The following is a 72,089-nucleotide window of genomic DNA, read 5'->3' on the forward strand; positions in this document are numbered from 1 at the left end:
TTAAACTGACCCACACCACCACACCTGACCCTAACTTTAACCTTAAACTGACCCACACCACCACACCTGACCATAACTTTAACCTTAAACTGACCCACACCACCACACCTGCCCCTAACTTTACCCTTAAACTGACCCACACCACCACACCTGACCCTAACTTTAACCTTAAACTGACCCACACCACCACACCTGACCCTAACTTTAACCATAAACTGACCCACACCACCACACCTGTCCCTAACTCTACCCTTAAACTGACCCACACCACCACACCTGTCCCTAACTTTAACATTAAACTGACCCACACCACCACACCTGTCCCTAACTTTAACCTTAAACTGACTCACACCACCACACCTGACCCTAACTTTAACCTTAAACTGACCCACACCACCACACCTGTCCCTAACTTTAACCTTAAACTGACCCACACCACCACACCTGTCCCTAACTCTACCCTTAAACTGACCCACACCACCACACCTGACCCTAACTTTAACCTTAAACTGACCCACACCACCACACCTGACCCTAACTCTACCCTTAACTGACCCACACCACCACACCTGACCCTAACTCTACCATTAAACTGACCCACACCACCACACCTGACCCTAACTCTACCCTTAAACTGACCCACACCACCACACCTGACCCTAACCCTACCATTAAACTGACCCACACCACCACACCTGACCCTAACTTTACCCTTAAACTGACCCACACCACCACACCTGACCCTAACTCTACCCTTAAACTGACCCACACCACCACACCTGTCCCTAACTTTACCCTTAAAGTGACCCACACCACCACACCTGACCCTAACTTTACCCTTAAACTGACCCACACCACCACACCTGACCCTAACTCTACCCTTAAACTGACCCACACCACCACACCTGACCCTAACTTTAACCTTAAACTGACCCACACCACCACACCTGTCCCTACCTTTAACCTTAAACTGACCCACACCACCACACCTGACCCTAACTTTAACCTTAAACTGACCCACACCACCACACCTGTCCCTAACTCTACCCTTAAACTGACCCACACCACCACACCTGACCCTAACTTTAACCTTAAACTGACCCACACCACCACACCTGACCATAACTTTAACCTTAAACTGACCCACACCACCACACCTGTCCCTAACTCTACCCTTAAACTGACCCACACCACCACACCTGACCCTAACTTTACCCTTAAACTGACCCACACCACCCCACCTGTCCCTAACTCTACCCTTAAACTGACCCACACCACCACACCTGTCCCTAACTTTACCCTTAAACTGACCCACACCACCACACCTGACCCTAACTCTACCCTTAAACTGACCCACACCACCACACCTGTCCCTAACTTTACCCTTAAAGTGACCCACACCACCACACCTGACCCTAACTTTACCCTTAAACTGACCCACACCACCACACCTGACCCTAACTCTACCCTTAAACTGACCCACACCACCACACCTGACCCTAATTTTAACCTTAAACTGACCCACACCACCACACCTGTCCCTAACTTTAACCTTAAACTGACCCACACCACCACACCTGACCCTTACTTTAACCTTAAACTGACCCACACCACCACACCTGTCCCTAACTCTACCCTTAAACTGACCCACACCACCACACCTGACCCTAACTTTAACCTTAAACTGACCCACACCACCACACCTGACCATAACTTTAACCTTAAACTGACCCACACCACCACACCTGTCCCTAACTCTACCCTTAAACTGACCCACACCACCACACCTGCCCCTAACTTTACCCTTAAACTGACCCACACCACCACACCTGACCCTAACTTTAACCTTAAACTGACCCACACCACCACACCTGACCCTAACTCTACCCTTAAACTGACCCACACCACCACACCTGTCCCTAACTTTAACCTTAAACTGACCCACACCACCACACCTGTCCCTAACTTTAACCTTAAACTGACTCACACCACCACACCTGACCCTAACTTTAACCTTAAACTGACCCACACCACCACACCTGTCCCTAACTTTAACCTTAAACTGACCCACACCACCACACCTGTCCCTAACTCTACCCTTAAACTGACCCACACCACCACACCTGACCCTAACTTTAACCTTAAACTGACCCACACCACCACACCTGACCCTAACTCTACCCTTAACTGACCCACACCACCACACCTGACCCTAACTCTACCATTAAACTGACCCACACCACCACACCTGACCCTAACTCTACCCTTAAACTGACCCACACCACCACACCTGACCCTAACCCTACCATTAAACTGACCCACACCACCACACCTGACCCTAACTTTACCCTTAAACTGACCCACACCACCACACCTGACCCTAACTCTACCCTTAAACTGACCCACACCACCACACCTGTCCCTAACTTTACCCTTAAAGTGACCCACACCACCACACCTGACCCTAACTTTACCCTTAAACTGACCCACACCACCACACCTGACCCTAACTCTACCCTTAAACTGACCCACACCACCACACCTGACCCTAACTTTAACCTTAAACTGACCCACACCACCACACCTGTCCCTACCTTTAACCTTAAACTGACCCACACCACCACACCTGACCCTAACTTTAACCTTAAACTGACCCACACCACCACACCTGTCCCTAACTCTACCCTTAAACTGACCCACACCACCACACCTGACCCTAACTTTAACCTTAAACTGACCCACACCACCACACCTGACCATAACTTTAACCTTAAACTGACCCACACCACCACACCTGTCCCTAACTCTACCCTTAAACTGACCCACACCACCACACCTGACCCTAACTTTACCCTTAAACTGACCCACACCACCCCACCTGTCCCTAACTCTACCCTTAAACTGACCCACACCACCACACCTGACCCTAACTTTAACCTTAAACTGACCCACACCACCCCACCTGCCCCTAACTTTACCCTTAAACTGACCCACACCACCACACCTGACCCTAACTCTACCCTTAAACTGACCCACACCACCTCACCTGACCCTAACTTTAACCTTAAACTGACCCACACCACCACACCTGACCCTAACTTTAACCTTAAACTGACCCACACCACCACACCTGACCCTAACTTTAACCTTAAACTGACCCACACCACCACACCTGTCCCTAACTTTAACCTTAAACTGACCCACACCACCACACCTGTCCCTAACTTTAACCTTAAACTGACTCACACCACCACACCTGACCCTAACTTTAACCTTAAACTGACCCACACCACCACACCTGTCCCTAACTTTAACCTTAAACTGACCCACACCACCACACCTGTCCCTAACTCTACCCTTAAACTGACCCACACCACCACACCTGACCCTAACTTTAACCTTAAACTGACCCACACCACCACACCTGACCCTAACTCTACCCTTAAACTGACCCACACCACCACACCTGACCCTAACTCTACCCTTAAACTGACCCACACCACCACACCTGACCCTAACTTTAACCTTAAACTGACCCACACCACCACACCTGACCCTATCTCTACCCTTAAACTGACCCACACCACCACACCTGACCCTAACTCTACCCGTTTCCCACCTCAATATCAGCAAAGGTGTTTAGCAATTTAATTTGAAGACAGTAAGTACATTGCACTTATTTTTTGATGTAAGTACATAGTACTTAAGGCCACCTAATATAAAGTGGGGCTGTTTGTTCTCTTGATTGTATATCCCATTCACCTGTTCCCCATAAATTAGTTATTTTGTTCCTCTGTGTATTTAAAGCCCTATTCAGACGGTAATTGTTTCTCATGTGGACATCGGTAGAAATAAATTTGCATGCCATCTCAGGCCCTGTCCACAAGAAAAATTGCAGCTCTTTCGACGGGGTTTGGCTTTTCGTCCACATGCAAATGTCCGCTTGAGGGCGCCTATTCAAAACAAAGGCCTTGTTTGATGAGGCCAAGTTTGAGCTCATAATCTTGGGATATGTGTTCTCAACTTCACAGCCGGTGGAAAAGAATCCGGATAGGACTCATGTTCATGAATGTGATTATTAACATTACTGTAGTGTGAAGCAGAGCAGGACAGAGTGTTGAGGAGCTGAGCAAGGCCGCTGGAGCAATTGATGAGCAACACACGCCTCGCGAGCAACAGGACTTTTATTATGATGGGACACTGTTGCGGGCGCCATTTCCGGTCAAGAGATTGAGGTCACGCAGTTCTGTTTGTCATATTAGATACATTTAAGAGTGTTTAAAATGATGTTTCTCTGTGCAATCACTCAGAGCGGAAAACCGAGCTTTAATAGGTGTAAAGACTATTAAAGAATTTGGTAGAATCTGTGAAAACTACACAACATTAATGTTCATTTTCATGCACATTCAAACATTTACAGAGTATTAGCGCTTTTAGGCAACACCCCCTTTAAGAATATAATTTGATAAGACCTTAAAATGGAATGATGTTACAAAGTCTCAAGAGTCCCTAAAATGTGTATGTGAAGTTTTAGTTCAAAATACCACACAGATAATGTGTGGTATATCAACATGATATTGTATTATGTTGAAAATGGCCATTTTTGTGTTTTCATGCATCTTTCTTTAAATGCAAATGAGGTGCTGCTCATCACCCACTTTCCAGAAGAGGGCAGAGACTGTACAGCTCGTGCCTCGGATACTCTTCCAAAAATTAAAACATTGGCTGGATGTCAGACGACGCAGTGTTAAACTAAATTCTCTTTCATGTCTTATTGCATTTAAACGGTCAGATACAGGTTATGTCAAAAACCCAAAGTTCACAAACACAGTCAGTTATGTCTGTGAATGTAAACAGCAAATAAAGAAATCACATGTGTATATAAGATCTGTGTATTTAAGTGAAAGCAGCATAATATACAGAACATAATGCTAAATATATTGTTAACATGAAACAAGCAACAAAGGAAAAACAGAAAATACTTACTTGCTGCCGTTATCTCACTCAAGGCGGGGTCTATGCTAATAGGCCTGAGTCTGTCAGCCTTCATGGGCGGGGCCTGTGCAATCTGACGTTGTATTGCATGGAAACTGCAAACGCTTGTGTGGTATTGCTTTAGTATACTATTTCATGATGTTTAATGTCATTTCCTGGTTCATTGCAATCTTTGATTTTATCTTTCAGGACATGATTCTTGCAACATTTTTCAGATACATTATGTCCACATCCTCTGCGTTATTTGCTGTTTCTCAGTCATATGGACTGCCCTTTTCATCTTTCTCAATAAATACTCTTGTTATATGTTTGCATTTTATATTTCAGGCAGTTGACACCTTTCATACCATCTCTGTCTCGAGACCCTGATATGACCATGGACTGGGTTTTCTGCATCTGTTTCTACCTGTTTTGCGGTAAGATCAAACAGTGCAATAGTATTTCGATTTTGATATTCATCAAAGTTTTACAAATTTTCATAAAAAATGCACAGTATACAATAGCACCTATTGTGGAAATGTTTATAATCCAAATATATAATGTGTCGTTAAAATCCTAATGATTTTGTGTTTATATATTCAGCATGATTGTTTTGGTTTATGCACCTATTCATTTATTTTACTGTGTTTCTGTCAAAATAATCAGGGTTAAATGTAATTTTGATGGCATTTATTTGTTAAAAATGAGGTAAAATACTGCTGCAAATTGGGTGATGGAGCAGGGTGAGGGAGCTCATCATTAATCATGAAGATATAGGTTTGCAAACATAAGATGGTCACATGATGGGCTAAATCATGGGCTAATTTTCATTTTTGGGTGAACTAACCCTTTAAAGCTTCAAGCAGCGATGGAAGGGCGGTGTTTCGGTGGCTGTAGGAAAAGCATGGTGGGCAATATGCATTTATCTCAAGTACATTTTTTATTAGTGCATAGCAGTGTTAAACATGTCACTTCCTGTTGCCAGTGGGTGGTGCTATGAATGTAACTAAATATTGTCATGTAGATGTGTTCAGGGCAGGACTGTTATCAAACATGTGAAGTCTGGGGCAGATTGGACATTGTATGCCTGACTTACAATAGCTTCCTGTCTCATGGCAATACATCAGTCTTTGTCATGGACTCGCCCTTTAGGAAAACTCAAGATCTTACTCAAAATCTTGCAATTTAAAATCACTAAAGCCTCAAGATTAGACTGACCAAATATGATGTTGTTCTGGTTAAATCTGTAGGAGGAGTTAAAGGAAGTGTATGTAAGATCGTGGCCAAAACCGGTACTGCAATCACTTTCAAATGACTGTAGAGCGGTGTATCCCCCCTCCCCCTCCCTCTGACTCGAGGTGTCCAGATCGGCTGCAGGATCAGCAGGAACATTTGTAGCTGCAGCTGTGGTAACTAGAACAGATCTGTCAAACCGTATGCTGAAACACTACTGACTTCATGATTGGTCGATAGGTGGAGGGCGGAGCTTCAGGCCAAAACACAACATGTCAACATCAGTTGAGGGCTGCAACAACAACTTTTAAATGACAATATCCTGGCTGGACTACTGTTGTCAGAGATATAAGTATTTGAAATTAACATGATTTCTTAATGTCTAGTGACATCAGATTCATTTTATGATTAATTGAAATACATTTCTTACATACAGCTCCTTTAATTACAGTGTAAAACATGACATTTTCTCTGCAAAATTGTTGCTGCTTTTGCCGTTTCTAGATGTTGTACTTTAACAATCTCCTCCCAGAGATTGTATTAGATTAACTTCATGTTTGGTTAGTCTAATCTAAAGACCTTTGTGATGTTAAATTGCAAAGATCTTGAGTTTTCGCTGAAGGGTTTATGTGTGACTGCCTCAACAAATTCAATGTTTCGCCATTAGGCAGGAAATTGATGTAACTCAGGCATATAATGTCATATCCGCCCCAAACGTCACGTTTTATTAGAGTTCTGGCCTGAAGACATCTACATGCGTACCTGTGGAGTACCTGCGGACTCCACAGACTATAGATACTTTTAAGCGTGGTCTTAAAACCCACCTTTTTAGCAGAGCTTTTAATTGACTTGCTACTTCTTTATTTTATTTTATTTTATTTTTCAGTTTTATTTATTTTTTATTTTTTTTATTATTTTTTTTTATTTTTTTTTATTCTGTAGCACTTTGAGATTTTGTTTAATATAAAGTGCATTATAAATAAATGTATTATTACATAACAATATTCAGTTACAGTCATACCACCACCTGCGGGCTATAGAAAATTCAAAGTATCTCACTTCCTGTTGGGTTTTCAGATTTTGCTTTCAGTGACTTTTTTTTGTTATTGCGCCATTAAATGTCATACTTGTATGTGAAACGTAGCGTGAATGGCACTTAATTGAAAATTTGTAGGTGTTGCTGAAAACGAATGTCAGACATACGTTAATGTTGACCAATTCTGATACATGTGCAAAGTTTCATGAATTTTGAAGCATGTGCAATTAGTTTATTCAATGCACTGGTGCATCTTCTCCATTAACTTTCATTCAGACTCTCTCTCCTTTGTTCATCATTCCAAGTTGGTAGCACTGCATTGTGTTTTTAGAACAGCCAAATGCTTATCAATATACATACTTCACAGTTGGAAAGTCATGATTAAGTATCTGAAAATGGCAATTTCTGCCTCTAAAAAGTAGAAGCTATGCATCGGTTCAGCAACTTCCTTATCTGAGTTACCAGCCTTCCTCTTTGTCTCTTTCATTCTGTCTTCTTTTTCTTTTTGTTTCCCCAATAAAAAATGAATCAAACAACATGTTGTCTTTATAAAATCACTAGGACAGGATAATTAATTGCACCTAAAATAATTTATTTATTATAAAAAAATATAATATTTATCCAAAGTAGACACATTTAGCTTTGATGACATCTTGGCACACTCATGGCATACTCAAGGGATTTACAGAAACTCACAGGTTTAGCTGTATACGTATAAATTTTGGTCCCTAGCTATCAGCGTTTCGTCCACACGGATCCGGCGTTTTAGAAGCATGCATCTGATATTTTTCGAAACCGGGTCCCAAAGCGGGTAAATCTGAAAACGCTCATCTCCCGTCTTCGTGTGTACAGCGAATCCGTATATTTTCTGAAACAGTGATGTCATCACACTACGTCCAGCACGGTGAATGAGGTAAGGGATACAACTACGGGCACTGGGCATGCGCACATCAATATCGCGTCATTTAATTACCGTATCTGCATACCTGTAAGGGTGTGTTTTGGGTTGGGGTAGGTGTAGGCATTAATAAAACACATCTGTTAAGTAGCAAATGTATTTATTGTTATTTTATTGTGAGATTTTGCCTCACCTCCGACTAGGGTGACCACCTGCTAATAAGCCCAAGGGGGGACAAAGAGTATGTTTCGGGGGGACAATGTGGGACACTGCCTGGCGTATGCTCATGAATTGGCCAACCAATGTGTATTTTTAACATAATATTTTAAATATTCAATGAACTGACAGATTATGATTCCACTTCCACTTCCGATTTACTTTAGCTAGCCTATTTTACTGTATTTATTTTTCATTACAATTTATTCACTTTAAATAAATTATAATATAAAATTATAGGATTGACAGTAATCGTAGTTGCTCAACACCACAGGAACAGTAAAAAAAAAAAAAAAAAGTTAAGTTAAACTAAAAGTAAAGTTAACTCCAGAGGTTCATGGAATGAGAAGGGGAGGAAGGATGGGGAACTTCCGTGTTAGTAAAGTCTGCACTGCAAAAAAAAAAAAAAAGCATTCTTACTTAGTATTTTTGTCTTGTTTCAAGTCTAAATATCTAAAAATTCTTGCATTAAGAAACATTTACTAGACATGTAAAAAATTATTGTCTTGTTTTGGGGAAAAAATTACTCAAAATTAAGCAAAATAATCTGCCAATGGGGTAAAAAAAATAATCTTGTTTTCTGTTTGAATTAAGATTATTTTTCTTACCCCATTGGCAGATTATTTGTCTTATTTTAAGCAAAAACTGTCTTAGTTTTGAATTATTTGTTCCCAAAACAAGACAATCATTTTTTACATGTCTAGTAAATGTTTCTTAATGCAAGAATTTTTAGATATTTAGACTTGAAACAAGACAAAACTACTAAGTAAGAAAAGCATTTTTTGCAGTGTCATTTGACATCATATTTTACTCTCCATGTCCGATTAAGAAAGACGTTTTGCAAAGGTGACAAAAAGCTCTCTCGGTATCCACCTCAACAGCTTTCAGTCACAAATATTAATTTTTCGAGTCTTTCTCGTACCCATTCCTTCTCCTTTTAATTGATGATTGCCGTGCCTCATTTTTCGAATAGGAAAGTGCGCATCTAAAAAGTTCCAATTGTGTCTGGTATGCACGTCCGTGTGCTGTCATGACAACAACGAAAAAGTTGACAACAGCAGTGTGTGGCAACAGTAGCGTGCTGAACTGTCAAGTAATGTTGGTTTGGCTGCCTGAGGCAAGAAGATATAGAGCGACCAACTTTTTTTTGAGCAAGCATTAATTATGCGTGACACAGTCTCAATTTGCGGGACGCATGAATTTGGCTTCAAACGCTGTGCACGCACGCGCTACGCGGGACGGCTGGTCACCCTACCTCCGACCACTGCTTTACCCCTTCTAGCCACAACTCTTCTTCTCCGTTTTTAGTGTATTTCTGTGGCAGAATTACAGCGCCTCACACTGGCCTGGCATGCAAACTACATCGTGTTTAGTCCGTTTTTGTAATCTCGTGTAGACGCAGATATTTCTTGAAACGAGGAAAAAAAAATATCGGATTGGGAAAGCGCTTGCTTCGTGTGGACAGGGCCTTAGTATGAAGGCACACTTAATCAGCCTGGCTACTAGGGGTGTTGAAATTATTTGTTTCTACAAAGACAATCGGACGATTCTGTAGAGCATAATCAATTACAGCCTACTTTCTTTCTTTTTGTTTTTGTTTGTATGTTTAAAGCTTTTTGTTTAATATATATATATATATGTGTTTTAATAATTTTATTGTCTTAAAGGGATGGTTGATTATGATTTCACTTTTTAACTTTAGTTATTGTGTACCCTCTAAAAAAATACTGGGTTAAAAACCACCCAGATTGGGTTGAAAATGGACAAATCCAGCAATTGGGTTGTTTTAACCCAGAGATTGGGTTAAATGTTTGCCCAACCTGCTGAATAGTTTTATTTAACTCAACTATTGTTTAAAAATGACTGTATTGCTTGCTTAAAATGAACCCAAAGTATGTTGAAAATGAACATTTATTAATATAAGTTTAATAGGTTTAATAATTAATTATGAAACAATACACATTTATTAATAAATGTTCACCTTTTGATTTTTATTGTTGCCTCTTATGTGTCTGATTTTTAATTAGATTTTTAAATCTTTTTTTGGGTTAATTTTAAGACAGCCATATAGTAATTTTTAAACATTAGTTGGATGAAATAAAACATTTAACAACCATTGGGGTTCAATCAACCCAATCACTGAGTTTGTCCATTTTCAACCCAACTTGGGTTGTTTTTAACCTAACACTTTTTAGAGTGTAATGTTTCTGTTTGAGCATTAAAAACATCTGCAAAATTACAATGCTCAAAGTTCAAAGCCAAGGAAGATAGTTTCTTTTAAATTAATCACTTTTTAAAGACTAAAACAAATGGCTGGTTAGGAGTAACAACGAGTTTCTTCACTAACCCTAAAATTTACATAAACCTGCCCTCAGAAACAACAATCAATGTTGAGAAGAGGAAGAGGTGTTGTAGTGGAGCACATTTGGGAGTCGATCAAGCTATCAAATCTGTCTTTCACCTTTAATTTAATACAGGACAAACACAAATGCAATAGCAAATTAAGTTTGCTATCGCATAGAAATGTCATAAAAGCAAGATGACAGCATGAGTTATAACCGTAATTAAACTAAACTAAACCTGTTCTCTCTTCATGCAGCAGATATTCTCTGGCTCTGTGCATCTTACATCAGTTCCCACACCAGCGATTTATAGATTATCATGACAGAAATGGCTAATCAATGACTTGAATATCCTCCACATCAGCTACATTCATCAACTATCCATTCAGAAATGTCCTGTCTCATTCTACATGTTGTCATCTATCTATCCATCCGTCCATCTGTCCGTCTGCCCGTCTGCCCGACCGTCTGTCCATCTCAAATGTTTTAATACTCCAATATTTCTTATCATACATTATTTAGCATTTTCAGTAAATGTTCTTTCATTTAAAAATCTTTAGATATTACTAAGAAATGAGACAAGAAGAGTAACAGTTTTTTTTTTTTGCAGTGTAAGATGCTTTTTATTTTATTTTTACATCTCATGTTTTCTGAATAATTATGTTTTTGTTTTTCAAGACATTTACAGAAGTTGACTGGCCCTAAAAAACACATAAATGTATGTACGTGTTGGTTTTAATTTGCATCATTTAGTATTTCCATCAGTGCTGTTGTTCAACGTCGACCCTGTGACCTGGAAATACTTCACAAGAAATAATGATGTTGGCTTTGGCTACAGAGTCATACAGAAAGATACATCTAGGTGAGAGAAATCATTTGGGAGGTTTGGTTATTAAATTGATTTAAATCAACCCAATACAATTTTAACATTAAATATATTTAAAACCTAACAAGTTTTTCATTACTTTTTCATAGTTTGCTTGTGAGTGATCCTTTAGTACAATACAGCAGCAACTCACGAGGAATAGTTTATAGCTGTGTCATTTCAGATGAATCTTGCCTTCCGGTGAAAATTAATGGTATTTTGACTAATCATATTTCATATTTTATACATAATAAGTCTGTTTTGACATGTAAATTCTAACAGTTTTTATTTATGCAATGTAAGTGCCTTCTGAAGCTGTTAACATGTCTCTTGGACTTTCTATGACTAAGGATACACAATCTTCTAATTCATTAGTAAGTTATGTTCATCCTGACACGAAAAAACAACAACACATATATACTATATAGATGCTTTATGCTAATGTTTGGCTGAATATTATAATTAATGTGATAAAAAATAATTAAAAGGATTTATATTTAATGTAATAATTCACAATCCCTTGTTATTAGCAATAAACTGAACTGCAGCAAGTCTTTAGCTCTACAAAGACTTATATTACTTATAATTGGCAACCCATGATATAAATAAAAGGCACAATCGCAAATTGATAAAGTCACTGCTCTCGTTGCTATAGAAACAGTCATTGTTAAGATTCGCAGTGTGAAAAATAAGCGTTTTTAAATGCTACTTGAGCATAGAAACCAAATTTAAGAGAGTTTAATTGGTGATTTTAAATATTAGAGTTATTTGTAAGCTTGGTGAACAGCTTTGATGAATTTGATGTTTTCCCATTCAGAGAGATAGAAGCTGTACTTGCATGATTGAAATAGCTGCTCGAGAGGCGTTTCAAAGATGGCCGCTCAGTAAAACGACCTGCCTTAAAGGGACTTTGACACCAACCAGCAACTTACTGCTCGTGCTTGCACTCATGCACATGTAATGTATGAGAGATTGAAAGTGATTCGATATCCCGATATACACATGGGGAATCCCAATGCTGTCCACACTGCTGAGAGTGACGTTTAGATGAAAATATAAATAACACACAACAAAAATGACAGCTGTGAAAGCAGCAGTTAAGAAAGCATCTGATCATAGCGATGTGGAAATCTGTGGAGAAACTCTGCGATTCACCAGCTTCATGTCGACAGATGAGGTTATTAAATTTACACTGTTATGGTAGTTTTATAATAAAGTATATTTGAGACTATAGACTATACAGACCTGGCTATGTGAGACTATAGTTTGAATAAAATGTACCACTACGTTGATTAATCACTTTTCTGTGCACAAAGCATTGACATCACCACACAAAATGGCTTTTTCAACATTTTCCTAAACATTGTATAAAAAGAGTAAAAGAGAGGCCCAGAAGCACATAAACACGTTTGATTTTCCTGGCAAAAACGACCAGCATCCTTCACATAAATATCAGTCTACATGCTTTCATGGACAATAGAAAATCAGGGAAGGTGAGGTTTTTAAAGTTTTGTTAGCTGTTCACACATTGCCAATAAAAAGGGGTTAATACATGAAAATTCTTACAAGTAATGCTGATATTTTATATATTTCTCCTTGCCAAACAGGGGAACTGACTTAAATAAGTATTACAGTATTTGATGTGCTTATCGATAAAATGAAAAACTCTCACTCTCCCTCAGGTTTGTGGTCCAACCATTCCTAAGGACTGCAAAACAATTACTACCCTCAGTGGTATGTGCTTTAACATCAGTGAAAACAATGTAGTGAGTGCACCTATACCAAGTGCTTTGAGAAGTAAGTCAAATTAAGAATGACTCAAATAGTTCCTGTCTTTTCTATTGCTTTTCTGATAATATATTTATATGCTTGTTTTCCTTAACTCCTCATTCACAGGCTGCCCTCTAGAAATAGATATTGCTTTTCTGATGGATGGCTCTGAGAGTGTAGAAGACCCAGATTTTATTAAAATGAAAACGTTTGTTATAACAATAATCCAGAGTTTTTCCGAGAGTAATTCTCAGGTATGATTATATGTTTGTAGATTCCAGAAGGATTTTATCTTTAGATACTCTTAAAGTGTGGTTCAGATTGCAGCCTGCCACTAATTTAGACAGGAACAGGACTGACATGCACAGATTTTCATGAGTGAATGTTTTCTTATCTTCTAGTTTGCTGTCGCACAGTTCTCCACTGATTGTGAAATTCACTCCAAGTTTGAAACAGTCAAAGACATTAATTCTTGGAGGACAAGAATAGAAGAGATAAAACATCAAAAAGGATTTACCTACACTGCAGAGGCTATAAATAAACTTATGTATGTCACCTCTAATGTTATCAAAATCTTTGTATTTCTTAGTGCCTCTTCAAATTGTATTAGTGCAAAATTAATTTCCCAATCTGACATTGTTATTTTCTGTGTTAAAATAAAAGCACATTAACGGGATGTTTGGGTGGTTTGGAGAGAAAAGCATATGATTGCTTTGAAATGGCAACACCTGAAATTAAGTGCATGAACAACTGTTTCACTGCTGTAGACTGAAAAACATTTTGGACCAGAAATTGCTTGTAAATTTCACAATAAATTACAAAGACACAGCAAATAATACATTGAATTAAATATGAAATGTTGAAATATAATAGTAAACCTGATTTGTCATTTTCAAATACTTTTCTTGTTTCCAATGTACAGGGATGAGCTCTTTATAACTGAAGGAGGGATGAGGCAATCAGCAATTAAAATCTTAATTGTTATCACTGATGGTAGATCAAATGATGGACCTAATCTCAGAGGTGCTGTTGAAAAGGCAGAAAAAAAGAATATAATCCGATTTGCTGTTGGGGTAAGTTACATACATACATACAAACAAACATACATACATAAAAAAAGGATGCAAAAGCACACAAAAAGTATTAATAATGTAGCCCCTTTAGGTCAGGTATTTTCAATGAATCTGTTGAGTACAAACAACTTTCAAACAAGGGTCCACCTAACATCAACCAGGAACGATTCATTAGATAGTATTTATTTCATGTTAGATCATTTATAGCTCAGTTCCATTTAATAATATTAACAGACACAACTTTTAAATATAGCTGCAAGCAGCAATTCCGGGGCCAAGCGCAAAGAAGAAAATAAGACATGCCAACATGGCTGGGAGTGACCAGCTGCAACAATGACATTTTGGCATCATGCCTCAGCTTCGTCATTGTGGTAAACAAAAACAATTTCATCTATTGATGTGAAATCCATGACTTTTTGTCGGGATGGCCTGAATATGATATGATTCAATTTTGGTGAAAATCAGGCAAACGGTGTAGGAGGATTTGAAAAAGTAGGTTTTTAACTAATAACAAGATGGAGGAGAGGGAGTTCTACTAAATATGGTAAAATTGATATCTATGTTCTCATAGATGTTTCATTATAATAGGCTAATTTATTTAAAAGTTATTAGCCTTTTTGTACATTTTGATATACATTTTGAACACAAAGTGGCGCTGCCCTCAAAGTACCTTCAGGGCATGGTGCAGAAGACACACAACAAGTTTCGTAACGATATGCTAATGCTTTGTCAAATACAGCATATTTAGACAAAATTTTAAAGTTATTAAAATAAACACGAGTGCAAATTTAGAGAGGTGGTGGCACTAGAGGGATTGAGTTAGAGACTCAAAATTTGCTATAGTGACAGTTGGGAATAACCTCTATCTGTGTGCCAGATTTCATGGTTCTATGGGCTGCCATAGACTCAAGAGTGGAAGAAGGAAGAATAATAATAAGAACTGGAACCTTCGGTGCTTGGCCCCTAATTATAATAATGTATTAGTGAATATTGAAATCAACATCAATCAAGGTCAATAAATAAAAGTTTTTAAACATTAACTAATTTACAGTTGGGTTGCAATTAACAAATAAACAAGGAGTACAGGATCTAAATACAGAAGTTTAACTTACATTAAAACCAAGAATATATTTGTTACATCACACCCCTTAATGAAAGGTGCATCCCCGGGAGTGGGGGCTTAGCTGTGGGACGCAGAGCAGGGACATGGGACAGAAGATGGTGGGAGGAGCCAGGGTAGAATCCCCAGCAGAAGGGCCAGGACGCAAGCCGATGATGGAGTTGAGTGAGGAGCCATGGAGGAGGATTGACATGTGTAACCAGGGCGAAGAGTGACTGAAATGGAGCCGATGGTTATGGAGACCCAGGCTTTGCTGAAGTGTTGATAGGTTGGAGACGCAGCGATGAGCAGCCAGGGCAGAGCCAGGGCGCCATAGGACTGAGGTGAAGGCAGAGTGACCGAAGATCAAGGCAAAGCTGGAAGGAAGAAGGAGCCCGCCAGAGCTGTAGGGGTGGAAGGATGAGGGGCAGCCAAAGGCCTAGATGTCCATGGAAATAGTAGAGCAACAACTGCATTGTGGGACTTTTTAGGAAGGGAACGTTTCAGAACTCGGTTAATTTTTTATAATATTGTTTGAAGCTTGAATCTCTAGTCCCCATTCATGATAAGTGACCAGTACAGCTTTCACAATTTCAGAGTAAATGATTACAAATATAGTGTTTGGGGGTGAAATAATCAGTCAAGAAAGTGTAATCTTCAAATGATTTTTACATTCTTTTTTTATCTTTACACCAAACAAGACATAACAAGATGAAATGTTTGAATGGCCCAAAATGTCTTTCTTGTCTTTTTATTATCAAAGATCGGTGAAGCTTTTGATGATCCCCACGCAAAGCAGCAGTTAGAAATGATTGCATCTGCATCTGTTGATGAACATGTGTTTAATGTGACTGACTTCAACGCATTGGACAGTATCCGTGAACAGCTGGAAGAGAACATTGCAATCGAAGGTATGTTCACTGATAAGAGCAAAATATTTGAGAATATTGCAGAGGAGAGGAATAGGGGAATTGTTGAAGAAGTGTTTTATGAGTGCTAACCAAAATAAACTTGCTATGCTTGCAATTGCTATGGCCAAATCACAGCCAAGCTGAAATAATTTAACAACGTATTTTCTTTCAGGAGTCCAGTCCACTGGTGATTCTGCTACAATGGAGTTTGCTCAAGATGGATTTAGTGCAGCATTTACATCAAATGTAACTAAATACACCAAGTTTTTTTTTTTTTGAAAACAAATTTTTATTAGAGTAATTTAGCAGTGATTTAGGCAGCCAACAATGCAATGGATAGAAGTATTCACTACTTCTAGTAGTGGGCCCCGCCCACCGACTCTATACATGATGTGATTGGTCTGACCAGAGTTTGGTTTAAGAATAAAGATTATTTTACATATACATATACATTGCATATAATTGGTAAATGTTATTGAAAATGTCAACAATATTTTGGAATAATTTAGATTTTTAGAGAAGTCTCTTCACTGTAAAAAAAAAACAAAAACAAAAATCAGGTCTCCAACTGAAAATTTTCTAGTGACATCTAGAAACATCACATCTACATCACATCTACATTTTTTAGTTGGCCGAATTAAATTTCTGTGAATTGATGAAATTTAGTTTGGCCAACTAATTTTTTTAGATGTGATCAGTCACTAGAAAAGTTTAAATTGGAGACCTGCATTTTTTATTTGACAACACACAAACAAATAAATACATGCAAACCTCTTTATGTAGGTAAGCTTGATCATGAGTTCTGTTGGAGCTTTCCAAGGAAAGGGTGGATATCAAGAACAGCATCAAAATGACCAATCATCAGACTTCCATGTGGGAAGTGAACAAGATAGTTACTTGGGTAAGACCCTGCTGAACACAGACTTAAAAATACATCAGGTTGGCCATACATTTTTTGAGGTTATCAACATATCTAAATATAAACTGATACATACTCACCCATGCCCATATAAATACAAACAAGAATATTAGAAGGAATTTGTGAGCTGCTTTTTCCATATAATGAAAGCATGGTTGTCTCACAGTGAGTCTATTATCTTTTTGTTTTGTTTTTGAGTGCGCTAGTTCCTTAATTTTTTAAAAAATTATCCAATGTTTATTAAAGGTTATTCAATGACAATAGCAACATGGTCTAAAAAAAAGTTTGTGATTCTGGGAGCACCACGATACATGCACAAAGGACAAGTGAGCATTTCAATAATTGGAGGTAACTCAACTAATCTGTTGGTGGAGTCACCCAAGGTACATATGAATATTTAATCAGTCATATATGTATATCTATTTATATGTTTGTGTGTGTTGTTTGATAAAAAAGGAAGGTACTTAAAACTGTACTCAGTTTTATTTATTTTGCAATGTATTGGGCACTGCATTTTGTTGTACCATTGTTGTTCTTATACAATGGGCATAGAATTTGATTCTGAACCAGCCTTTTCTTTGTTCCACTTTCGCAGTCTCAGATTGGTGCATACTTTGGCGCAGAGGTCTGTGTGGTTGATCTGAACTCAGACACAAAAACAGATCTTCTATTAATATCTGCACCAACATATACAGACTCCCATTCTGAAGGCCGAGTTTTTGTATACTTTTATTCTCACCAGGTATAGGTTGAAATACCAATTGCAGATTCCTTTAGACATTATTTTCTCTTTCAAACCTTTTGAGCTTTTTCTGGTTTTGCAGCCATACTTCACTTTTTCTGTTGAGCTGGAGGGCAAGGCAGGTCAGAGGGGTCGGTTTGGCTCTTCTCTGGCCAGTCCAGCAGATCTGAATGGTGATGGTTTCACGGATGTGCTGATTGGAGCTCCTTTAGAGGAGGATGGACAGGGCAGCATCTACATCTTCAATGGCGAAAAATATCAAATAAATCCCACATATTCACAGGTCTGCCAATTTTTGTACCTAGGACTGTAACCATTTGTTGACTGCCACTTATATACAATTCTTTATGACCTTTGGCTGGCTTTCCCCCTAACAGCAGTTCTTTATTTTATTTCAATGTGTTGTTTTAGAGAATTGCTGGATCATCTGTGCGCTCAGGATTACAGTTTTTTGGACTAGCTCTGAGTCAGTCTTCCCTAGATCACAGTGGAGACAGTCTACCAGACATTGCTGTTGGATCAAAAGGATCCGTTTTGATTCTTAGGTAAAGTACTTTCTATGACTTCAGTATACACTATTAAAAATAAAGGTCCCAGAAGGTGGGTTTTGCAGTGATGCCATAGAAACCTTGCCTAAAGACTCTTTCAGTAAACAGTTAGTCTAATAAAAAACTAAATAAAAAAAAACTAAATTGTTCTTATATATTACAAACCTAACGACCCAACGCTTAAAATAATGAATGGGTTTGAGTAGAACAAACTTAAATAAACTTTAATTAGGATTTAGCACCTTCCTTTTCTTTCAATTTTAAAGCTGCTGTATGTAAGTTTTTCACTTTACCAAAGCATAAAAATACCATAATTATGCTTGCAGATATGTAGGAAACATGCTAAATTGACCTGTTCCTTAGAAAAATACGTTTGAGTTATTAGAAAAATTATTAGAAAGATTATTTCTAGTTATTCTACTTTCAAAAAGGAACGTTCCGCATGTCGAAATGTCTGTTTTTTTTTTTTTTTTGCGATATTGCACGCTGCCAGTTTACCCAATAGTATTTTGACACCTCAGGTTGCCAGCTTATTGCTGCCATGGAAGCCAGTGAACAAACCAAGTATGGTAAATGCTTTATATTGGTGCACTCATTCAGCAAATACTATACCATGCTATTGTTAACATGTCAGCCAATTAGCGAGTTAGCATTTTCTGAATTAGCTTGTTATAGCTTGCTAATTTTAGCTAGCTAATTTTGAGGTTACATGGAAATTGTTAAATGTATGAATTATTGTACTGAAACATTTCTGGTTAAGAACAATTCAAATGTATAATTACAAAATAAAAACATACAAACTTTGAATTTATTAACTTAAAGATTTTGAGGCTGATTGCCTGAATTTTTTTTTTTTTTTTTCGTTTTGCCAACTTTACAGATTTACAGTTTAGTGTGAAGAACATTTTAGATATCCAAATATACTTTTTCCTCTATAAAGAACCTTGTGTGGGCTCCATGTTTCTACGTGGAACCATCAATGCTAATAAAGAACCTTTATTTTTAAGAGTGTATTTACACACTCAGTCTAATCTAAATAAAATTCACTAAATTCACAAACCATAACATACAGAGCTCATTGTCCACTCCGATATATTAATTGGTTATTTTTTGGAAATGTGTATTTTCCTATAACATCCAGGTCTAGACCAATAGTGTCTTTGGATGTGAGAGTAACCAACAGCCCATCCAAAATTTCAACCAGTGAAACAAACTGCACCAGGCCACTGGAAAACACCTTGACAGTGTGCTTCACCATGAGTGGATACAAACATGCTATAACAGGTTTTATTTTTATGCCAGACTTTATTTTCAGTTTACTTTATTTTAAAATACAGATATCATAAAATGTTATTTAATGACATTTTCAGATTTGGCTGCAAATATTAGCTATACGTTAAAGCTGGATGCCAAGAGATTCAACCACAGAGCATATTTCTTATCCCAAAAAAATGTCCTCAGTAATGTTGTAAATGTTACACTAGAGGAGGTGTGCACAGACCATCCTTTCCTCATAGAGGTAAGTCATGTAGCAGTCCTCTGAGGGTTTCAGAGGAACTGAAGGACCATCTTACCCACTTAACATCTGGTATCATTTTTGGGATTTCCGCCTGGATTTGGCCTACCCAAATTGAAAAGCTTCCCATACACACATACAGTGGTCTAAGCTCAAAATGGTGTGTGTCATTAGGAGGCCACGCATATAGGAGGAGAGGCCTGTTACATACAGGCGAGGGAAACATGAGGCCTAACATGAGAGGTGAAATAAAGGATTACGTGGCTAATTGCCCCGCGTGCAATGAGTATGCGCACAATCAGCAAAAAAAAAAATGATGATGTGCCATGAAATCCCTGCGCGACCCTGGCAAATTGTTAGCATGGACCTATATGCTTACGGTTGCAGAGAATTTCTTATTATTGTGGACCACTACTCAGATTACTGGGAAACTGATCAGTTGCCAGATCTGAGGACACAGTCATTACGCGCAGTAAAGTGCAGTTTGCTCGTTATGGGCAGCCAGATCAGGTGATCACAGACAACGGGCTGTTGTGATTTGCTTGCGAACAGTTCAGAAAATTTGCGGCACAGTGGGGGTTTGTACATGACACATCTTCACCTCAGCACCCAAAACGGAAAGGCTGAATCTGCGGTGAAGTTTGCGAAATCACTTTGCAAAAGGGCAAGACTAGATGTAACAGATCCATGGCTAGCAATTCTACACTGGCGAAACACACCCACAGATGGATTGGACAGCAGTCCCGCACAGCGACTTATGTCCCGCAGACTTAGGACAGGACTTCCCATGGCAAACAGTTTTCTTTTCCCCAAGGTGGTTGAAGGAGTTTCAGAGAAGCTGCGGGGGAAATGGCGCATGACAAAATCCCATTACTATGCAAGAGCCAGAGACCTCCCAGAGCTTAACGTTGGCAAACACATCCGAATTAAACCACTGCCTGTAGACCGCACGGGACAGTGGTGCGGCCAGTGTCTGGGTATGGTGAATCCGCGGCCTTATGTGGTGGATGTAGATGGCACATTATACAGGTGCAACCGTGTGGATCTGCGGAGAGCTGAACTCTCCGCCCAGTTTAATCATCAAGAGGCACCGAGAAAGAAGAGCAGCCGGTGCTCAGCGTCTAGCAACGGTGAAACGGTAATCAAAGAGGGTGACACATCGGACATCACTGAATGTGAGCCAGAGCAAGCTAAAGAACGAAGGCAGCAGCAAGTGTTTGAAAGGTCTACAGAGTTCAGAACCCCTATCATTACATGCACGTCAGTCACCACAGAGACTTGACCTGTGAGATTTGCTTAAGGTCGTAGTAGACTAATGCCGCAGGAATGCAGTTTCATTTGCTAATGCAAAGTATAAAGCTTGTTTTACTAAACTTTGGGTTCATGTTCAGGGCTGGGGTTGTTAATTAAAGAAAGGGAGATTTTGTGGTGAAATACCATTTATTGTTTGTATCCTGTTGTGATGTGAATACTGGCACAAGCTCGTTGCCACTTCATGCCATGTCAATAAAGACGCACGTTGATTCAGCTCTTGCTTGTTTATTGCATAAAACCACAAACAGAAGCATCTCTTTTTGAGGATTATTACAGCTCAGAAAACCTATACTTACATGTTTATCACTTTTAGCAGTGTTTTATGTAACTTCAAAGGTTTCCCTGTAAAATGACACCAACATTTAGAACTTAGCTGTATGTGTGTATGGGAAGCTGTCAATTTGGGTAGGCCAAATCCGGGCGGAAATAGTACCAGAGTAAATTAGTGTGCATATCTCCAGAAAGTAGAGACTCTAATCTCCTTTCAAATGTACCACATATGAGATCATGGCTCCTCCACAGACATTTAAAATGGAAAGTATATATATATATATATATATATATATATATATATATATATATATATATATATATATATATATATATATATATATATATATATATATATATATATATATATATATATATATATATAATTTGTGATGTCATTCTGGACCTTGTACAGGGTCCGTGGATTTTAAGTGGTTACAGTGAACAGTGAACCAAACAAATTAAATGTTGAACAAGCTCATTGACTGCAAAATAAGCAGAGGCCAATCAGTTTGTGCCATGTAGTTAAAAATGTGATTGCTAGCAGATGTAAAAGACCTTATATATATATACACACACCTAAAAGATTATTAGGAACACCATACTAATACTGTGTTTGACCCCCTTTCGCCTTCAGAACTGCCTTAATTCTACGTGCCATTGATTCAACAAGGTGCTGAAAGCATTCCCGTTCCACTACATCCCAAAGATGCTTGTAATAAATTTCGTAGATGGGAAGGAAGGAGGTGGGAACCGGTGAGCATTCAACTAACTTTTATTAAATAAACAAAACGAAAGTAAACCATGGGCACTCGCAGGTGACGCTCCTTCGCAATCACGTCTCCGGTCTCACTCGCTCCTCCCATGTCTCTCGCTCGTTCACGTCGCCACAATGCTCTATTGGGTTGAGATCTGGTGACTGTGGGGGCCATTTTAGTACAGTGAACTTATTGTCATGTTCAAGAAACCAATTTGAAATTATTTGAGCTTTGTGACATGGTGCATTATCCTGCTGGAAGTAGCCATCAGAGGATGAGTATATGGTGGTCATTAAGGGATGGACATGCTCAAACACAATGCTCAGGTAGGCCGTGGCATTTAAACAATGCCCAATTGGCACAAAGGGGCCTAAAGTGTTCCAAGAATACATTCCCCACAGCATTACACCACCACCAGCAGCCTGCACAAGATAACAAGGCATGATGGATCCATGTTCTCATTCTGTTTATGCCAAATTCAGACTGTCCAATAGATAAACCAGCTGAATGTCTCAATAGAAATTGTAATCGAGACTCATCAGACCTTCAATCTCATCAGACAGTCTTCAACTGTCCAATTTTGGTGAGCTCGTGCAAATTGTAGCCTCTTTTTCCTATTTGTAGTGGAGATGAGTGGTACCCGGTGGGGTCTTCTGCTGTTGTAGCCCATCCGACTCAAGGTTGCACCAACAACCATGCCACGCTCAAAATTGCTTAAATCACCTTTCTTTCCCATTCTGACATTCAGTTTGAAGTTCAGGAAATTGTCTTGACCAGGACCACACCCCTAAATGCATTGAAGCAACTGCCATGTGATTGGTTGATTATATAATTGCATTAATGAGAATTTGAACAGGTGTTCCTAATAATCCTTTAGGTCAGTATATATATATATATATATATATATATATATATATATATATATATATATATATATATATATATATATATATATATATATATATATACAGTGAGGAAAATAAGTATTTGATCACCCTGATATTTTGCAAGTTCTCCCACTTGGAAATCATGGAGTGGTCTGAAAATTGTCATTGTAGGTGCATGTCCACTGTGAGAGACATAATCTAAAAAAAAAAAATAATAATAATAAAAATAAAAAAAAAATCACAATATATGATTTTTTAACTATTTATTTGTATGATACAGCTGCAAATGAGAATTTGAACACCTGTTAATCAGCTAGAATTCTGACCCTCAAAGACCTGTTAGTCTGTTCCACTCCATTTATTATCCTAAATTAGATGCACCTGTTTGAGGTCATTAGTAGTGATCGACCGATATTGATTTTTTATAACCGATACCATTACCTATTAATTGCATGTTTATGTGCTATTAACCGATATATAGAACCGCTATTTGTTTATTGTGCTATTTCTGTTTTTAACAATTACAGCAAAAGCAATGAACTGAGCTTTTTAAACACTGTAATTTTTGCAGTATCACTCCCTAAAATACAGAACAAAAGACATTTACATCAATACATAGTCTGAAAAAATTTACATTTTTTAAATACAGAGCAAAGTCTTTTCAACATTAATGCTGTTTCACCTTTTTATTTATAAATACAGCCATATTGACAACAGGCAAAATAGATTTATAAAGTCTAATGTTTTCAAATGGAGAACATAAATAAATGAAAGTTGAGTCTATCAACTCCCCATAACTATAAGCATAAATATAAGCATTCATTTTAAACTACAGTTTTAAAAGGTTTATGTGTTTAATAGACTAAGGAGTGAATATTTTCTGGAATATGCAAACATTTTTATAGCTATGATGTGTTCACTGGTTTATTTTTCTTACAGTGTCAATCTCATCTAGTACGGTAACAAAATGAATGTTTGTGTCTATAAAATGCTGATGGCAGCATAGATATACATATACATATCTATGGATGACAGCGCTGTTTTCATCTCTGCGTTTAACTTACACATCTCGCGGAGATAGGCTTAATAATTCATTTTCACAGAGCTGTAATTAATTAGATGTTTATTATATAAATGTTATATAGCAGACGTTAATATAATTTAAGGAGTTTTAAATGAGTCGGTCTTGTTTACATACGGTGACTAGCCTATATGCTGGAGCAACTCGGTGAGAGAACGGCTGAACGCGACTGAGTATAAAAACAGAGAGAAAAAAGTTTGGCACTTTTATTTCCACCATGCTCTCATTCATGGCTGTTTTATTTAATTCATGTGAAGTTATGTCTGTATTGTGATATGACGGATTACCTGACTGACTCCGTCAGTGAGTTTGTCTCTATGTAGCGCCAAGTTTAAACTACATAATATCATCTCAAAACATCTTACTTGAGGTTATCTCAATTGTGCATTACTGTTATGTTAAACAAAGTTGGAAGGAAATTGCCGAGCAGCTTGGTGAAATAAGGTCCACTGTTGGAGCAATCATTAGAAAATGGAAGAAGCTAAACATGCTTGTCAATCTCCCTCAGACTGGGGCTCCATGCAAGATCTCACAGCGTGTGGTCTCAATGATCCTAAGAAAGGTGAGATATCAGCCCAGAACTACACGGGAGGAGCTGGTCAGTGGTCATGGTTTGAACTCAGGCATGGCAGAGAAGTTTCCCCTGCTTAAACCAGCACATGTCCAGGCCCATCTGAAGTTTGCCAATGACCATTTGGATGATCCAGAGGAGTCACGGGAGAAAGTCATGTGGTCAGATGAGACCAAAATATAACTTTTTGGTCATTATTCCACTAAACGTGTTTGGAGGAAGAAGAATGATGAGTACCGTCCCAAGAACACCATCCCTACTGTGAAGCATTGGGGTGGTAGCATCATGCTTTGGGGTGTTTTCCTGCACATGGGACAGGGCGACTGCACTGTATTAAGGAGAGGATGACCGGGGCCATGTATTGCAAGATTTTGGGGAACAACCTCCTTCCCTCAGTTAGAGCATTGAAGATGGGTCGAGGCTGGGTCTTCCAACATGACAATGACCCGAAGCACACAGCCAGGATAACCAAGGAGTGGCTCTGTAAGAAGCATATCAAGGTTCTGGCATGGCCTAGTCAGTCTCCAAACCTAAACCCAATATAGAATCTTTGGAGGGAGCTCAAACTCCGTGTTTCTCAGTGACAGGCTAGAAACCCGACTGATCTAGAGAAGATCTGTGTGGAGGAGTGGGCCAAAATCCCTCCTGCAGTGTGCAAACCTGGCGAAAAACTACAGGAAACGTTTGACATCTGTAATTGCAAACTAAGGCTACTGTACCAAATATTAACATTGATTTTTTCAGGTGTTCAAATACTTATTTGTAGCTGTATCATACAAATAAATAGTTAAAAAATCATACATTGTGATTTCTGGATTCTTGTTTTTTTTTTAGATTATGTCTCTCACAGTGCACATGCACCTACGATGGCAATTTCAGATCCCTCCATGATTCCTAAGTGGGAGAACTTGCAAAATAGCAGGGTGTTCAGATAATTATTTTCCTCACTGTATATGTATACACACACACACACACACACACACACACACACACACACACACACACACACACACACACACACACACACACACACACACATTTCTTTTAATTTATAAATGTTTCGCCTTTTCCAGTCTTGTACAGAGGACTCTCTCAACCCACTACTAAATGAATTAATGTTTACATTTGAGGGTCTGCCCTCCCAAAGTCTAGAGAACTTAAAGCCTGTTCTCTTACCATGGACGAAGAACCCTACATTGTGGATGGTAAGGGACAAATAATAAAATATTTATTGTCAGTGTTAGTTGTAGCCTAGTTGTAACCTATTAGTGTGGGTAAATGTACACTTACTGGCCACTTTATTAGGTACACCTTTGACCCCTTTTTGCCTTCAGATCTGTTTTAAAGATATCATAAACTGGCTTAAAAAATGATACGGTTGTCTGAGGTCAACTAATGACATTTGTGGTGTTTTATATTCCAAACCATCATAATGATTAGGTAATAGGCTATTTTTTACTCTGGTTTTGAAGCTCTCTCCTGAATGCTTGGTTTCTATGGGCATGCTGCACTAAAGACCAGTTCTGTGTTCCAGTTGTTTTTTTTTTATTATGCCCTTCACTCGCTAACTTCCCTCCATCTCATTCACTCGGATGTGCGTCATTGCTTGCATTGCTTGAATACTCACTACTGGTGGAACCTTTGCAATGGAATGAGCTTGAAAGTTCTTAGCCTTTGATCACTTGGAATCCACTATGGAGCGTATTTTTTTATTTGTTTTTTTCCTTTACGAAATTGTTTAATGCACCGTTATATATGTATATATGTGTGTTTGGGTTGTTTTAAATGTTTTTAAAAATATTTAAAATATCATAGTTGTTTGTGGTGGGGTAAATTAAACACACTATGCAGTGATTCCACAATCATTGCATTGTGGTATATGAAGCTGCCTGCATGAAGTGTACATATAAAGTAGACTCACTCCCTCAGTCAAAATCTTTCCATATACTGTAAACTTCCCTTGTTTACTTCATGAAATGGAATGCACTTCATAATGGAGGTGGGGATTCCCCTGAGGGGAAGTGCTTAGGGAAGTTTGCAAGTGCATGTCTAAAAGTGGAGTGGAACGCAGCTCTGGAAGTAAATGCCCACTGCTATAATTAGTTAAGCGTTGCATATTATAATGAGCTCCAGCTTGCAAAACATCTTTATCAAACAAACACAATGATTTATCTCTCATCCACCCACGATTGATTGTGATGTTATTTTTTTATTACTTGGCCCGCCGGATCGATGATATAACCGTGAATCGTGCATCACTAACACACATGCACGCACACAGCAAGTACATTGCAGACAGCATAATCACGATTGTATTTTTCCTTCAAATATCAAGTCAAGAGAGTGAACAACGCACATCAAGACAGGAATGTTATTTAACTATTTAAGATAGCCCATCGGCAGGCCGTTGATACATTTTGGTAGCCTGTCTGGAAAACCCATAGCACCGTCCCGTTTGAGCTTTTCGAGCCCTGGCCCATTCATACCCGAGTCTGGTCCAATGAACCGCAATAAACCAACAACACCACAAATAAACGATTCTTCAGCCTTCGACAGCATGCTTAGGTATGTTCTGTTAGACACTTGCACATAATCATATTGATCTAGATCTTGAAATAGATCTATATCAATCGATCTGCAACAATGCAATACTATCACATATAATGAAAAAATATCCTCACATTAGTGTGTTGCTTCATTCATTCATTTAATCTTATCCTGTCTGCAAATCCAGTCTCTTGTTTACAAACAAATCTGTGATCAGAAATGAAGGAACAAATGTGCAATGTCCGAAATAAGCTTATGCGGTATGTTTATTGCTTAGAAGTTGGATCCGGTTTAACTCTATGTAGGCCTGTCAGTGGCACGAGTCTGTGGATTGGGCTACAGAATCAGGCGTTGTTTATCTTATGTTGAGGCGGTGTTTCACCACACGCTGACATCACAGCTTGGCATATTCTAAGATTGATCGTTTGCTGGGCCTGGTGTCAATAAAAGCTTTTCTTTGACTAACAAGGAAGTTTCAGCTCTGAAACGTATAGGATATTCTTATATTACCGGACCTTTTATATGTCAAAAGCGCAAAAGAAAATTGATTCCTCAATTTATGACCCCTTCATTTTTCATGGCATAGATTAAACCAGGTGCTACAATCAGATTTTATTCAATATTGTCACGATAGCATTACACAGTAGCTGCAGATTTGTCGGCTGCACATAATTCAAATCTCCCATTCCTCCACATCCCAAACGTGCTCTATTGGGTTGGGATCTAGTGACTGTAGAAGTTGTTTGCATTTAGTGAACTAATTGTCATGTTTAAGATTGTCAATTATTTTAGCGGTAGCACTTTACAATAAGGGTGCACTAATAAGCATTAATTCATGCTTAATTAATGCACAGATAATCATGAGTTAATGTATTACTTATGGTGAATTAACCCATTTATTAATGATTACTGCATCAGCAACTAATGAGCCTTCAACATGATTAATGGATTAAGTAATCATTAAATAGTTATTAGTTAAATCTGTCTATGTATTAATTTCTTAATAACATATTATATGAACTAATAATGTAAATGAATGTGTTAATTACCACAAGGGGTCAAAGCCATGCATTTCAACTTCCAGTTGTCTGCTTTAATTAATCATTAGCTAATGATTTTTAAAGGTATCATTATGTTATGACTTTACATGTCGGGACACATGACTATTAACTAATTCAGAATTAATTCAAAACTCATAACCACAATTACATATTACTTAATAAGTTAGTTAATAGTCATGTGCCCCAACAAGTAAAGCCATAACATACTGATACCTTTACAAATCATTAGCCAATGATTCATTAAAGCAGACAACTGGAAGTTGAAATGCATGGCTTTGACCCCTTGAGGTAATTAACACATTCATTTACATTATTAGTTAATATAATACGTTATTAAGGAATTAATACATTATGACATATTTAACTAATGACAATTTAATGATTACTTAATCTATTAATCATGTAGAATCTTCATTAGTTGATGATGCAGTAATCATTAATAAATGGGTTAATTCACCATTAGTAATACATTTACTCATGATTATCTGTGCATTAAGTAAGCATGAATTAATGCATATTAGTGCACCCGTATTGTTTCATGTTGTTTATGTCAAATTCTAACACTACCATTTGAATGTCACAACAGAAACCAAGAAGTGACCAGGCAATGTTTTTCAATCTTTCATTTGTAGAGTTTTGGTGAATAAAATTGTAGCTCTTAGTGTCCTGTTCTTAGCTGACAGGAGTCTTATCTGCTTCAAGGTTGGACATGTTGTTCGTTCAGAGATGCTCTTCTGGAAACCTCAGTTGTAACCAGTGCTTATTTGAGTTATTGTTGCCTTTCTATCAGCTGAACCAATCTGGTCATTCTCCTCTGACCTCTGGCATCCATAAGGCATTTTTCTTTCCACCACAGAACTGTCGTTTACTGGATATTTACTTTCTTGGACCATTTTCTGAAAACCCCAGATTGTTTGTGTGTGAAAATCCCAGTAAATCAGCCTTTTCTGAAATACACAGATCAACCCATCTGATACCAACAACCATGCTATGTTCAACCATGCCATGTCTACATGCTTTAATGCCATTAGTGGCTGCCATGAGATTGGCTGATTAGATATTACCGTTGAACAGTTGATAAAGAACACCTAATAAAGTGAGCGGTTAGTGTATATGGGAATATACTGTATGTAAAAAAAATGATTAGATATAACAGTTGAACAGTTGCACCTAATAAAGTGAGCGGTTAGTGTATATGGGAATATACTGTATGTAAAAAAATAAAAAAATAATCTTATTTTTATTCTAACCTTATATTACAGTTGGATTATGAGATAAACTGTGGATCAGACAAACTTTGTGTTGATAACCTCAAAGTGGACTTCAACTTTGATGGGTAAGTTAATGGTAAAGTGTCCCAAGTTAACTTCTGTACAACTGCCATCAAACAGAATTATTTGATGCTTCACCCACCAGCGATTGGTCATAGATCAGGATGGCCATATAGTCTCACCTTAAAGGGGGGGGTGAAATGCTGTTTCATGCATACTGAGCTTTTTACACCTTTAAAGACTTGGATTCCCATCCTAAACATAGACAAAGTTTCAAAAACTAATGTTGGACGTTTGATGGAGTATTTCTGTGTTAAAAATACTCCTTCCGGTTTCTCACAAGTTTCGGCGAGTTTTTTTCGAGTATGGGTCGACTTGACGTTAAATAGAGCGGAAGGTCCTTGTATGGGCCGTACGGGCTCTTCTCCCGGAAGGGTGCGCGCGCGTCACTAGAGGGAGAGAGAGGAAATGCACGCTGTAAACAGTCTCTCAGCTGCAGATCCAGTCGTCCGTGAACACTTATGACGCGCCGCGCTCCACTTTATTCCTATGGGTGACGTCGAGCGACTTCAACGCTTCAGCACAGCATTCCGGGAAGGCAGCGCTGCATTTGAACCGATTTGAACGCAGAAATGACGGGAAGCTTCAAGGCATCGCTTCAGTCGCGTCGCAAAGTGGATTTCCACGGTCACTGCTGTCACAGGACTTCACCAAATCACCAAAGAAGTGTGTTTTTGACAGAGCGGTCCTGCTTTGGAAGATGCCGGTGAGTAAATCAACTTCAAATGTCTCTGCTATTGGCTACCGTCGCATGAGTAAACATCAGTAAACGATACGATCGCGTGCTTCGTCATTCAAATGCGCTAACGGTTACTCCATTGTTGTTCTGTATAACGTTACACTAGTCTGACTCTGACGTGCAAAACCGTTTTGCTTGCTACCTCTAAGGTCTAGTCACATACAATAGTCCATAAACCGAATCATGTCCTCATAAACTGCACACAAAGGCCCCTAAATACAGTACATACCACAGAGATGGACATCCTGATGTTGCCGTTTCTCCTGTTCAATTTATTTCAGCCTCAGATTTGATTGTGGATCATTATCTGTATTAGCTGAGATAGATGGGTTTCTCCACGCTTGAGGACGTCACCGCTTTGCGCGCTCATCATTCTTTAGCTCCGCCCACACGATACGCCTCCAGGCGCTCGGTTTTTTCCGGAAAGACTCGGTACAGCCCATATTTCTTTTATAAATATGATAAAACTAAAGACTTTTCGGAGATATGAAGGATGCAATACTACTCTATAGGTACTCAAGATTGACATGAGATTGACTGAAACTGAGTGTTTCACCCCCCCTTTAATATTAGTGCAGTTTAACTCTGTGTCTTCTTTGGTTTCTGTGATCCAGAACTACAAACATAGAAGTTGGGATAATGCAGGAGCTCAATGTAACAGTGTTTATAGAGAACAGAGGAGAAAACTCATACAACACCCACTTCACCCTCAGCTACCCCTTGGGTCTTTCCTACAGGAGAATTATGCCTCGTGTGGTAAGGCAGGATGATGTTCATGGCACGTGGGGTTAAAAACAGCAAGTGAAGTTAATTGTTTTACAGTAGAAAAAACAAGTTTAACAGTTAAAGTGCATGCATTTTTAAAGGAATATTCAGTCATTTTTAAACTGCTTGTCAATTTTAGTGTTACAGGGATGCTGGAGTCTCAGCCTAAATACAGTATTTATACAGCAGGCTGCTACAGTATATGATCAATAAACCCATGTGTTTCTGTTTGAGCAGGGTAGAGTGGATTGCCGTTCTTTAGATGGCATGCAAGGATTTTCAGAAGGGGAGACCACCTGTCAAGTCAATAAACCTCTTTTCGCAGGAAACGCATCTGTGAGTTGAATTCTGAGTTTAGATTAAATAATAGTGATTTGAAAAGGTTCTTTAGATCTGGATACTAGCGATGTAAAAGTCTAAGGGGTGGAGCTCAGACCCTCGTTGAACTTGTAAATGTCAATAAATTCTAAATGGGTAAACCTTTCACCACTAGTGGTTTTGTATAAAATTAGTTTGTGACCTATGGCAGCGAGGACACCATCGGCTCACCACTAATTATAGACACATGTTGGAAAGTTTTTAAGCATCCTCTTTGTTTTTAACATGTCTTATAATGATAATGTCTTACCTCATTCTTCTAGGCCATGTTTGACATTATTTACAGTATTAATAAAGAAAGTCATTTGAACCAAAAAGTGACATTCACTGCATCAGTTACCAGGTATGGTGTTAATTTTTACTTTTATAGTCAAGTTGTCTGTATAATGTTCAGTGCTTATTTTAATCTACACTTTATTGCCAAAAGTATTGTGACACCCCTCCAAATCATTGAATTCAGGTGTTCCAATCACTTCCATGGCCACAGGTGTACAAAATCAAGCACCTAGGCATGCAGATTGCCTCTTTCAACTTCAATCAATTCAGTCAAGGGAACTTGACTGGCTTGCACAGAGTCCTGACCTCAACCCGATAGAACAGCTTTGGGATGAATTAGAGCGGAGACTAAGAGCCAGGCCTTCTCACCCAACATCAGTGCCTGACCTCACAAATTAACTTCTGGAAGCATGGTCAAAAATTCCCATAAACACACTCCCAAACCTTGTGGAAAGCCTTCCCAGAAGAGTTATAGGGTGGGCCAACTTTAACATTTAAAAATGTAAACCCTACGTATTAATAATGGGATGTCATAGAAGTTTATGTGCATGTAAAGGCAGGTGTCCCAAAACTTTTGGCAATATAGTGAATGCCAAATGTATTTAAAGGTGCCCTAGAATGATTTGAAACAATATGTTATTTTTTTCTCTGATATCTACATAGAGGGTATGTGGCTTATTTAAGGGCAAAAATTGTCCAGATGCAGTTTTACAGGTCCATTTAGAACTCTAGAAATTGTCTCTAGGATGCAATGCTCTGTTTTTGCCTTATTTGGAAAAGTCATGAATATTAATGTTGAGCTCTGCTCTGATTGGCTAATTTCAGCAGCTCACAGCACAGCAGTTCAGCAAAGCGGCTTGTGAGTCCTGACCGTCCTGACAGAACACAGACCGACTGAATGACACTTTAAGCAGAACATCTCAAATGGAGATAGCTCAAATGCAGCTTACTTGTTTATTGGTATTTTCAGATCATCTGCGTGCTTGCGGTTGCCAGATTTCAGTAATTTAAATTGCCCAATCAGAGCTTTTCTGTGAAAAGAACAAATACTATCGTGTTTTACCTAAACATGTCCAAGCTGGCAACCATATGCACGCGAGTTCTCTCTCACGCCAGTGATCTGAAAACAACAATAAACAAGTAAGCTGCATTTTAGCAATCTCCATTTGAGATGTTCTGCTTAAAGTGTCATTCAGTCTACATTTTAGACTTGTCTTTTTTCGTCGACGATATTGCATGTTTATATAACGTCACAATGTAGGCTAACGTTACGCAGTGATTGTGATGTACTCTGAAAGCATGCAAAAACATCATGCTTTCAGTTCTTCAGTTCAGTGCCTTGTCAAATGACTGTCGTTTTAACTTATATGGTGGAAAAGATGACGTTTGCTAGAAGGTTTGAATGAATGATCTGTAAGCAATGTATCTACGGTTGTATTTTGTAATACAAAATAATATTAACCTGTCATTAGACACACTATTTAGTTTTGTATGGTACTTGGAGTTACCTATTGTTATTGTACTAGCATCTTGCGTCATCTAGACAATGCTGTCTCTCTACATTGTAAAAAAAAAAAAGTGTTTTAAAAAAGTAACCTGGTTGCCTTAAAATTGAGTTATTTGAAATAAAAAATTTGAGTTGATACAATGAAGGAAGTTTGTTTAATAAATAGAAACTCAAAATATATTTGTATCTGAACCACATAAATTTGATAAATCATGAAAATAGCACTATTTGGCATGTTTCACTGTGTCATTAGAAATAAAACACAATTACCCAATATGCTTACAAAATATTTTAATAAAGGTTGTCAAATCTCAAAAAATGTTCATTGTATAAACTCAATTTTAATTTCAATGAACTCAATTTTAAGGCAACCAGGTAACCTTTTTGCTAAATAATTTTTTACATTGTAAGAAACTTTCAATTAAATCAGAAATTGTTTAAACAGCTAGTCAATAAGTGGATAAATCACTAATTACTGCTTGCAGGAATACAGTTTCCCCTTTCTTCAGTTTAAGACGCTGAGCGAAGCTTGCTTGAAATGGGCTGAACAAACGAACGATTCTGAAATAAATTATTGTGGTATCCGATTATAATAAACCTCAACACAGCCTGATCATGACATGTGTGTGTCACGTCACAGACAATGGAAAATGGTGCGAGGACTCAAGTGCAGGGAAAATGATAATTTATTAACAAAATAAAACATGAATACAAAACGAACACCCACGAGGGGGCTAAACACATAATAGAACATAAAACAAAAACTCAAATCATACCAAAAGAAGTCACAGGGGACCAGGAGACACAGTCATGAAACAAGGATCCGACACAGATTGACAAAAACAAGGAGCTTATAAAGGGAAGAAATCAAGAGGGAACAGGTGGGAGAAATCAAACCCTAATCAGATAACAAGGGGGAGGGATCAGACAATTACATGAGCACATGCTCAGAATGACAAAACCCACATGTGCACACAAGACAGGACAGGCATGTGACAGTGTGTCCATGGGAGTGTCTGTTTTTGCTATCCTCAGGTGTCTTTAGCCATTTTTCCATTACCCTTCAAATTGCGCAAATTGAAATTGCGAATTGAAAATACACCCAATGGAAACGTGGCAATTTCGCAAAAACTCCCATATATCGCAAAAAAGTTTTTACACTCTCATGAGGTGGTTTTTCAGGCGATTCGAAAAAGGACATTTTCGCAAAACTGCAATGGAAACGGTTTTTCCGCATTTACAGGTCACCTGTTGCGGTGACGCATTGCTGCAACATAGGGCCTATATATTATATTTTCCACTCAATTGTGTCGTAATAACAAGATAATGTAGTTAAAAGGACATCTATTTTCTCCTAATAAGGACTACAGTCTATATATACTGTAATTAAGACATATATTTAAGAAATGTATTAAAACAGAAAGAGCCAGCCTGTATTTTCAGCCTTACTCAAAGGCAGAGGAAACAGGCCAGTTACGCACGTCAAGCCATTCCAGACGATGTTAGTTTGCTTCTTATCTAATAAACAGGCAATTAATTGATGAAACATCGATCAAAATAAAAATACAATTTATACAAAACTAAATATATTTTTTAAGAAAGACTTTCTAGAAAATAAAACTCGAAGTGATCAAAATCATGTGACTCCCCAGGTCTCAAACATATTGCGATTCTTGCGCATGCTGCTCACTTTTCATAACCAACATATAAATTAAAATAATAATATTACAGGCTAATGTTTAGGCCTAAACGTAGCCTATTTAGTTTCGTAGTTAGGCTATGTTTTCTTTAACCCACGGCCGATAAAAGCGCCGACGTTCTCATTTTTTTCCTTCTTCCTTTAAGAGAGATGAAACAATTTACAATACTCTTGTCATTTTTAGCTATACAGATGAGTTCAAGACATAATTATGAAACTATAAACTGTCTATTTTTATTTGTGGACTCCGGGAACTAATTATTTTGCATGGACTCACTCCAAACACGGTCTCCATTTCAAAAAAATTATTTCGTTTATTAAATGCCAATTTTTTCTTTTCCAAAGCATTTCTAAATGCCATCAAACGAAATATCTAGCCAAAATAACGAAAGTGGTAAAAATAAAAAATAAAACATTTGAGTTAACATGCAAATTCAAACATTTCGCTCTACTCTATATGCGTCAACATGCCGCGCTTAAAAGTCGATCATTCTTTACAGATGACGGTTTCGGTTTGGAGAGAAGACGAGACGGAGTTCTTTATTAAACTCATAAAAGACAATATAGGATTAGAGTAATACTGGCTTCTAAACACAGAAATGCTACATTATCATGAAGACCTTGAAGCAGATCTGACACACACACACACACACACACACACACACACACACACACACACACACACACACACACACACACACACACACACACACACACACACACCTCATATTCGTGCCGCTTAAGTAACCTAAGGGGCTTTCCTTGACATTAATGCTTGGATAACACACACGTCTCCTTCCAATAAAAATAATGGCGAGTGTGATGGATGGGATATACAAACCTACCAAGTGCCATCATTTTGGACTGACCTATCGCGAGAGGAAAGTAATATGTTTTAGTCGCATAACTGCACCTATGGAAACGCTGTCATTTCGCAACAGTTTTTTATCGACATTTAAGAAATATCCCAAAAGTTTTCTGCAAATCTGTAATGGAAACGCAGCTTTTGTTTATCTGCAGTCCCAGTTACCGTCAGTTCCGCCTGACAATGAACATGTTTGGACAGATGCAAATGATGGGGGCATGCATAAATTATCCCCAACGCTTGCATCACGGTTGGGTTTATATTGAGAAGCACTTATTTTTCCGTGGTGTTTTTGATTCACGAGATTTACATATGAAGGAGGAGGCAATGGTGTTTGACACTCACAGTATGTGATGTCCATGTACTGAACTCTTATTATTTCACTATGGCAAGGTTAATTTAATTTTTCATTCTAGGGCACCTTTAAATTATTTTGGCATGCATAGTGGCACAAACCAAAATGTTCTGTCATTTCCAGTGGCAATACGAATCACTCGGAAAACAGTGAGCTATTGAAAATGAGAAACATCAGTGTAAAACATGCAATCTATGTTACCTTGATGAGGTCAGTGCTTCTATTTGCTTTAATATGATAGAGTTATGTTTTTCATATTTGATTATTTGCTTTTCTCTATTTATAATCTCATCTACTGTATTCTGCATTTCTCCTGAAGGCATACAGATACCAGCATTTACATAAATTTCACAAGTGGGAAAAACAATCTGGAAAAACCAGTAAAACAGATATTGGAGGTTCTTCTTCTTCCTATATTTTACCTCACATCAGGAGTGACAGAAAATAAAAGTTTTCTGAGGCAATAAATCTCTTTCTGTTTATGTCCCGAAGGTGAAAAATGAGTTTAATGAGCTAAATTTAACAGTTTTCATTAGAGTACCTGTAAAACTGGGAGCTGAAAACATTTGGACTGACAAAAATTTGAAGGTAACCATGTGCAAAGTATGAATCAAGGAGAAATAAACAAGAACTAAAAGCCTTTAGCGTTAAATGTTATGTCATTATTGTAGTCCAGCTTTTTGTAGTCTAAATTTGCATATTGATCAAAGCTGGATAACTTTTATGTCCGAAAAAATCACTTTTGTTCCATGGAAAAAAAGAATTTGAAATGTCATGAAGACAATCATTTTTAGGGGGAAACTACTTTTTTTTAAGTGTTACAAATACGTTTTTCTTTGTAAAAGATTCCTGATTGCTTTAGGGGAAAAGATGAACAGCCCACCACCAGTGATTTTCTGAAAGTGCTCAAAAAGAAAAATGTATTAGTAAGTTAATTTTTTATTTACTTTTTATTTGAAATGTCCATTTAAATGTAAATAATTTGTCAAATGATACTTGTTTGAGTTGAATTCATCACGTTGTAATATGTTTTCTGCCAGAACTGCTCTGTGGCGGTGTGTGCAGTGTTCAGGTGTGATGTGAATCTGATGAGAAATGAAAGGAAGTTTTATAATATCTCTAGCAATGTGAGCTCTGGATGGATTGATCAGGTATCTGAATCTAGAAGGCTTGACATGTTTTTTAGAAGAGAGATATCTGCCATTTTAATACACATTATTTCTTATCTTTATAGATTGGGACACAGTCTGCTTCTTTCGTGTTGGTCAGTACAGCATCCCTGAATTACGATGAGGAAAAATATACTTACTTCTCTGATTCTCTCAGCTCTGCGCCAGTTTGCAAGGTAATGCATAATTTATTAAAGCATATTCTAATTCTCCAGCTGTCAGAGACAACATTTATGGCAGAGTTTAACATTGCCCTGTCTATTCATTAAAATGAATGGATGAAATCTTTGTGTGTGCATGTGAAGGTGAATACTCAAGTGGAGATCTATGAGGAACCCCGCATCCTAAAGGAGGTCACTGGAGGAGTTATTGGAGGACTGTTGATCTTCTCACTCATCACAGCCACTCTCTATAAGGTGTAATATACCAGCCTGTTTATAATTCATAAGTAGAAAACTTTAACATAACAATGTATAACATTGTTTGTTTGTCTTTTCTTGTTCTCTTATAGTATGGGTTTTTCAAAAGAAAGCAGCAGATGAAGGATTTAACACAAAAGGATGATGAACTGGAAAATCTAGATAAAAAATAATGCTGAATCGATAAATTGCTTTTTTACTTCCATCAAAATGAACTGACAAATCAATAGTCAGTTGATTAAAATATGATTCATTTCATGATTTTAGTGGTTGCTAACATAGCTAATATAGCACACACACATGGGTGTGTGTCAGGGTTCTAACCTGGCAGCTCTGTCTGTTTTGTCTTTGTTTAATGTTTCTATGTTTGTGTTGTGTCTTAGTGCATGGATCTGTCTCTCTTTGTGTCTGTCATGTGTTCCTCTTGTCCTACCTCCTTGTTTGCTGTTACCACGCCCCCTTGTTTAGTCTGGTCTAGTCCTCGTTTCACTAATTGTGCTCACCTGTTCCTCATGTGCTCTGGTCCCTTTATATTGTGCTACCTTCCCTCATGTCTTTGCTGGTTCGTTGTGTATGTTTGTGAGCGTTTGCTTGTGCGTACATGTCTCTAGCTCCTTGTCTAGCTTAGTCTAGCCTTTTCTAGTTTTAGTGTCTCCTGTTTTTCTAGCTTTGCATTTATTTTCAGTTTTTTTCTTTGTTCCTGAGTTTTTGAGTCTAGTGTAGTTTCTGTCTTTATTTTGCTCATTTTCTCCAGGTTTTATTTTGGCATTTCTCTTTAGCCTTATTGTTTAGTTTTCTTGGTTTCGATAGCTTACATTTTTATTTTTCCTGTTTTCCACTTTTATTTCTCAGTTAAGTCTTTTTATAGAGATTAGTTTTGTTTTATTTTTCCTTGTTTTCTAGCTCCAGTTATTATTTTAGTTTTTGTTTAATTTAGTCATAGTTCTTAGTTTGTCTGTTTCTTGTTGTCTTGTCTAGTGTCTTGTGTGTGTGTGTCCTGTGTTTTCTGTCCTAAGTTTTTCCCTGGCCGCTGTCTCCACTGCCTCTCAGCCAAGTAGGGAGCTGATTCTGTGAGACCCTCAAGCCCTTGGTTCCTGCCTGGATTGGTTCACCATCGCCCTGCCTGGTGTTGCCTCACGAGCTGCCGTCAAGTTCATTGGCTGCCTGGACTGGTCTCAGTGGTCATCCTCCCCTGCCTGTCGTCATGGTGTCTGTCCCCTGCCCTGGTGTTTGGACTGTCACTCATCCACTACCCTCTTGTGTCTTGTTGATCTGTCTTTTTTAATAAACTGTCCTTTTGTTCACTCTGCATCTGGGTCCTCCATTCCTGATCCCTGACAGTGTGCACCCACACAGACACACACACACACACACACACACACACACACAATTTGTATGTAAATACTAGCTTGTTAATCTATAAAAAATGATTAATCTGTAATTGCATAACATTGTTTTAAATATATTTTTTTACAATGTAATTTCACATTTAATCTCCACATTAATGTAGAAACAACATATAAAGGACAGTATATTTTTTGAACATATGATCTAACAGAATGCATCAGAATTTGATAATTTTTGCAGCAATTTTTTACAGTGTATAGGAAATATTTAGAAATTGAATAAAGTTATGAAACACTTCAGTATTCCTTTCATACATTATTCATTCTTATTAGAGCTACAAAAGTTATTCTGTCAAAAGCAGTCAGTCTTTTGTTCTTGGGTTTTCTTGACAGACATCACAGCAGCAGGATTATGCTGCTGTCACTTTAAATTTTTCTTTTTGGATGCAAAAAACAAACAAAATAACAAGTTTATTCAACCATTTAGTCTTGTCTCTGTTATTCTCCTACGCAGTTGACATTCTAAATACAGTCCAGCTAGTTATGTGTCGTTCATGAATGATTTATTCATATGAATGAATCTTCAGTATGACTCGAGAGCAGCGATTCATTCATTTTGTGTTGACTGCGCATGCACAACATCCCATATGTTCTGTACAGGATACAGAATTGATTAGTTCACCTCTCGACTCTTGTGGTTCGAGTCATTTGTTCATCAAATCCCAGCCCCATAAGCAAGGCTATACATTCACCGGAAACAGAAAAGATTAGTTTATCTTTTCCAATCTTCAGATTTGAGTTATTCGGTTAAGTACCCATGGTGAACTAATAGACTGCATACATAGCCTGAAGACCCAGCTAAGCAATTCATTATTTATTTCTCAAAGTTTGGCCATGGCTGCATTAGCTTATACAGATGTTTGTCATATAATTAGAATATATCAAAAAGATAACCTTGTATATTGTATTCATTCATTACACACATATGGATATATTTCAAATCTTTTTTAGGGCCCAAGCCCTGAAAGGGCGAAGAGCCCTATTGTTCTTCTAAGGATTATTATTATTATTAGGGCCCAAGCCCTGAAAGGGCGCAGAGCCCTATTGTTCTTCTAAGGATTATTTGTTATTATTAGGGCCCAAGCCCTGAAAGGGCGAAGAGCCCTATTGTTCTTCTAAGGATTATTAGGGCCCAAGCCCTGAAAGGGCGCAGAGCCCTATTGTTCTTCTAAGGATTATTAGGGCCCAAGCCCTGAAAGGGCGCAGAGCCCTATTGTTCTTCTAAGGATTATTAGGGCCCAAGCCCTGAAAGGGCGCAGAGCCCTATTGTTCTTCTAAGGATTATTTTTTGTTATTATTATTAGGGCCCAAGCCCTGAAAGGGCGCAGAGCCCTATTGTTCTTCTAAGGATTTTTCTTATTATTATTAGGGCCCAAGCCCTGAAAGGGCGCAGAGCCCTATTGTTCTTCTAAGGATTATTTTTTTTTTTTGTTATTAGGGCCCAAGCCCTGAAAGGGCGCAGAGCCCTATTGTTCTTCTAAGGATTATTATTATTATTATTATTATTATTATTATTATTATTATTATCTTTTCGCCTTTTGGGCATTTTTGGGGCCCTTCCCATGCTCGAAAACTCTTGAAACTTTGCACACGCATCGGAATGCGCGGCCAACAGGGTCGGGCAAAGGCCTTTGACCCGGGCGTGGCAGGGGGGCTCAACAGCGCCCCCTTGAAAAACTGGGTCTATATATTAAACACACTTGCACGTACATGTATGAAACTCGGTACACATATAGAGCTCATCGGGCTGAACAACTTCCGCACTCATGGTCATAAGCTTTGCCCAACAGGAAGTGAGCTATTATGGGTTGTTCGGAAAACGCATGCTCTGGAATTTGCGATACTCCTCCTAGACGATTCACCCGATCAGCACCAAACTCAGTCAGCATGAAGTCAAGACACTGAGGATGCTAAATTGCAAGCAACTTTTTGATATCTCAAACGGTTTGGCCGTGGCGAAGAGATGAATTTATGGCGAGAAAAGGGAAACAGGAAGTGTGTTATAACTTTTGCATACATTAATTCATTTTGATGAAACTTCAGCTGTGTGTTCGTTGTAAGAGGCCGATCACATGGATATGACTTTTGTGAGTCAAAGTTATAGCGCCACCAACTGGCAGCAGGAAGTGTGTCACTTTTGTCCAAAGTGGGGGGTTAGTTTTATCTACATTCACCAAACTCGGTATATATATTGTACTTTTCGAGCCGGACAACTTTCTAATTTACAGTCATTAGCTCTGACCAACAGGAAGTCAGATAATTTGGTTGGAAGATAACAAGAAGTGGAAAGCGAGCTCTGAGTTTTTACCTTCTCCTCAAAAGCGATTCATTCAATCTCCTCCAAACTCAGACAACATGAAGTAAATATACAGAAGATGCTAAAATGCGAACGGTTATTGGATATCTCAAACGGTTTTCCCGTAGCAAAAGCCTAAAAAACACAAAATAAGAACACAAGTGCCTGGTTCATAAATAAGGCTATACTCCCACCTGCTGGTTATTCTATATATCACACTGTTTTTTTTTTTTTGTTTTTTTTTCAACACTTATGCTCTCACTTAAATGACCAGTAGAGGGCAATATTGTATAAGTTTTCAAGCAAAAAAACCTTGCCTCTGTGTGTGTGTGTGAATGGTTTTCTAGCCTGCTGGGGACTTAAACCTGAATGCACACAGACTCATGGGGACTTCCCAATGGGTACAAAAGCTCATAAATCAGACAGAATGAGTTCTTTTGAAAAGGTGAAAATGCAGAAAGTTGTGTGATGGGTAGGTTTAGGGTAGGAGCAGTGTAGGAGGACAGAATATATGGTTTGTACAGCATAAAAACCATTACATCTATGGTGAGTCCCCAGAAAAAGATAGTGAACCAGACATGAGTGTGTGTGTGGGTGTGTGTGTGTGTGAAGGGGGGGGGGGGGGGGGGGTGAAAGGGGGTGTTGTGGATGGGGGGATGGGCTGAGCTGATTTGAGTTGCCTGCAGCATACTTCAGCATTACTACTGTGTGTGTGTGTGTGTGTGTGTGTGTGTGTGTGTGTGTGTGTGTGTGTGTGTGTGTGTGTGTGTGTGTTGTTCTAGCCTGGTGGGGACTTGAATTAACCTGAATGCACACAGAGTCATGGGGACACATGTCACTGTAGGGGCCTAAATTGAGGTCCCAATGGGTACAAAAGCTTATAAATCATACAGAATGAGTTCTTTTGAAAATGTAAAAATGCAGAAAGTTTTGTGAAATGGGTAGGTTTAGGGGTAGGGGCAGGAGGACAGAATATATGGTTTGTACAGCATAAAAACCATTACGTATATGAGTCCCCAGAAAGATAGTGAACCAGACATGTGTGTGTGTGTGTGTGTGTGTGTGTGTGTGTGTGGAGGGGGTCTCTCTCACTCTGTGTGTGTGTGTCACCTTTTCTCTTGTGTTTTCATAATTTAACCCTTTCATATCATAGGCTATCACAAATATCTATCACTTTATTGTGAAAAATAAGTAAAAAACAAAAACATATATTATATCTTTAATTAAATACTGGTCTTCTGAACTTACAAAATTTTGAGCTGCAAAAAATATATTTGCACATAATTGAAAGTGATGTCCCAATACTTTTAATTTTTTTCTATAACATGGGCTTTAAAGAAGGTCATGTGCTGTGTTTGCAAAGATCACGTATGACACCTCTTTAAACTAATTATTTATTGATAGAATTCAAATGGATAAAAAAAAAAAAAATCACATGATCTTATAAAAGTGGCTGTTTATAATAAACTTCCATACATTTTATGCACGCATATTACTCTTACCTGACACTGATATTAAAATCATTGTTGCGGTCTCTGTGATTTGGCTTAATTTATTTTTAAGAGAAGTGTAAGGATAATACAACTTCAGCATTTGGACAGTATTCTGCACTCATTTTGAAATTAACATTTGACATCACCTGACATAAAATTAAAGAATAAAATGTAATTGATCTCAGAGATGTGACTGTTGTGGTTCCTGGTCATAGCAGCACCAGTTGCTGCAGTTAATGAGGTGAATTCAAATTACTTTGACATAGTCCCTTTATTTATTTTTTCCCATATTAAATGCCTATTGGCCTGCTGTGCACAGTTAAGCTGATGCCACCGGGGTGGCGGTGCCCCCGGCTTGGGCCCGTCATCGCTGCTCGCAGCTTTAATTATTTATTATTTTTTTACGCGACTATTTGGGCATTTTTGAGGCCCTTCCCATGCTCGAAAACTCTTGAAACTTTGCACACGCATCAGAATGTGCGGCCATCAGGGCCGGGCTGAGGCTGGGACCCGGGCGTGGCAGGGGGGCTCAACAGCGCCCCCTAAAGTGGGGTCTGAAAACGTGGTCTATAAATCAAACACACTTGCATGTAGATATATGAAACTCGGTACACATATAGAGCTCATCGGGCCGAACAACTTTCGTGCTCTAAGTTATGTGTCAGCCCAACAGGAAGTGAGCTATTATGGGTTGTTCGGAAAACGCATGCTCTGGAATTTGCGATACTCCTCCTAGACGATTAACCCGATCAGCACCAAACTCAGTCACCATGAAGTCAAGACACTGAGGATGCTAAATTGCGAGCAACTTTTTGATATCTCAAACGGTTTGGCCGTGGCGAAGAGACGAATTTATGGCGAGAAAAAGGAAACAGGAAGTGTGTTATAACTTTTGCATACATTAATTCATTTTGATGAAACTTCAGCTGTGTGTTCGTTGTAAGAGGCCGATCACATGGATATGACTTTTGTGAGTCAAAGTTATAGCGCCACCAACTGGCAGCAGGAAGTGTCACTTTTGTCCAAAGTGGGGGGTTAGTTTTATCTACATTCACCAAACTCGGTATATATATTGTACTTTTCGAGCCGGACAACTTTCTAATTTACAGTCATTAGCTCTGACCAACAGGAAGTCAGATAATTTGATTGGAAGATAACACAAAGTGGAAAGCGAGCTCTGAGTTTTTACCTTCTCCTCAAAAGCGATTCATTCAATCTCCTCCAAACTCGGACAACATGAAGTAAATATACAGAAGATGCTAAAATGCGAACGGTTATTGGATATCTCAAATGGTGTTCCCGTAGCAAAAGGCTAAAAAAAGACAAAATAGGGACACAATGCGTGGTTCATAAATAAGGCTATACTCCCACCTGCTGGTTATTCTATATATCACACTGTTTTTTTTTTTTTTTTTTTTTTTTTTTTTCAACACTTATGCTCTCCCTTAAATGTCCAGCAGGGGGCAATATTGTATAAGCTTTCAAGCAAAAAACCTTGCCTCTGTGTGTGTGTGTGAATGGTTTTCTTGCCTGGTGGGGACTTAAACCTGAATGCACACAGACTCATGGGGACTTCCCAATGGGTACAGAAGCTTATAAATCAGACAGAATGAGTTCTTTTGAAAATGTAAAAATGCAGAAAGTTGTGTGATGGGTAGGTTTAGGGGTAGGAGCAGTGTAGGAAGACAGAATATATGGTTTGTACAGCATAAAAACCATTACGTCTATGAGTCCCCAAAAAGATTGTGAACTAGACGTGTGTGTGTGTGTGTGTGTGTGTGTGTGTGTGTGTGTGTGTGTGTGTGTGTGGAGAGAGAGGGAGGGGGGCTGATTTCTACCTTCAGCTTACTACAGTGTGTCTGTGTGTGTGTGTGTGGAGAGGGGGGAGGGGGGAGGGGGGGGGGCTGATTTCGAACTTCAGCTTACTACTGTGTGTGTGTGTGTGTGTGTGTGTGTGTGTGTGTGTGTGTGTGTGTGGAGAGGGGGGAGGGGGGGGGGGGGGGCTGATTTCGAACTTCAGCTTACTACTGTGTGTGTGTGTGTGTGTGTGTGTGTGTGTTGTTCTAGCCTGGTGAGGACTTCAACCTGAATGCACACAGACTCATGGGGACTTCCCAATGGGTACAGAAGCTTATAAATCAAACAGAAGGAGTTCTTTTGAAAATGTAAAAATGCAGAAATGTGTGTGATGGGTAGGTTTAGGGGCAGGTCTCTCTCTCTCTCTCTCTCTCTCTCTCTCTCTCTCTCTCTCTCTCTCTCTCTCTCTCTCTCTCTCTCTCTCTCTCTCTCTCTCTCTCTGTGTGTGTGTGTGTGTGGAGGGAGTCTCTCTCACTCTGTGTGTGTCACCTTTTCTCTTGTGTTTTCATAATTTAACCCTTTCATATCATAGGCTATCACAAAAATCTATCACTTGTGAAAAATAAGTAAAAAACTAAAACATATATTATATCTTTAATTAAATACTGGTCTTCTGAACTTACAAAATTTCGAGCTGCAAAAAATACATTTGCACATAATTGAACGTGATATCCTAATACTTTTAATTGTTTTCTATAACATGGGCTTTAAAGAAGGTCATGTGCTGTGTTTGCAAAGATCACGTATGACACCTCTTTAAACTAATTATTTATTGATAGAATTCAAATGGATAATTTTTTTTAATTTCACATGATTTTATAAAAGTGGCTGTTTATTATAAACTTCCATAAATTATATGCACGCATATTACTCTTCCCTGACACTGATATTAAAATCATTGTTGCGGTCTCTGTGATTTGGCTTATTTTTAAGAGAAGTGTCAGGATAATACAACTTCAGCATTTGGACAGTATTCTGCACTCATTTTGAAATTGACATTTGACATCATCTGACATAAAATTAATGAATAAAATGTAATTGATCTCATAGATGTGAGTGTTGTGGTTCCTGGTCATAGCAGCACCAGTTGCTGCAGTTAATGAGGTGAATTCAAATGACTTTGACATAGTCCCTTTTTTTATTTTTTCCCATATTAAATGCCTATTGGCCTGCTGTGCACAGTTAAGCTGATGCCACCGGGGTTGCGGTGCCACCGGCTTGGGCCCGCCATCGCTGCTCGCAGCTTTAATTATTATATATTATTATTTTTTTTTACCGACTATTTGGGCATTTTTGGGGCCCTTCCCATGCTCGAAAACTCTTGAAACTTTGCACACGCATCAGAATGCGCGGCCATCAGGGCCGGGCTGAGGCTGGGACCCGGGCGTGGCAGGGGGACTCGACAGCGCCCCCTAAAGTGGGGTCTGAAAACAGGGTCTATAAATCAAACACACTTCCACGTACATATATGAAACTCGGTACACATATAGAGCTCATCGGGCCGAACAACTTTCGTGCTCTAAGTTATGCGTCAGCCCAACAGGAAGTGAGCTATTATGGGTTGTTCGGAAAACGCATGCTCTGGAATTTGCGATACTCCTCCTAGACGATTCACCCGATCAGCACCAAACTCGGTCAGCCTGAAGTCAAGACACTGAGGATGCTAAATTGCGAGCAACTTTCTGATTTCTCAAACGGTTTGGCCGTGGCGAAGAGACGAATTTAGGGCGAGAAAAAGGAAACAGGAAGTGTGTTATAACTTTTGCATACATTAATTCATTTTGATGAAACTTCAGCTGTGTGTTCGTTGTAAGAGGCCGATCACATGGATATGACTTTTGTGAGGCAAAGTTATAGCGCCACCAACTGGCAGCAGGAAGTGTGTCACTTTCAAAAATGCTTTAAATCCCCATCTTATTTTCACCCGATTTACTTCAAACTTCATCAGTATTATGTCAAAACATGGCAGATATAGACATATGAATGGATTCCTGATTCTAGAAAAACTGTTGTCAGGGCAACGTGTCAAAGTCTAATAATCTATTTTGGTGTTTTTGAGACTCTTCACATGCTTGAAATTGCATGAAACTCAACACACACATCAGACATGCTGTCCAGAAGATGCAAGCAAAGATTCAGAAACGGGCGTGGTAGAGGGGCTCAGTAGCGCCATCTTTTGTCCAAAGCGGGGGGTTAGTTTTATCTACATTCACCAAACTCGGTATATATATTGTACATTTCGAGCCGGACAACTTTCTAATTTACAGTTATTAGCTCTGACCAACAGGAAGTCAGATAATTTGGTTGGAAGATAACAAGAAGTGGAAAGCGAGCTCTGAGTTTTTACCTTCTCCTCAAAAGGGATTCATTCAATCTCCTCCAAACTCGGACAACATGAAGTAAATATACAGAAGATGCTAAAATGCGAACGGTTATTGGATATCTCAAACGGTGTTCCCGTAGCAAAAGCCTAAAAAACACAAAATAGGGACACAAGTACCTGGTTCATAAATAAGGCTATACTCCCACCTGCTGGTAATTCTATATATCACACGGGCTGTTTTTCTGTTTTTTTCCCCTGTTTTTTCAACACTTGTGCTCTCCCTTAAATGACCAGTTGAGGGCAATATTGTATAAGTTTTCAAGCAAAAAACCTTGCCTCTGTGTGTGTGTGTGTGTGAATGATTTTCTAGCCTGGTGGGGACTTCAACCTGAATGCACACAGACTCATGGGGACTTCCCAATGGGTACAAAAGCTTATAAATCAGACAGAATGAGTTCTTTTCAAGAAAGTTTTTTTTGTGATGGGTAGGTTTAGGGCTAGGGGCAGTGTAGGGGGACAGAATATATGGTTTGTACAGCATAAAAACCATTACATCTATGAGTCTCCAAAAAGATAGTGAACCAGACACGAGTGTAAGTGTGTGTGTGTGTGTGTGTGTGTGTGTGTGTGTGTGTGTGTGTGTGTGTGTGTGTGTGTGTGTGTGTGTGTGTGTCTGTCTGTGTGTGTGTGTGTGTGTGTGTGTGTGTGTGTGTGTGTGTGTGTGTGTGTGTGTCTGTCTGTGTGTGTGTGTGTGCCACTCTTCTGTCTAAAAAGATTACCTGTCAATGCTGTGCTTTGGCCTGCATTAAAGGATAAAGCATATTATTCTGGGTTTGAATAAAAAAAGAAATGTATAAAACCAGTTTATTTGTAGGGCATTGACAATATTGTTTTATATAATTAGCTAAATATTTGTGTAAATACAAATAATTATTAATAAAAAATATATAAATATAAAAAAACATTACTAACAAAGGAAAAAACACATTTGAGTGTCTTTAAAAAAAAAAAAAGTAGTGTAACTTAAAAATTAGAAGATTAATATGCCTTTTGTTTAAGGACAAAAATGAGAACCAATAAGCTATTGGTTTGATTTTGTGTCTCTGTCACAAACCCCCCCCCCCCCCCCCCCTCTCAGGATCACTCTATGTGTGTGTGTGTGTGTGTGTGTGTGTGTGTGTGGAGGGGGTCTCTCTCACTCTGTGTGTGTGTGTGTGTGTGTGTGTGTGTGTGTGTGTGTGTGTGTGTATGGGGTCTCTCTCACTCTCTCTCTGTGTGTGTGTGTGTGTGTGTGTGTGTGTGTGTGTGTGTGTGTGTGTGTGTGTGTGTGTGTGTGTGTGTGTGTGTGTGTGTGTGTGTGTGTGTGTATGGGGTCTCTCTCACTCTCTCTCTCTCTCTGTGTGTGTGTGTGTGTGTGTGTGTGTGTGTGTGTAGGGGGTCTCTCTTACTCTGTGTGTGTGTCACCTTGTCTCTTGTTTTTTCATAATTTAACCCTTTCATATCATAGGCTATCACAAATATCTATCACTTTATTGTGAAAAATAAGTAAAAAACAAAAACATATATTATATCTTTAATTAAATACTGGTCTCCTGAACTTACAAAATTTTGAGCTGCAAAAAATACATTTGCACATAATTGAAAGTGATATCCTAATTCTTTTAATTGTTTTCTATAACATGGGCTTTAAAGAAGGTCATGTGCTGTGTTTGCAAAGATCACGTATGACACCTCTTTAAACTAATTATTTATTGATAGAATTCAAATGGATAAAAAAAAAAAAATTCACATGATCTTATAAAAGTGACTCTTTATAATAAACTTCCATAAATTATATGCACGCATATTACTCTTACCTGACACTGATATTAAAATCATTGTTGCGGTATCTGTGATTTGGCTTAATTTATTTTTAAGAGAAGTGTAAGGATAATACAACTTCAGCATTTGGACAGTATTCTGCACTCATTTTGAAATTGACATTTGACATCATCTGACATAAAATTAATGAATAAAATGTAATTGATCTCAGAGATGTGACTGTTGTGGTTCCTGGTCATAGCAGCACCAGTTGCTGCAGTTAATGAGGTGAATTCAAATGACTTTGACAAAGTCCCTTTATTTATTTTTTCCCATATTAAATGCCTATTGGCCTTCTGTGCACAGTTAAGCTGATGCCACCGGGGTGGCGGTGCCCCCGGCTTGGGCCCGTCATCGCTGCTCGCAGCTTTAATTATTTATTATTTTTTTACGCGACTATTTGGGCATTTTTGGGGCCCTTCCCATGCTCGAAAACTCTTGAAACTTTGCACACGCATCAGAATGCGCGGCCATCAGGGCCGGACTGAGGCTGGGACCCGGGCGTGGCAGGGGGGCTCGACAGCGCCCCCTAAAGTGGGGTCTGAAAACGGGGTCTATAAATCAAACACACTTGCACGTACATATATGAAACTCGGTACACATATAGAGCTCATCGGGCCGAACAACTTTCGTGCTCTAAGTCATGCGTCAGCACAACAGGAAGTGAGCTATTATGGGTTGTTCGGAAAACGCATGCTGTGGAATTTGCGATACTCCTCCTAGACGATTCACCCGATCAGCACCAAACTCGGTCAGCAGGAAGTCAAGACACTGAGGATGCTAAATTGCGAGCAACTTTTTGATATCTCAAACGGTTTGGCCGTGGCGAAGAGACGAATTTATGGTGAGAAAAGGGAAACAGGAAGTGTGTAATAACTTCTGCATACATTAATTCATTTTGATGAAACTTCAGCTGTGTGTTCGTTGTAAGAGGCCGATCACATGGATATGACTTTTGTGAGTCAAAGTTATAGCGCCACCAACTGGCAGCAGGAAGTGTCACTTTTGTCCAAAGAGGAGGGTTAGTTTTATCTACATTCACCAAACTCGGTATATATATAGTACTTTTCGAGCCGGACAACTTTCTAATTTACTGTCATTAGCTCTGACCAACATGAAGTCAGATAATTTGGTTGGAAGATAACACAAAGTGGAAAGCGAGCTCTGAGTTTTTACCTTCTCCTCAAAAGCGATTCATTCAATCTCCTCCAAACTCGGACAACATGAAGTAAATATACAGAAGATGCTAAAATGCGAACGGTTATTGGATATCTCAAACGGTTTTCCCGTAGCAAAAGCCTAAAAAACACAAAATAGGGACACACGTGCCTGGTTCATAAATAAGGCTATACTCCCACCTGCTGGTTATTCTATATATCACACTGGCTGTTTTTCTGTTTTTTTTTCTGTTTTTTCAACACTTATGCTCTCCCTTAAATGACCAGTAGAGGGCAATATTGTATAAGTTTTCAAGCAAAAAACCTTGCCTCTCTGGGTGTGTGAATGGTTTTCTAACCTGGTGGGGACTTAAACCTGAATGCACACAGACTCATTGGGACTTCCCAATGGGTACAAAAGCTTATAAATCAGACAGAATGAGTTCTTTTGAAGAAAGTTTTGTGTGATGGGTAGGTTTAGGGGCAGGAGCAGTGTAGGATGACAGAATATATGGTTTGTACAGCATAAAAACCATTACATCTATGAGTCCCCAGAAAGATAGTGAACCAGACATGAGTGTGTGTGTATGTGTGTGTGTTTGTGGGTGGGTGTGTGTGTGTTGTGGATGGGGGATGGTGGATGGGCTTAACTGATAAGAGTTGCCTGCAGCATACTTCAGCATTACTACTGTGTGTGTGTGTTCGTGTGTGTGTGCGTGCGTGTGTGTGTGTTCTTTTTTCTAGCCTGGTGGGGACTTCAACCTGAATGCACACAGACTCATGGGGACACGTGTCACTGATTTCTACAGTGTGTGTGTGTGTGTGTGTGTGTGTGTGTGTGTGTGTGTGTGTGTGTGTGTGTGTGTGTGTGTGAGCCACTCTTCTGTCTAAAAAGATTACCTCTCAATGCTGTGCTCTGGCCTGCATTCAAGGATAAAAAAAATTATTCTGGGTTTGAATAAAAAAATGAATGTATAAAACCAGTTTATTTGTAGGGCATTGACAATATTGTTTTATATAATTAGTTAAATAATTGTGTTAATACAAATAATTATTAATAAAAAATATAAATATAAAAAAACATTACTAACAAAAGAAAAAACCCATTTAATTGTCTTTAAAAAAAAAAAAAAAAAAAAAAGTAGTGTGTGTAACTTAAAAAATGAGAAGATTAATGCCTTTTGTTTAAGGACAAAAATGAGAACCAATGAGCTACCGGCATATAGAATAACCAGAAGGTGGAAGTGTAGCCTTATTTAGAAACCAGGTTGGATATGTCCAAGGGAACACTGTTTTGAAGATTAAACTATTGTTGTTATTGCAACACAGTGTTTTCAGACAGTGAAATAAAAACAATGTTCGCTCACTGTTTAGATTTTGTGTCTGTCATTCCCCTCCCCCCTCACTCTCCCTCTCTCAGGATCACTCTATGTGTGTGTGTGGAGAGGGTCTCTCTCCCTCTCTCAGGATCACTCTATGTGTGTGTGTGGAGGGGGTCTCTCTCCCTCTCTCAGGATCACTCTATGTGTGTGTGTGTGTGTGTGTGGAGGGGGTCTCTCTCACTCTGTGTGTGTCGCCTTGTTTTTTTTGTTTTTTTTTCATAATTTAACCCTTTCATATCATAGGCTATATCAGCAATTTCTATCACTTTATTGTGAAAAATAAGTTTAAAAAATGTATATATATATATATATATATATATATATATATATATATATATATATATATATATATATATATATATATATATATATATATATATATATAACACTGGTCTTCTGAACTTACAATATTTTGAGCTGCAAAAAATACATTTGCACATAATTGAAAGTGATATCCTAATACTTTTAATTGTTTTCTATAACATGGGCGTTAAAGAAGGTCATGTGCTGTGTTTGCAAAGATCACGTATGTCACCTCTTTACACTAATAATTTATTGATATAATTCAAATGGATTAAAAAAATAATTTCACATGATCTTATAAAAGTGGCTGTTTATAATAAACTTCTATAAATGATATGCACGCATATTACTCTTACCTGACACTGATATTAAAATCATTGTTGCGGTCTCTGTGATTTGGCTTAATTTATTTTTAAGAGAAGTGTAAGGATAATACAACTTCAGCATTTGGACAGTATTCTGCACTCATTTTGAAATTGACATTTGACATCATCTAACATAAAATTAATGAATAAAATGTAATTGATCTCAGAGATGTGAGTGTTGTGGTTCCTGGTCATAGCAGCACCAGTTGCTGCAGTTAATGAGGTGAATTCAAATGACTTTGACATAGTCCCTTTATTTATTTTTTCCCATATTAAATGCCTATTGGCCTGCTGTGCACAGTTAAGCTGATGCCACCGGGGTGGCGGTGCCACCGGCTTGGGCCCGTCATCGCTGCTCGCAGCTTTAATTATTATTATTATTATTATTTTAACCCGACTATTTGGGCATTTTCGAGGCGCTTCCCATGCTCGAAAACTCTTGAAACTTTGCACACGCATCAGAATGCGCGGCCATCAGGGCCGGGCTGAGGCTGGTACCCGGGCGTGGCAGGGGGGCTCTACGGCGCCCCCTAAAGTGGGGTCTGAAAACGTGGTCTATAAATCAAACACACTTTCACGTACATATATGAAACTCGGTACACATATAGAGCTCATCGGGCCGAACAACTTTCGTGCTCTAAGTTATGCGTCAGCCCAACAGGAAGTGAGCTATTATGGGTTGTTCGGAAAACGCATGCTCTGGAATTTGTGATACTCCTCCTAGACGATTCACCCGATCAGCACCAAACTCGGTCAGCATGAAGTCAAGACACTGAGGATGCTAAATTGCGAGCAACTTTTTGATATCTCAAACGGTTTGGCCGTGGCGAAGAGACGAATTTATGGCGAGAAAAGGGAAACAGGAAGTGTGTTATAACTTTTGCATACATTAATTCATTTTGATGCAACTTCAGCTGTGTGTTCGTTGTAAGAGGCTGATCACATGGATATCACTTTTATAAGCCAAAGTTATAGCGCCACCAACTGGCACCAGGAAGTGTCCCTTTTTTCCAAAGTGGGGGGTTAGTTTTATCTACAGTCACCAAACTCGGTATATATATTGTACATTTTGAGCCGGACAACTTTCTAATTTACAGTCATTAGCTCTGACCAACAGGAAGTCAGATAATTTGGTTGGAAGATAACAAGAAGTCAAAAGCGAGCTCTGAGTTTTTACCTTCTCCTCAAAAGCGATTAATTCAATCTCCTCCAAACTCGGACAACATGAAGTAAATATACAGAAGATGCTAAAATGCGAACGGTTATTGGATATCTCAAACGGTTTTCCCTTAGCATAAGCCTAAAAAACACAAAATAAGCACACAAGTGCCTGGTTCATAAATAAGGCTATACTCCCACCTGCTGGTTATTCTATATATCACACTGTTTTTTTTTGTTTTTTGTTTTTTCAACACTTATGTTCTCCCTTAAATGACCAGTAGAGGGCAATATTGTATAAGTTTTCAAGCAAAAAACCTTGCCTCTGTGTGTGTGTGTGTGTGAATGGTTTTCTAGCCTGGTAGGGACTAAAACCTGAATGCACACAGACTCATGGGGACTTCCCAATGTGTACAAAAGCTTATAAATCAGACAGAATGAGTTACTTTGAAAATGTGAAAATGCAGAAAGTTTCCTGTGATGGGCAGGGGCAGTGTAGGAGGACAGAATATATGGTTTGTACAGCATAAAAACCATTACGTCTATGCTTGAGTCCCCAAAAAGAGTGAACCAGCCATGAGTCTGTGTGTGTGTGTGTGTGTGTGTGTGTTGGGAGGAGGGGGGGGGGGGGGGTCGGGGGGATGGGCTGAGCTTATAAGGGTTGCCTGCAGCATACTTCAGCATTACTACTGTGTGTGTGTGTGCGTGTGTGTGCGTGTGTGTGTGTGTGTGTGTGTGTGTGTGTGTGTGTGTGTGTGTGTGTGTGTGTTATTTTTTCTAGCCTGGTGGGGACTTCAACCTGAATGCACACAGACTCATGGGGACATGTGTCACTGATTTCTACAGTGTGTGTGTGTGTGTGTGTGTGTGTGTGTGTGTGTGTGTGTGTGTGTGTGTGTGTGTGTGTGTGTCTGTGTGTGTGTGCCACTCTTCTGTCTAAAAAGATTACCTCTCAATGCTGTGCTTTGGCCTGCATTAAAGGATAAAACATATTATTCTGGGTTTGAATAAAAAAATAAATGTATAAAACCAGTTTATTTGTAGGGCATTGACAATATTGTTTTATATAATTAGCTAAATATTTGTGTAAATACAGATAATTATTAATAAAAAATATATAAATATAAAAAAAACATTACTAACAAAGGAAAAAACACATTTGAGTGTCTTTAAAAAAAAAAAGTAGTGTAACTTAAAAATGAGAAGATTAATGCCTTTTGTTTAAGGACAAAAATGAGAACCAATAAGCTATTGGTTTGATTTTGTGTCTCTGTCACAACCCCCCCCCCCCCCCCCCCCCCTCTCAGGATCACTCTATGTGTGTGTGTGTGTGTGTGTGGAGGGGATCTCTCTCACTCTGTGTGTGTGTGTGTGTGTGTGTGTGTGTGTGTGTGTGTGTGTGTGTGTAGGGGGTCTCTCTCACTCTGTGTGTGTGTGTCACCTTGTCTCTTGTTTTTTCATAATTTAACCCTTTCATATCATAGGCTATCACAAATATCTATCACTTTATTGTGAAAAATAAGTGAAACAAAAACATATATTATATCTTTAATTAAATACTGGTCTTGTGAACTTACAAAATTTTGAGCTGCAAAAAATACATTTGCACATAATTGAAAGTGATATCCTAAATACTTTTCTATAACATGGGCTTTAAAGAAGGTCATGTGCTGTGTTTGCAAAGATCACGTATGACACCTCTTTAAACTAATTATTTATTGATAGAATACAAATGGATAAAAAAAAAAATTCACATGATCTTATAAAAGTGGCTGTTTATAATAAACTTCCATAAATTATATGCACGGATATTACTCTTCCCTGACACTGATATTAAAATCATTGTTGCGGTCTCTGTGATTTGGCTTAATTTATTTTTAAGAGAAGTGTAAGGATAATACAACATCAGCATTTGGACGGTATTCTGCACTCATTTTGAAATTGACATTTGACGTCATCTGACATAAAATTAATGAATAAAATGTAATTTATCTCATAGATGTGAGTGTTGTGGTTCCTGGTCATAGCGGCACCAGTTGCTGCAGTTAATGAGGTGAATTCAAATGACTTTGACATAGTCCCTTTATTTATTTTTTCCCATATTAAATGCCTATTGGCCTGCTGTGCACAGTTAAGCTGATGCCACCAGGGTGGCGGTGCCACCGGCTTGGGCCCGTCATCGCTGCTCGCAGCTTTAATTATTATTATTATTATTATTATTTTAACCCGACTATTTGGGCATTTTCGAGGCGCTTCCCATGCTCGAAAACTCTTGAAACTTTGCACACGCATCAGAATGCGCGGCCATCAGGGCCGGGCTGAGGCTGGTACCCGGGCGTGGCAGGGGGGCTCTACGGCGCCCCCTAAAGTGGGGTCTGAAAACGGGGTCTATAAATCAAACACACTTGCACGTACATATATGAAACTCGGTACACATATAGAGCTCATTGGGCCGAACAACTTTCGTGCTCTAAGTCATGCGTCAGCACAACAGGAAGTGAGCTATTATGGGTTGTTCGGAAAACGCATGCTGTGGAATTTGCGATACTCCTCCTAGACGATTCACCCGATCAGCACCAAACTCGGTCAGCAGGAAGTCAAGACACTGAGGATGCCAAATTGCGAGCAACTTTTTGATATCTCAAACGGTTTGGCCGTGGCGAAGAGACGAATTTATGGCGAGAAAAGGGAAACAGGAAGTGTGTAATAACTTCTGCATACATTAATTCATTTTGATGAAACTTCAGCTGTGTGTTCGTTGTAAGAGGCCGATCACATGGATATGACTTTTGTGAGTCAAAGTTATAGCGCCACCAACTGGCAGCAGGAAGTGTCACTTTTGTCCAAAGAGGAGGGTTAGTTTTATCTACATTCACCAAACTCGGTATATATATAGTACTTTTCGAGCCGGACAACTTTCTAATTTACTGTCATTAGCTCTGACCAACATGAAGTCAGATAATTTGGTTGGAAGATAACACAAAGTGGAAAGCGAGCTCTGAGTTTTTACCTTCTCCTCAAAAGCGATTCATTCAATCTCCTCCAAACTCGGACAACATGAAGTAAATATACAGAAGATGCTAAAATGCGAACGGTTATTGGATATCTCAAACGGTTTTCCCGTAGCAAAAGCCTAAAAAACACAAAATAGGGACACACGTGCCTGGTTCATAAATAAGGCTATACTCCCACCTGCTGGTTATTCTATATATCACACTGGCTGTTTTTCTGTTTTTTTTTCTTCTGTTTTTTCAACACTTATGCTCTCCCTTAAATGACCAGTAGAGGGCAATATTGTATAAGTTTTCAAGCAAAAAACCTTGCCTCTCTGGGTGTGTGAATGGTTTTCTAACCTGGTGGGGACTTAAACCTGAATGCACACAGACTCATTGGGACTTCCCAATGGGTACAAAAGCTTATAAATCAGACAGAATGAGTTCTTTTGAAGAAAGTTTTGTGTGATGGGTAGGTTTAGGGGCAGGGGCAGTGTAGGATGACAGAATATATGGTTTGTACAGCATAAAAACCATTACATCTATGAGTCCCCAGAAAGATAGTGAACCAGACATGAGTATGTGTGAATGTGTGTGTGTTTGTGGGTGGGTGTGTGTGTGTTGTGGATGGGGGATGGGCTTAACTGATAAGAGTTGCCTGCAGCATACTTCAGCATTACTACTGTGTGTGTGTGTTTGTGTGTGCGTGCGTGCGTGCGTGTGTGTGTGTTCTTTTTTCTAGCCTGGTGGGGACTTCAACCTGAATGCACACAGACTCATGGGGACACGTGTCACTGATTTCTACAGTGTGTGTGTGTGTGTGTGTGTGTGTGTGTGTGTGTGTGTGTGTGTGTGTGTGTGTGTGTGTGTGTGTGTGTGTGTGTGTGTGTGTGTGTGAGCCACTCTTCTGTCTAAAAAGATTACCTCTCAATGCTGTGCTCTGGCCTGCATTCAAGGATAAAAAAATTTATTCTGGGTTTGAATAAAAAAATGAATGTATAAAACCAGTTTATTTGTAGGGCATTGACAATATTGTTTTATATAATTAGTTAAATAATTGTGTTAATACAAATAATTATTAATAAAAAATATAAATATAAAAAAACATTACTAACAAAAGAAAAAACCCATTTAATTGTCTTTAAAAAAAAAAAAAAAAAGTAGTGTGTGTAACTTAAAAAATGAGAAGATTAATGCCTTTTGTTTAAGGACAAAAATGAGAACCAATGAGCTACCGGCATATAGAATAACCAGAAGGTGGAAGTGTAGCCTTATTTAGTAACCAGGTTGGATATGTCCAAGGGAACACTGTTTTGAAGATTAAACTATTGTTGTTATTGCAACACAGTGTTTTCAGACAGTGAAATAAAAACAATGATCGCTCACTGTTTAGATTTTGTGTCTGTCATTCCCCTCCCCCCTCACTCTCCCTCTCTCAGGATCACTCTATGTGTGTGTGTGGAGGGGGTCTCTCTCCCTCTCTCAGGATCACTCTATGTGTGTGTGTGTGTGTGTGGAGGGGGTCTCTCTCACTCTGTGTGTGTCGCCTGGTTTTTTTTTTTTTTTTTCATAATTTAACCCTTTCATATCATAGGCTATATCATCAATTTCTATCACTTTATTGTGAAAAATAAGTTTAAAAAATGTATTATATATATATATATATATATATATATATATATATATATATATATATATATATATATATATATATATATATATATATATATATATATATATATATATATAACACTGGTCTTCTGAACTTACAATATTTTGAGCTGCAAAAAATGCATTTGCACATAATTGAAAGTGACCTATTATATCCTAATACTTTTAATTGTTTTCTATCACATGAGCTTTAAAGAAGGTCATGTGCTGTGTTTGCAAAGATCACGTATGTCACCTCTTTAAACTAATAATTTATTGATATAATTCAAATGGATTAAAAAAATAATTTCACATGATCTTATAAAAGTGGCTGTTTATAATAAACTTCTATAAATGATATGCACGCATATTACTCTTACCTGACACTGATATTAAAATCATTGTTGCGGTCTCTGTGATTTGGCTTAATTTATTTTTAAGAGAAGTGTAAGGATAATACAACTTCAGCATTTGGACAGTATTCTGCACTCATTTTGAAATTGACATTTGACATCACCTGACATAAAATTAAAGAACAAAATGTAATTGATCTCAGAGATATGAGTGTTGTGGTTCCTGGTCATAGCAGCACCAGTTGCTGCAGTTAATGAGGTGAATTCAAATGACTTTGACATAGTCCCATTATTTATTTTTTCCCATATTAAATGCCTATTGCCTGCTGTGCACAGTTAAGCTGATGCCACCGGGGTGGCGGTGCCACCGGCTTGGGCCCGCCATCGCTGCTCGCAGCTTTAATTATTATTATTATTATTATTATTATTATTTTAACCCGACTATTTGGGCATTTTGGGGGCCCTTCCCATGCTCGAAAACTCTTGAAACTTTGCACACGCATCAGATTGCGCGGCCATCAGAGCCGGGCTGAGGCTGGGACCCGGGCGTGGCAGGGGGGCTCGACAGCGCCCCCTAAAGTGGGGTCTGAAAACGTGGTCTATAAATGAAACACACTTTCACGTACACATATGAAACTCGGTACACATATAGAGTTCATCGGGCCAAACAACTTTCGTGCTCTAAGTTATGTGTCAGCCCAACAGGAAGTGAGCTATTATGGGTTGTTCGGAAAACGCATGCTCTGGAATTTGCGATACTCCTCCTAGACGATTCACCCGATCAGCACCAAACTCGGTCAGCATGAAGTCAAGACACTGAGGATGCTAAATTGCAAGCAACTTTTTGATACCTTGAACGGTTTGGCCGTGGCGAAGAGACAAATTTATGGCGAGAAAAGGGAAACAGGAAGTGTGTTATAACTTTTGCATACATTAATTCATTTTGATGAAACTTCAGCTGTGTGTTCGTTGTAAGAGGCCGATCACATGGATATGACTTTTGTGAGTCAAAGTTATAGCGCCACCAACTGGCAGCAGGAAGTGTGTCACTTTTGTCCAAAGTGGGGGGGTTAGTTTTATCTACATTCACCAAACTCGGTATATATATTGTACATTTCGAGCCGGACAACTTTCTAATTTACAGTCATTAGCTCTGACCAACAGGAAGTCAGATAATTTGGTTGGAAGATAACAAGAAGTGGCAAAGCGAGCTCTGAGGTTTTACCTTCTCCTCAAAAGCGATTCATTCAATCTCCTCCAAACTCGGACAACATGAAGTAAATATACAGAAGATGCTAAAATGCGAACGGTTATTGGATATCTCAAACGGTGGTCCCGTAGCAAAAGCCTAAAAAACACAAAATAAGAACACAAGTGCCTGGTTCATAAATAAGGCTATACTCCCACCTGCTGGTTATTCTATATAGCACACTGTTTTTTTTTTTTTTTTCAACACTTATGCTCTCCCTTAAATGTCCAGTAGAGGGCAATATTGTATAAGTTTTCAAGCAAAAAAACCTTACCTCTGTGTGTGTGTGTGAATGGTTTTCTAGCCTGGTGGGGACTTAAACCTGAATGCACAAAGACTCATGGGGACTTCCCAATGGGTACAAAAGCTTATAAATCAGACAGAATGAGTTACTTTGAAAAGGTGAAAATGCAGAAAGTTGTGTGATGGGTAGGTTTAGGGGTAGGAGCAGTGTATGAGGACAGAATATATGGTTTGTACAGCATAAAAACCATTACATCTATGGTGAGTCCCCAGAAAAAGATAGTGAACCAGACATGAGTGTGTGTGTGTGTGTGTGTGTGTGTGTGTGTGTGTGTGTGTGTGTGTGTGTGTGTGTGTGTGTGTGTGTGTGTGAGAGGGGCAGGGGCGGGGGGGTGAAGGGGGGTGTTGTGGATGGGGGGATGGGCTGAGCTGATTTGAGTTGCCTGCAGCATACTTCAGCATTACTACTGTGTGTGTGTGTGTGTGTGTGTGTGTGTGTGTGTGTGTGTGTGTGTGTGTGTGTGTGTTGTTCTAGCCTGGTGGGGACTTCAACCTGAATGCACACAGACTCATGGGGACACATGTCACTGTAGGGGCCTAAATTGAGGTCCCAATGGGTACAAAAGCTTATAAATCATACAGAATGAGTTATTTTGAAAATGTAAAAATGCAGAAAGTTTTGTGAAATGGGTAGGTTTAGGGGTAGGGCAGGAGGACAGAATATATGGTTTGTAAAGCATAAAAACCATTACGTCTATGAGTCCCCAGAAAGATAGTGAACCAGACATGAGTGTGTGTGTGTGTGTGTGTGTGTTTGTGTGTGTGTGTGTGTGTGTGTGTGTGTGTGTGTGTGTGTGTGTGTGTGTGTGTGTGTGTGTGTGTGTGTGTGTGCGTGTGCGCTAAAAAGATTACCTCTCAATGCTGTGCTTTGGCCTGCATTAAATGATAAAACATATTATTCTGGGTTTGAATAAAAAAATAAATGTATAAAACCAGTTTATTTGTAGGGCATTGACAATATTGTTTTATATAATTAGTTAAATAATTGTGTTAATACAAATAATTATTAATAAAACATATAAATATTTAAAAAAAAATACTAACAAAGGAAAAAACACATTTAATTGTCTTTTTCAACAAAAAGTAATTGGTGTGTGTAACTTAAAAATGAGAAGATTAATGTGTAAGGACAAAAATGATAACCAATGAGCTACCGGTATATAGAATAACCAGAAGTTGGAAGTGTAGCCTTATTTAGTAACCAGGTTGGATATGTCCTAGGGAACACTGTTTTGAAGATAAAACTATTGTTGTTATTGCAAAACAGTGTTTTCAGACAGTGAAATAAAAACAATGTTCTCTCACTGTTTAGATTTTGTGTCTGTCATTCCCCCTCCCCCCTCCCTCTCCCTCTCTTAGGATCACTGTGTGTGTGTGTGTGTGTGTGTGTGTGGAGGGGGTCTCTCTCACTCTCTGTGTGTGTCACCTTTTCTCTTGTGTTTTCATAATTTAACCCTTTCATATCATAGGCTATCACAAATATCTATCACTTTATTGTGAAAAATAAGTAAAAAACTAAAACATATATTATATCTTTAATTAAATACTGGTCTTCTGAACTTACAAAATTTTGAGCTGCAAAAAATATATTTGCACATAATTGAAAGTGATGTCCCAATACTTTTAATTGTTTTCTATAACATGGGCTTTAAAGAAGGTCATGTGCTGTGTTTGCAAAGATCACGTATGACACCTCTTTAAACTAATTATTTATTGATAGAATTCAAATGGATAAAAAAAGTTAATTTCACATGATCTTATTAAAGTGGCTGTTTATAATAAACTTCCATAAATTATATGCACGCATATTACTCTTACCTGACACTGATATTAAAATCATTGTTGCGGTCTCTGTGATTTGGCTTAATTTATTTTTAAGAGAAGTGTAAGGATAATACAACTTCAGCATTTGGACAGTATTCTGCACTCATTTTGAAATTGACATTTGACATCATCTGACATAAAATTAAAGAATAAAATGTAATTGATCTCAGAGATGTGAGTGTTGTGGTTCCTGGTCATAGCAGCACCAGTTGCTGCAGTTAATGAGGTGAATTCAATTGACTTTGACATAGTCCCTTTATTTATTTTTTCCCATATTAAATGCCTATTGGCCTGCTGTGCACAGTTAAGCTGATGCCACCGGGGTGGCGGTGCCCCCGGCTTGGGCCCGTCATCGCTGCTCGCAGCTTTAATTTGTTATTATTATTATTATTATTTTTTTACGCGACTATTTGGGCATTTTTGGGGCCCTTCCCATGCTCGAAAACTCTTGAAACTTTGCACACGCATCAGAATGCGCGGCCATCAGGGCCGGGCTGAGGCTGGGACCCGGGCGTGGCAGGGGGGCTCGACAGCGCCCCCTAAAGTGGGGTCTGAAAACGTGGTCTATAAATCAAACCAACTTCCACGTATATATATGAAACTCGGTACACATATAGAGCTCATCGGGCCGAACAACTTTCGTGCTCTAAGTTATGCGTCAGCCCAACAGGAAGTGAGCTATTATGGGTTGTTCGGAAAACGCATGCTGTGGAATTTGCGATACTCCTCCTAGACGATTCACCCGATCAGCACCAAACTCGGTCAGCCTGAAGTCAAGACACTGAGGATGCTAAATTGCGAGCGACTTTTTAATATCTCAAACGGTTTGGCCGTGGCGAAGAGACGAATTTATGGCGAGAAAAAGGAAACAGGAAGTGTGTTATAACTTTTGCATACATTAATTCATTTTGATGAAACTTCAGCTGTGTTTTCGTTGTAAGAGGCTGATCACATGGATATGACTTTTGTGAGAAAAAGTTATAGCGCCACCAACTGGCAGCAGGAAGTGTGTCACTTTCAAAATTGCTTTAAATCCCCATCTTATTTTCACCCGATTTACTTCAAACTTCATCAGTATTATGTCAAAACATAGCAGATATAGACATATGAATGGATTCCTGATTCTAGAAAAACTGTTGTCATGGCAACGTGTCAAAGTCTAATAATCTTTTTTGGTGTTTTTGAGACTCTTCACATGCTTGAAATTGCATGAAACTCAACACACACATCAGACATGCTGTCCAGAAGATGCAAGCAAAGATTCAGAAACGGGCGTGGTAGAGGGGCTCAGTAGCGCCATCTTTTGTCCAAAGTGGGGGGTTAGTTTTATCTACATTCACCAAACTCGGTATATATATTGTACATTTCGAGCCGGACAACTTTCTAATTTAAAGTCATTAGCTCTGACCAACAGGAAGTCAGATAATTTGGTTGGAAGATAACAAGAAGTGGAAAGCGAGCTCTTAGTTTTTACCTTCTCCTCAAAAGCGATTCATTCAATCTTCTCCAAACTCGGACAACATGAAGTAAATATACAGAAGATGCTAAAATGCGAACGGTTATTGGATATCTCAAACGGTTTTCCCGTAGCAAAAGCCTAAAAAACACAAAATAAGCACACAAGTGCCTGGTTCATAAATAAGGCTATACTCCCACCTGCTGGTTATTCTCTATATCACACTGGCTGTTTTTCTGTTTTTTTCCCCCTGTTTTTTCAACACTTATGCACTCCCTTAAATGACCAGTAGAGGGCAATATTGTATAAGTTTTCAAGCAAAAAACCTTGCCTCTGTGTGTGTGTGTGAATGGTTTTCTAGCCTGGTGGGGACTTAAACCTGAATGCACACAGACTCATTGGGACTTCCCAATGGGTACAAAAGCTTATAAATCAGACAGAATGAGTTCTTTTGAAGAAAGTTTTGTGTGATGGGTAGGTTTAGGGGCAGGAGCAGTGTAGGAGGACAGAATATATGGTTTGTACAGCATAAAAACCATTACGTCTATGAGTCCCCAGAAAGATAGTGAACCAGACATGAGTGTGTGTGTATGTATGTGTGTGTGTTTGTGGGTGGGTGTGTGTGTTGCGGATGGGGGATGGTGGATGGGCTTAACTGATAAGAGTTGCCTGCAGCATACTTCAGCATTACTACTGTGTGTGTGTGTGTGTGTGTGTGTGTGTGTGTGTGTGTGTGTGTGTGTGCGTGTGTGTGTGTGTGTGTTCTTTTTTCTAGCCTGGTGGGGACTTCAACCTGAATGCACACAGACTCATGGGGACACGTGTCACTGATTTCTACAGTGTGTGTGTGTGTGTGTGTGTGTGTGTGTGTGTGTGTGTGTGTGTGTGTGTGTGTGTGTGTGTGTGTGTGTGTGAGCCACTCTTCTGTCTAAAAAGATTACCTCTCAATGCTGTGCTTTGGCCTGCATTAAAGCATAAAACATTTTATTCTGGGTTTGAATAAAAAAAATAATGTATAAAACCAGTTTATTTGTAGGGCATTGACAATATTGTTTTATATAATTAGTTAAATAATTGTGTTAATACAAATAATTATTAATAAAAAAATATAAATATAAAAAAACACTACTAACAAAAGAAAAAAAACACATTTAATTGTCTTTAAAAAAAAAAGAAAAAAAGTAGTGTGTGTAACTTAAAAAATGAGAAGATTAATGCCTTTTGTTTAAATATAAATATAGAATAACTAAATATAGAATAACCAGAAGGTGGAAGTGTAGCGTTATTTAGTAACCAGGTGGGATATGTCCTAGAGAACACTGTTTTGAAGATAAAACTATATTGTTGATATATTAAAACAGTGTTTTCAGACAGTGAAATAAAAACAATGTTCTCTCACTGTTTAGATTTTGTGTCTGTCATTCCCCTCCCCCTCACTCTCCCTCTCCCAGGATCACTCTGTGTGTGTGTGTGTGTGAGTGTGTGTGTGTGTGTGTGTGTGTGTGTGTGTGTGTGTGTGTGTGTGTGTGTGTGTGTGTGTGTGTGGAGGGGGTCTCTCTCACTGTGTGTGTGTGTGTGTGTGTGTGTGTGTGTGTGTGTGTGGAGGGGGTCTCTCTCACTGTGTGTGTGTGTGTGTGTGTGGAGGGGGTCTCTCTCACTCTGTCTGTGTCACCTTGTCTCTTGTTTTTTCATAATTTAACCCTTTCATATCATAATTGCTATCAGCAATATCTATCACTTTATTGTGAAAAATAAGTTTAAAAAAATGTATTATATATATATAATACTGGTCTTCTGAACTTACAATATTTTGAGCTGCAAAAAATACATTTGCACATAATTGAAAGTGATATCCTAATACTTTTAATTGTTTTCTATAACATGGGCTTTAAAGAAGGTCATGTGCTGTGTTTGCAAAGATCACGTATGACACCTCTTTAAACTAATTATTTATTGATAGAATTCAAATGGATAAAAAAATTAAATTTCACATGAATTTATAAAAGTGGCTGTTTATAATAAACTTCCTTAAATTATATGCACGCATATTACTCTTACCTGACACTGATATTAAAATCATAGTTGCGGTCTCTGTGATTTGGCTTAATTAATTAATTTATTTATTTATATTTAAAAAAAATATTGAATGCCACACATATTGAAATAAAAACAAGCATGCTTTTTGTAGCATAAGACTGGTGAACAATCACAAGCTACAGTAGGTCAAAAACACATAAAGAGAAGTGTAAGGATAATACAACTTCAGCATTTGGACAGTATTCTGCACTCATTTTGAAATTGACATTTGACATCATCTGACATAAAATTAATGAATAAAATGTAATTGATCTCAGAGATGTGACTGTTGTGGTTCCTGGTCATAGCAGCACCAGTTGCTGCAGTTAATGAGGTGAATTCAAATGACTTTGACATAGTCCCTTTATTTATTTTTTCCCATATTAAATGCCTATTGGCCTGCTGTGCACAGTTAAGCTGATGCCACCGGGGTGGCGGTGCCCCCGGCTTGGGCCCGTCATCGCTGCTCGCAGCTTTAATTATTATTATCTTTTCGCCTTTTGGGCATTTTTGGGGCCCTTCCCATGCTCGAAAACTCTTGAAACTTTGCACACGCATCGGAATGCGCGGCCAACAGGGTCTGGCAGAGGCCTTTGACCCGGGCGTGGCAGGGGGGCTCAACAGCGCCCCCTTGAAAAACTGGGTCTATATATTAAACACACTTGCACGTACATGTATGAAACTCGGTACACTTATAGATCTCATCGGGCCAAACAACTTCCGCACTCATAGTCATAAGCTTCGCCCAACAGGAAGTGAGCTATTATGGGTTGTTCGGAAAACGCATGCTCTGGAATTTGCGATACTCCTCCTAGACGATTCACCCGATCAGCACCAAACTCGGTCAGCATGAAGTCAAGACACTGAGGATGCTAAATTGCGAGCAACTTTTTGAAACCTCAAACGGTTTGGCCGTGGCGAAGAGACGAATTTATGGCGAGAAAAGGGAAACAGGAAGTGTGTTATAACTTTTGCATACATTAATTCATTTTGATGAAACTTCAGCTGTGTGTTCGTTGTATGAGGCCGATCACATGGATATGACTTTTGTGAGTCAAAGTTATAGCGCCACCAATTGGCAGCAGGAAGTGTGTCACTTTTGTCCAAAGTGGGGGGGTTAGTTTTATCTGCAGTCACCAAACTCGGTATATATATTGTACATTTCGAGCCGGACAACTTTCTAATTTACAGTCATTAGCTCTGACCAACAGGAAGTCAGATAATTTGGTTGGAAGATAATAAGAAGTGGCAAAACGAGCTCTGAGTTTTTACCCTCTCCTCAAAAGCGATTCATTCAATCTCCTCCAAACTCGGACAACATGAAGTAAATATACAGAAGATGCTAAAATGCGAACGGTTATTGGATATCTCAAACGGTGTTCCCGTAGCAAAAGGCTAAAAAAGACAAAATAAGCACACAAGTGCCTGGTTCATAAATAAGGCTATACTCCCACCTGCTGGTTATTCTTTATATCACACTGTTTTTTTTTTCCAACACTTATTCTCTCACTTAAATGACCAGTAGAGGGCAATATTGTATAAGTTTTCAAGCAATAAACCTTGCCTCTGTGTGTGTGTGTGAATGTATTTTTTAGCCTGGTGGGGACTTAAACCTGAATGCACACAGACTCATGGGGACTCAAGTTTTGTGTGATGGGTAGGTTTAGGGGTAGGGGCAGTGTAGGGGGACATAATATATAGTTGGTGCAGTATAAAAACCTTAAAAAATTAAGTCTATGGTGAGTCCCCAGAAAGATAGCACACCAGACATGTGACTGTGACTGTGTGTGTGTGTGTGTGTGTGTGTGTGTGTGTGTGTGTGTGTGTGTGTGTGTGTGTGTGTGTGTGTGTGTGTGTGTGTGTGTCTGATGGGGGATGGGTGCCAGTTGCATTTTGATGGTGAAAAGATTAGCTCTTTTATTGCTGTGTGCTTTGGCCAGCATTAAAGGATAAAAAAATATATATATTTCTGGGTTTGAATAAAAAAATGGAAAAAGTATGGAACCAGTTAATTTGTAGAGCATTGACAATATCGTTTTATATAATTAGTTTCATAATTGTGAAAATACAAATATAAAAAGACCTTTAGATAAATACTAAAGTCAACTCGGTCAACATGAAACAAAGGACACTGAAGATTTGACAGGCATTGACAATATTTTTTTATATAATTAGTTTAATAATTGTGTTAATACAAAGAAAGTGGGAGTATAGCCTTATTTATGAACACGGCTGGATATGTCTTTGAGAAAAATGTATAAAAATAAAACACTTGGCTAGTTTTATCTATAGTCACCAAACTCAGAAAGAATAAAAATGTAAAATGAATGTACTTTTTGTATTTTTTTATCAATATATTGGTTTTCTTTAACATTTTGTATTTGAAGATTAATTCTTAAAACTAAAATACTAACATTAAAAAAACACATTTGAGTTTCTTTTTCAAATAATTTTCTCCGACCATTTAGATTTTATTATTATTTTTTGTTTAAAATCTTGTTCAATGTTCATGTTTTTCTAGTCTGGTGGGGGCTTCAACCTGAATGCACACAGACTCATGGGGACTCCTGTCACTGTAGGGACCTAAATTGAGGTCCCAATGGGTACAAAAGCTTATAAATCACACAGAATGAGTTCTTTTGAGAATGTACATTTAATTTTTTTGTTTCAAATCTTGTTCAAGCGGAATCAGACTATGACTCTCTCTTTCTGTCTGTCCTTACCCTCCCCCCCTCCCCCCTCACTCTCTCAGGCTCACTCTGTGTGTGTGTGTGTGTGGTGGGGGGGGGTCTCTCACTCTGTTTGTGTGTGTGTGTGTGTGTGTGTGTCACCTTGTCTCTTGATTGTCATAATTTAACGCTTTTATATCATTGGCTATCACAAATAGCTATCACTTTAGTGTGAAAAATAAGTTTAAAAAAAACACAAAAATAACATATCTTTAAAAAATATACAGGCCTTCTGGACTTACAAAATTGTGCATGTATATTACTCTTACCTGACACTGACATTGAAATCATTGTTGTGGTTTCTGTGATTTAGCTTTATTTATTTATTTATTTATTTATTTAAAAAAATATTGAATGCCACACATATTAAAATAAAACCATGCATGCTTTTAGCTGCATAAGACTGGTGAACAATCACAAGCTACGGTAGGTCAAAAACACATAAAGAGAAGTGTAAGGATAATACAACTTCAGCATTTGGACAGTATTCTGCACTCATTTTGAAATTGACATTTGACATCACCTGTCATAAAATTAATGAATAAAATGTAATTGATCTCATAGATGTGAGTGTTGTGGTTCCTGGTCATAGCAGCACCAGTTGCTGCAGTTAATGAGGTGAATTCAAATGACTTTGACATAGTCCCTTTATTTATTTTTTCCCATATTAAATGCCTATTGCCTGTTGTGCACATTAAAGCTGATGCCACCGGGGTGGCGGTGCCACCGGCTTGGGCCCGTCATCGCTGCTCGCAGCTTTAATTTCTTTTAATTTCGATAATTATAACTGACAACTATGGAAAATCCCAAATTCAGTACATAAGACAATACAAAGAATTTTTTGAAATCTTGGCCAACTGAAAAATATGAACATGAAAAGTATGGTTGCTTTGGCACTGTGTGCAGGTGCCAAATCCTGTTTGAAAATAAAATCTGCATCTCCATAAAGTTTGTCAGCAGCAGGAAGCATGAAGTGTTCTAACACTTCCTGGAATACAGCTGCATTGACCTAGGACCTCAGAAAACACAGTGGACCAACACCAGCAGATGACATGGCACACCAAACCATCACTGACTGTGGAAACTTTACACTGGACCTCAAGCAACATGGATTGTGTGTCTATCCTCTCTTCCTCCAGAATCTTGTACCCTGATTTCCAAAGAAAATGCAACATTTACCTTAATCAGAGAACATAACTTTGGACCACTCAGCAGTCCTTTTTGTCTTAAGCCCAGATGACATGCTTTTGATGCTGTCTGTTGTTCAAGAGTGGCTTGACACAAGGAATGGGACAGCTGAAACCGATGACGTCTGTGCGTAGTGGTTCTTAAAGCACTGACTCCAGCTGCAGTCCACTCTTTGTGAATCTCCCCCACATTTTTGAATGGGTTTTGTTTCACAACGGTTATACCTATTGCTTGTACACTTTTTTCTAGCACATCTTTTCCTTTCCTTTCCCTCTCTATTAATGTTCTTGGATACAGAGTTCTGTGAACAGCCAGCCTCTTTTTGCAATTACCTTTTGTGTCTTGCCCTCCTTGTGCAAGATGTCAATGGTCGTCTTTTGGACAACTGTTAAGTCAATAGTCTTCCCCATGATTGTGTACCCTACAGAACTAGAATGAGAGGCCATTTAAAGGCCTTTGCAGGTGTTTTGAGTTAATTAGCTGAGTAGTCCGGCCCCTTTTCACAATATTCTAATTGAATTTGGGATTTTTCTTAGTTGTCAGTTATAATCATCAAAACTTAAAGAAATAAACATTTGATTTATATCCATCTGTGTGTAATGAATGAATATAATATACAACTTTTTGATAATATTCTAATTATATGACCACTACCTGTAGTTTATTTTTTTCTTCCAAAAGTAGGCTAGTAAATATGTTGGAAAATGTAACATTTTAACATTAACATTTTAATTAGATTCTGCTGAAATTAACGAAATTACTTGAAAAAGATTCACATAAATGAAGATTCATTCATTTTCTTGAATGAGACTCAAAGATCAGAGTCAGTAAAATGATCCAAACTTCCCACTACTACGTCCAGCGCTTCCTAGTTCTACAGCAGAAAGGCGGCTCACCATTGGCATCAGCTTCACACACATGAGTTGTGGCACTCACGTGAACAGCATCAAACTATGGTGAGCCGGCATTCTGAGGTACAACTCGGAAGCTCTGCAATGTATTTACTGTCAGCGGAGACTGACACAGTCAAGAAGAAATAGTTGAATATGGCGTTCTTTTTGAGGTTGCAATCAGATCCAGTTCTGAGGATGGCAGAGATTTAATCTAATGACGTCACCCATAGGATTCTGAAGAGCAGTTTTGAAGCGGAAAGTAGAGATGACCTGGCGTTGCCATCTCAGCATTGTATCATCGTGTTTTCACTCCCAGATAATTGCCAGCAGCCATACCACCCTGTAACCCAAGACTGGTTTTCCACTGAAGCTAAGCAGGGCTGAGCCTGGTCAGTACTTGGATGGGAGACCTCCTGGAAAAAAAAGAAAAAAACAGGTTACTGCTGGAAGAGGTGTTAGTGAGGCCAGCAGGGGGCGCTCACCCTGTGGTCTGTGTGGGTCCTAACGCCCCAGTATGGTGATGGGGACACTATACTGACAAAGAGTACCGTCCATCAGATGAGACGTTAAAGCGAGGTCATGGTCGTTAAAAATCCAAGGATGTCCCTCGGAAAAAGAATACAGCTGTAACCCCGCCATCGTGGAAAAATTGGCCCATTGCCCATAATCCCCATATACTGATTGGCTTCATCATTCGGTCTCCTCTCCACCATAAGCTGGTGTGTGGTGGGCCTTCTGGCATAATATGGCTGGAAATTCCCCCCTTCTATATGTAAAGCCCTTTGAGTACCCAGAAAAGTGCTATATAAAATGTAACAAATTATTATTATTATTTATTTAATATATTTTTTTATATTATTATTATTTTTAATTATTTTTATAACAGAAAATGGGCAAAGAGGCGGGACATTGGTGGAGCTGAGGTGACGTGATGACTAACAGACAGCAGACAAATAAATATATTCCTGTCTCTTAAAAAGCACCCCTCTCACAGTTGTCATGAAGGGTAAAATTAGCCGTATGGCCCAAAACCACAATTTGTACCAGGCTATAAACATTTTTTTTCTTCCAGAAAGATTTGTTTTATTAATTTTAGAATTTTTTATTTAAGTCACTTCCATATTGGCTTCAAGAGAAACTTCAAGGGAGGTTGCTGTTTGGGTGAAATCTAAAAGCGAAGCGGCAGAACAGAAGCTGTAGTGGCGAGGCTACATAACTACCAGAGTGTCACAGGTTCACTCAGATTGATGGCTGCTCCACAAAAAAATAATTAAAAAAAAAAATAATGGAAAAAGAACAATATTCGCTCAACTCAGTACATGAATAAGTACTTTTTCTGTGTATTTAAAAGGTTAGTTCATCCAAAAATTTAATTGATGTCAGTCGTTTACACACTTAAGACCTCCGTTCATCTTCAGAACACAGTTTAAGATATTTTATATTTAGTCCGAGAGCTTATGCAAGTGTATGCACACTATACTGTCCATGTCCAGAAAGGGAATAAAAACATCATCAAAGTAGTCCATATGAGACATCAATGGGTTAACTAGAATCTCTTGAAGCATCAAAAATACATTTTGGTCCAAAAATAACAAAAACTACGACTTTATTCAGCATTGTCAAACAAAGATTCAAACGGTT

The 72,089-nt window shown here is 38.6% G+C and overlaps 1 protein-coding gene across 1 annotated transcript; it reads left to right on the forward strand.

Annotated features, from left to right (window-relative positions):
- Positions 1–5,323: 5,323 nt before the first annotated feature.
- Positions 5,324–38,438, forward strand: LOC137055920 (integrin alpha-X-like). Its single transcript, XM_067429837.1, has 30 exons — positions 5,324–5,411; positions 11,453–11,561; positions 11,675–11,778; positions 11,868–11,938; positions 13,247–13,361; positions 13,461–13,588; positions 13,736–13,881; positions 14,257–14,407; positions 16,270–16,417; positions 16,590–16,663; positions 17,201–17,318; positions 17,583–17,719; positions 17,932–18,078; positions 18,161–18,361; positions 18,490–18,623; positions 19,768–19,910; positions 19,997–20,145; positions 26,097–26,228; positions 29,894–29,967; positions 31,316–31,457; positions 31,704–31,802; positions 32,108–32,187; positions 36,670–36,756; positions 36,866–36,944; positions 37,039–37,134; positions 37,392–37,472; positions 37,587–37,697; positions 37,781–37,891; positions 38,021–38,131; positions 38,227–38,438. Exons 1-30 carry the CDS (start codon positions 5,366–5,368, stop codon positions 38,305–38,307), a joined length of 3,405 nt encoding a protein of 1,134 aa, XP_067285938.1. The 5' UTR covers positions 5,324–5,365; the 3' UTR covers positions 38,308–38,438.
- The last annotated feature ends 33,651 nt before the right edge of the window (positions 38,439–72,089 follow it).

The sequence above is a fragment of the Pseudorasbora parva genome, chromosome 21, assembly GCF_024679245.1.
Source record: "Pseudorasbora parva isolate DD20220531a chromosome 21, ASM2467924v1, whole genome shotgun sequence".
Lineage (NCBI taxonomy): Eukaryota > Metazoa > Chordata > Actinopteri > Cypriniformes > Gobionidae > Pseudorasbora > Pseudorasbora parva.

Bases quoted from the DNA above. Each gene is read 5' to 3' on its own strand.
- LOC137055920 (XM_067429837.1), top strand. From the start codon at position 5,366: ATGACCATGGACTGGGTTTTCTGCATCTGTTTCTACCTGTTTTGCG. The intron at 18,079-18,160 runs GTATAGGTTGAA...CTGGTTTTGCAG, and splicing joins TATACTTTTATTCTCACCAG to CCATACTTCACTTTTTCTGT. The intron at 38,132-38,226 runs GTGTAATATACC...GTTCTCTTATAG, and splicing joins TCACAGCCACTCTCTATAAG to TATGGGTTTTTCAAAAGAAA.